Raw genomic sequence first — 72,089 nt, forward strand, 5'->3', positions numbered from 1 at the left:
CGCACTGCAATCTCTTTCTCTGTCTTCATACAGTATCTATGTATCTGTATCGGAAAGAAAAAGGGGACGAACCGTGTCTCCATTGCGTACTTCATTAGATGTGATACGTGTCCTGAAATTAAATGTCCTTCAGAAAGATAATTTGTAGTTGTCAATATTGATGCCAGGCATTGTAAGATGGACCTTTGTCTTGACTAGTCAACTGCAACAGCATTTCCATGCTAGTCAGAGATGTCATAATAGTCTTTACACATCATTTTATTTTCAGCAACAAAAAGTGTTTGCACCCATCAAAGAAATGTTCTCCACACATACACAAGCACACAACATGACAGATTTAGAAATATGAATTAAACCAGAACAGATGGCCCTTAAAAGTAAAACACAGTAATTCAATCTGGCTCATGGGAGGAAAGCCACAAACTGCTCTGTTCTCATTTATTTGACTGAGAAACTCATCTGAATTGCTTCTCGAGGTTTGATGCTCAACCCCTCTTTCATAGTGTGTTTCTGTGTTCCCCATGCATTTTATAAGACATTTAAAAGGAAAACAGTGTATATTTACTAGACACGCCTCATCATGTGCACAGACAGGAGCTATTAGTGCCTAGACAGAGGGGGAAATGTATTGTAATTGATTGTTACAAAAGATTACCCTCTTGTAGAAGCATCAAGCAATTTCAGAACTGCATTTGACGCTTTAAAGCACTGTGCAAAGAAGGCTCTTTCAGCGTCACACAGTCACGCTGACATGCAGTTTGCAAAAAACGATTTCCATGCGCTGTTGTTTGATCTTTGTCCCCACTTTGGTTCTTTATAAGAGTGAGTATAACTCACTTGCCAGCCACGCGGGCAATCATGGCTTCTATCAAGGGATGTCAGCTATCGGCAAAAGGAATGCGTATTCCCCACACATGTCTAAAAACTGCAATAAGGAGTTCCTTTCACCACTAAAATGATGTAGTTAAAATGATAATGAATTGCTATTGGAAAGTTGTGTCTGCGTTGGTTCCAGCAGTTAAGAGTAGCACAATGAGTCTCCACAATATTGATGAATGTCATTGCAAATTTTCCAAAACATACATTAGGTTTGGTGTGGAAAAGGATGACAGAAAAGCCAATTTAAGTGATAATACAGCCTCCAACCGCAGGATAAAAAGTCTATTTCTGTGAGGTTGAGTGAACAAAAGTCTTGGATCCACAAAGACAAACCAATGCTGTGTCTGGAATTGGTTTAATTTCACTCACTTTCTGCATGTTTATTTAAAAAAACCTCCAGTTACAGAGGCGCTGTATTCTCTCATGAGGATTACCTAATTGTCCAGAGAATCTGACTGTTGATTTCAACTTTACAAATCGATGAACTCTATATTCTGTATAGAAATGATGACAATAGTGAATACCTGACTTGATGGGAAATACATCTGTGTCGATTAAAGACAAGTAATGTGTGTGTGTGTGTGTGGGGGGGGGGGGGGTAGTGAATATGGAATTCCCAACTTGCAGAAAATTGGTTTCTGTATAGCAACAATATAGCTTGGACACTTTAAGTCAGTCTTTGGAGGAAATATATTAACCTGCTGGGCCACGCGCACAAACTTTCCAACCTTATTGTTGACAGGTTTTATGAGCCTAATGCACTTTGTGATGTATAGCATAATAACCCAGTCTGTGACTGTAGGGCCTTACTCTTAATATTGGCTGCCGAGTGAATCAGGCAACATTATTGTAATGAGACACAATTTCCATACAACAGCAAAATGAGTTCATTACTCTGAGTTATATGGGTGAAGTAACCAAAAGAAATTGATGGTTTTATTAAGCTGGAATCGAATTTCAGCTATAAACAGAATTAGGCAAACATGCAGACAGCAAAATGTAATAATAATTGCATTCGTGTTATCAAAAAGGTGATCAGAATGGCCCCTGCTGCTTCGATTCATCGCTTTCTAACAGAAATACCGTTTTCAGCTCGAGCTCGTTTTTTCCTGGCCACAGTAGGCCGATTGAAATTTGTACAATCGCATGTCCATCATAACCTTGTACACAGCTGTACAAATTCAGAAGGACATCTAACACTTTTATTTACTATCTTCTGCTTATCCACCAGTATATAGATCAGGGAAGCATGAACCAGGGTATCTCACATGTCATTCCTCACAGCTTTCTATTGCTCTAACTGGCGGATCCCCGGGCATTTTTAGGATAACCAGAAGATGTAGTCCCCCCCAGCACATCCTGGGTCTGCCCTGGGGTCTCTCCCAACGAGATCATTTCCTGTACGCATCCAGAGAGGGGAGCATTTAGTGCAGTAAGCACTCACTACTATACTATTTTGGATTATTTTATAATCAAGGCATTAAGATGATTTGCGTACACAAAACAAAACAGATCTTGGATAGAAGTGTTTTCAAACAGGGGTATACAATTTTAATTACAACCGCACAATTAAGAGCACAATCTACTTTAGGTGGATCCTGATGCTGCAGTCCATAACTTATGTATGCATTAAACAAAGTATCAGTAGTCCTCCCAAGGTTACCATCTCTTCCAGTAGCTGGCTGTACTCTCCAGCTGTCCACCGAGGACTGCTTCAGTGCATCCTCTACATCAGCTGATTATGCTATCTATCAAGCCCAGCTGTCACTGCCCATTTAAACCTTTGTAAAGTCCTCCATGCAATGCAGCCTGCAGTAAACCAAGTAATTGCACTTTTGTAATCCAACACCTGAACATCACTTGCCCTGTACATTTTTAAAACAGATAAGCAAGATGGTGCATTTGCAGAGTACGATTTTGAGACTTTTGTTGCATTTGTGGAGTAATGGGAAGTAGTCTTGACGACAAATAAGCCATCGAAAAATACCATTTGCTTGTTTTTGTTGGAGTTACAGCAAGCTAAAAGAAGGGGGGAAAAGATGCCATTGCTTTTTCTCTTGTTGCCAAGTCACAAACAGGATGCTGGCAGCTACAAGGATTCAATTATAAAAAAAAAAGTACAGAAAAGAATTAGAAAAAATAATAGCACTTGAAAAAAATTGCCCCTCCAGAAATTGCGCATAACAATAAATCCGTTAATTAGCTCATTAATATTCAATTGGGGTCAGTGGACTTAATGGAACCTTTTTCATGGGCCAAGGAAATGTTGAACACTCACTTTTCCTCTGCCTGTTCTCATTATCATCTATGCACAGGCAGGCCTTATCAGCCCTCCAGATGGTGAGGAACAATGCAGCACCATTATCGCCTTACAGCAGCGTGTGTGCCTTGTAACCGGTGTGTGCCTGGGACAGTGAAGTATAGATACTGAGGCATTTAGTGTAATTGATATGTGGTATATATCGTATTGTTTAGGCCTGTTTGTTTGCTCTGTTGGTATTCAAGGCGAGAGGAGAGGCGAAGATTGATTTTCACCGCAGCCATTTCCGCTCTCACCGCAGGTCACAGATAAGTTGTCAACGCAGGTTTTGGGGCTGGTGTAAAACGCATCAAGGCTAAACTCTCTCGGGCACAGTGGAGGATAGGGAGTTTCATGTCTGCGAACACAAGCCCTCTCATTGCCGTTACCTTGAGCATGAGACAGATGTTTTATTCAACAAGTATGGGATGGAAAGCTGTCCAAGCAAAGGTCTTTCTGCATCTCTTCTCTGCAAGGTTCTTATTCTAAGTCATGTTTCTGCTTGGCAAATAAAATGTACTGTTTTGATGAATATAAGTTATTTTTTCTAACTGTACAATGTCCAGATTTTGAAACTCACGTATTACTGATATTGGCATCAACCTAAAAAATCCAGACTACAGTTACTATTGCTGTTAAAAGTTCCTATACTTTATCACAGTACAAGTACACCATATGTCCCAATATACTGTCTTTGCGGTTGCTCTTATGTTTCATTTGATCCTTTAAATCAGCCTTCACAGTTAATTGTATCAGTGCGTCTTATAGCCAGTCAATCTGATGCGTGTTACTTTGCGAAGACACCTTGTTTGGTGGCACAGAAGATCTGCAAATGTACCAGGTCCTTGCCGCTGCGCTCTCTGTTTATAAGCTTCTCCAAGATTCAGATTACTTCGAGCTATTTTCACCAACATGCAGCACAAGCATATCATCAGAAAGCAGACCAAGACAGAAGCACTCATGCATACACAATTAGCCGGGAAATGACTGTGACAAAGTCTGTGGTAAAGCCAAGTTGAATTAATGTAGGTATGATGAAAGCTAAGTTGTAACTATGGGGCATTTTAAACCAATCACATTTGCATTGCCTTTGTTGGGATCCATCCCAGAAATCAGGCACACCAAGAAATATGCTAGCAAGGATTTTACAGTTCTGTGATTTTCTGAGCAGAGTAAATAATGCAATCTGCAAAGAAATCTACATTCACTGACAGTCAAAAGGGAAATTGATGTCACTTGTAACAAATATGCAGTATGTTTATTTTTTTATCAGCATTTTCCATAATACTGTGGATTAATGTGCCTCAATTCGGAAGATGAACCGTGACATCGTCATTTCCCATTAACGTGCTCCATCTCTTGTATCCATCATTATATCTACAATCGCTAAATGTCACCCTTTTGAAAGCCAACATTTTCGGTCTCACCCATGGTTATCCCCCATTAAAAACAATAAGGCAAAACATGAAAGCACAGTTTGTTTTTTGTCTTTGTTTGAAGCAAAGACTGTGGATTGTGGAGATAAAGGCTGTTGTATTTGTTCTTAACATGTCAGTTTATTGACACCATTCTCACAGCAAAGGGAGATTATTAGGAATGATACATTATCACTTGACTCAGTGGTGCAGAAAGATATAGGTTTGGACTGAATGACTGAAAAGGAGATTTCCCCACATCATCTTGACAACTAAGTGAAACTAAAGAAGGTACCAAAGAGAATTGAATTTGCTCGGCTGAAACAATGTCGGTCGGAGGATTTAACAATGAAAGCATTTCTAAACAAATAACTGAAAATGTCTCTCAGCTGTGAGAGCCAACAGAGCACAATGGCTTGGATTGAATGTGCTGAATGTGCTACGGCTATCCCACAAATAGAGGTGATCCTAAATCATGTGCTTAAAGGTTGCAGCTTGAGAGCCCAGGTGTCATGGATAATTCCTACTCAGATATCTATAGCCCGCACTATCTCACCCCATTCTCTCTCTCCTAGCTTAACTTCACCTCTGTCAAACAGGCAGGCTGCCATCCTATTGATCCCCCCCCCCCCCCCCCCCCCCAACCTCAAAACGCCCACCCCCCTCCACAGGCCCAGGTGTAAGGGCAGTCACTAAACCTGTGGGCAAAGGGAAAGAGGACACTCCCCACTGAGTGCAATTGGGATTTGAGAAAGTTAAACACTTCTCAAGCACAAAATTTCAGCCTGGGCAGCAGAGAGGGGATTCTGTCCTCAGGCCCCCATATGCTCACCTGATCAGAAGGTCAGGCCCATCGCCATCGTCCTTCTTGCCCATCGTGCTCTCTCACCGCCTATCAGGAGCTCTGTGAGGGCTCAGCTTTCTCATTTACTTCAAACACTGCTGTCAACAGTTTTTGCTGCTGTCCTTGACTCTTAAATGATACTGGGTTCATATTTTGAGAATGACACACTGCAGGGGGTGAAGGGCAAAAATACGAAAGGGACGAAGAGGGTTACCTCATGAAGTCTTCAGTTCGTCTTACAGGAACTTTGATCACAAAACCATAAAGCGTAAAGAAAGTTGGTCCAAAATTGGTCACTAAACTAGCCCCCTATGGACATTTAGTGTTAAGAAAGGTAGGTATTTCTATATTCACTGACGCTAATTGCAGGGTGAAAAACTTTAAACTAAATTGCCAGATTACACTGTACTCTTCTCATTTCAGTTAGTTTTCATGTCATTGATCAGGTTAAGATCAATTCAAAACACACCAATTCCATTACAACCCAAACTGAAATGTGATCAACTGCACCAGTCACCACATGGCGTTAGCATTGAAAGCATATGACCAAACAACACTCCTTAGAAAACTTAGACATGACGCTTTAAAAATACATCCCATCCAAAGAAAACAGTTTGAATTGATTTTGCTTTCACAGATCCTCACTGCGCGTGTTTTAAAGTCTACTTTGATACCACACAGGCCAGCTAACCAAAACACAAATGAACATGCTCGTATATCCTTCATTAGAGCATTAATACACAGAGGGTGAAAGATTTGCTTATTGAAACAGATGTGTGACAGATGAACTAAAAGCTATGATATCAGCATGTATGTGCTATTGTTGTTTGTTGTGTCTAAACGGATACAAACCAACTCAAGAGAGGCTTTCAATGCTGCCTCCACTTCCTGTGGGGTGTTGTACTGCCAACCCTCATCAGTGTGCACTGCTCCATCTTGTTTCAAATATGAATTGAATAATACATTCTAATGCGTGGTATTGTATATGATGATTGACAGGAAATTAAGATGATTTATTCGTCAGTTGTTCTGTCATGTCACAACAATACGCCTACAATAAATGCTATCTTTAGATAGCTTGTTTACAAGCTTGGACAATTATCAAGGATCCGAGTTTGAGTATTTAGTTGACATTGTTTTCTAAATGCGAGTGTCATATTATTGTAACAGAACTTGAAGACGGATCGGTACTGAATATGTAGCATGACGAGTGAATAACGGAAGGTGCTTTACAGGTTACACAAACCTGAATAAGACACAACTCAAAAGACAGATGGCAGGAGAGGACACAGTAGCCATTCAAAAATACTTGAACCATAACACAGGATAAAACACCGTCACAAAGTAAAGGACAGGACACAAATTGGTCGAACCATCTAGATGTACTTTCCTCCTGTTCTTGGACTCAGTAGTTGTTTGTGAAGAAAACGTTAAACAGATGAGACCAGGCGGGTCAAGAGCAGGCTACATGGACACTGACTACAAGTGATTTGTCGGTCCCCACAGATACTCTTGAACATACAGTTGAAAGGTTTCCATTGTAGCTGACGCCCATGTTACCCCAGTGCCCTATATCTATTCCGACCTGAGGGTCTCCTGCAAAAACAACCTGCAAGTGTGAAAGAGGGGTATTCAAGGCTGTATCGCCTCTACAAACAGAGCTGCATGTTAACAAGAACAAGACAAGCACATTACGTTCAAACAATGCAGCACCACCTCCAATCCTGTGCTCTCTTTCACTCACTACATCCCACCCCCTCGGGGTTAGCAGACCTTCCTTCATGTTCAAAGATTATCTGTTCATCCAAAATGTGCAGGAGCATGAGACGGCAGGAAAGGGACCAATACTAGGGAGGGAGGTTTGCATGGCTTTATTTGTTTGTTGGCTTTCATATTAATCCATTGGAACACAGTGCATTTCACCCCCTCTTTTCTGGGCATGTGTAAATGTTTTAGAGCCATTAAATGGAAGAGGAAATTTTCAATGGATAGCATGTAAAAGTATTAATTGTAAAGACTATTATTTGGTGTCCATGAGGCTGAATCAGCTTAGCCACTCCATTCCCCCATTTGCATACAAAATGCTTTATTTTGGCAATCAATGAAAGTGCTCCACTGTATGTGTGGCTTATCACATGCTTGCAGGAAATGGATTCCTTAGCCATCTCGTTAAATTCTGTTGATGCAGAACAATTTGAAACATGGCACAGGCAGCAATGACATTTAAAGATGCCTCAGCTTAATTATGTTTTGCAAACATTTGGGCTGTTTGTCCTCGGGGATAAAGTGCCTTCACTACAAAGTTAACTTGTTAATAATTCAAAACAAATCTCGCTTTTTGTTGAGCACCAATCATTATCTCCTATTAGTGCTGGTTAAGGGCATTCAAGGTGCCTCAAACACAGGGGGAGACATGCTGTTATTTGATACTAAAAATTAAGCGCACACATGCAACACCATTAACGTGATCATTTTCAGCAGAAACATCCAGATACTAAAGTTCCTTTAAAAAATGTCAACCAATTAGACAGAGAGGAGATGTTGAAGTGCACAAAAATAACTAATTGAATGAATGATCTAACTCTAAAGCAAGAAATAGCTGTCAGTGGGAATGTCCTTCGCATATCTCAAGAACCATTCATCTGATCTACTTCACACTTGGCGGGTGTTTTTCTGGGAACTCATGGGAATGCTTTATTAAATTTGGTGCAATTTGGACGTGCAACACGTTCAATGTTGTCAAACTTGGAAAAAGCAAGCGAACAGCGCTCGGTTCAGCAGTAGGGGCGGGGCTAACGGGTGAATATAAAAGGGTCATTTTTTGTCAAGGTCGATTTTGCTGAGCTTGCACACTGTGAACAAAGGCATCAACCCATCACCTTGTACGGAATGGGTTGAGTTGCGCCTAAACATATAAAACAACAACACGGAGGCTCCGAAGTCCAAACCAAGACGGCAAAACTTTATTACTCCTTTCAACCTTGACAAAAACAGCACATACCAGATCCACGATAAATAATATTTGCAACCGAGAATTTCGTATTTTTGTGTTGTTCATCCGTCATGCCCCCGGTGTGTAAAGGTCTTAAGTCAGAAAAGAAAGAGATGAAAAAAGAACTGAATGTCTCGTTCTGCCTAAACACATACAGAAAAACATGTTTTTGCACAAGCTGTATATGTGCTGTATAAGCTGTATATGTGCATTCATTGGAAAGAGCTCACATTCTCCATGCAGTGTGCATGTTTTGTTCATGATAGCCCATAAAAGCAACACAAATTTAACTTGCATCCCTTGGTGATAGTATATGTCCTTCTGATACTGATGAATGAAAGTGTGCAGACTGGCAATCATACAACTAAAAGACAGTCAAGGTCTGGCCTACATTGTAAAGCATGTTTCGACTCCATTAATCCACCTCATTCACTTTTCCCAGCTGTCTTTCTTCTACTGTATAAATATACAGGGTTCACATTTGTGACAGTGTGTCCTTCATGAAACTCAAAGCCAGGTGCATCCCCATCAATATCAGCAAAAAGAGGAAAAAATTAAATCTCAAAATATCGTGCATTGATTTAATATACTGCCATGAGCCCTTGCTCCTAACACTCGACATGCAATTTGGAAATGAATTGACTGATTTAGATAGAGGCACGGGGGAAGGGAGTGGGAAAAAAACTGATGTAAACCTGGTCCGCTACTATTGAGTAAGGTGACATTGCGCAACAAATCACTTGCATGAATAGAGAAAGAAAACGATTTATATTTCTAAAAAGTAATTTTGTTTGGGGAAGGTGCATTGATTGCCATGTATGCGAATTTATTCCTCACTCGACTCGAGGTGCATGAACATTTTATAAAAGTCAATGTTACATTTTGCTGTTAGCATAATAATCAGAAAGGCCAGACTTTCATCCAAAGAAAAACAGAATCTCATTTATTCCAAGTACATAATAGAAGGCCAACCGCAACAGCCTATCTCTCCTGTGCTTTGTATACTGCTGTGCGGGAGCAGAAAGAGTTGACTTTTGCAGCAGCAGAGTCCATTGTGTTTTAATTGAGCCCAATGAAGAATAATTAAGTAATTAAAGGCTTGATAAGAGAGAGGCAAAGTAAACAGATAAAAGATACAATTTATAATACCCTCTATGTGTCAGATACTGCAGCACGTTCATATTACTTTGAATCTGTTCATGGTGACAACATTTCCCAAACAGTGGTATCTGCTTTATTCAACATACAGCAGCCATAATCTGTGTTGGCATCATATGCCGGTTGGCAGTGATAATCTATAATCCATTCATCCAGAGAGGGTACACAAATGCATATTTGTTTCCTAGGATTAAAAGCTTATAGGGTGTATGGCATAGCCAATAATGTTCATCCATGCCAGCTTTGACAGAATTTTCAACTGTATTGCAGAACCCGTGTTTTAATCAAGTCACAAGGCAGTATCCTAAGTATCTGAAAACAAAGTACAGACTAAAATGTCCCAATACTAGTAGGGTAGGGAAACCCAAGGTAATGCCATGAAAATATGTCTTTTAATGATAATTTTACAATTCAACAGGTTGGAGAGTAAACAGTTTTTGACCATTGACAAAATGTAGTTTCTGAAAGACTAAACTAGATATGCACCAATTGCTTTTTTCTTGGCCGATTCCGATTGCTGGTTTTATAAAATCCAGCCTGCCGATTCTGATTTTCTTCATGTCAACAATAATTGACAGGAAGGCTCCAGACTAACTTCTATTTAAAACGTATTTCAACCCTCCCAAAGGCAGTAGAAACCGTCAAATATTCTACACGTTATCCTTTTGCTTTGTTATTGTCTTCTATTGTGGTTATTCGCATTCAAAATCAATTGGTAGTTTTTCTTATTTATTATAATTTTCCTAGAGATTGTGTTAGTAGGTTAAATACGTCATGATTCCCTCATCAACAACTGTATTTATTCAAGTTTCTCGCAAATAGACCATTCTTACAAGATTACATTTGAACACATCATGATAGCGTTATAACTTACTTCTACTAATTACTAAATTAACCTAGAATGCCTCATAATAACCACTGTTATGTAAGCAATTAGCTAAGTTGTAAGGATGAGCAGCAGCTCTCACTAGTTCTTTGGCTCAGTGGGTGTGTTCTCATTAATGAGTTAACTTCTGGACTTCACTGTCAGTCCACTTGTCCGTGTTGTCTTCCTTTTACTTCGCTTTACTTGTGTTTTGTGTTGTGTGGCGAAAGACTGGTAGGAAAGTAGTGTCATCAAAACAGGGTCTGGCGATTCAACCACGAATTCCAGTGCAACTTCTTTTTAAGTGAAACTTATTTTTTGGTAGTAGAGGACCAACCAACAGGGACTCTCACAACCTACAACATCTTAAAGATCAAATTGACAGAGGTGCCCCAGGTATCCGTCCTCTCACCTTGCAGGACAAGCCAGATCCTCTCTCAACAGTGCTAACCACTGCAAAAACAATGTAACTGACGGTCATAATTGTTAGATATGACTGCACAAAAGAGGTTATCCAGGCCAGCCTATTCTAGAAGTTCAAAGTTGCAGATTCCATTGGGGTTCTAAGACACAGACAGTAGGCCTCAGTTTACAAAGCACCTCTAAATAACCATTTAATTACCAGATGACTTATTAATCACACTGTAAAGCATATCCTTGTTTGACATCAGCAAATGCCGCCACAAATACATCGAACATGGGGAAACAAGACCTTTCTAAAGCACTTCTTCAAGAGGTGTGCTGGCTATTTGGAACCTTTAATGCACTAAGAGCTTAAAATCAATCCTTAAGCTAGCTTGTGAAGGGATGCAAGTATTTGACTGTTTGCTTTGTACTTGAAAAATGTTTAGCTGATGCATCTGAACAAACAAGAGGCAATGGATTTTTTGCCAATTGTCAAATACAAAGCATTACAGCAAACTAGGCAGAATATGATAAATATTCTTGAAGAGGACTCAATCACGTTTTAAACTTCTGTACAAACAAAATACAGATTTTCTTCAGTGGATGCATGAATTTTTCATCAAAACAATGACAAGTATTCAGTATTATTTGCATCTATACCTGTATAAAAAATTGAGCCATCTACTTCTGAATGTTTATGAAGACAGTCAAATACCTGTGGGTTTGGAGATTTGCATAATAAGTGGAGCTGCATATCATCTGCATAACCAAGAACCCTGATGGGATATCGATCCAATAGATGGCCTAAATATGACATATAAATAGAGAACAGAACCGGACCTACATATGAGCCCTGGGGAACTCCACAAACCATCCTACAGGAGAACATTAAAGTGTAAACCTTTTCACGGTGCACGGTCCACCCAATCTTTAATAAAAAATGCATGATTCCCCTTGCCAAATATAGTACTGAGGTCAACAGTAAATCTGATCAAAGAATTTGCATCAGAAAAAAATACGTAATTAATTATTTTAAGTAAATGTGGTTACATTGTTTCAGTAAGGCCAGCCCTAGAACCTGACTGAATTTAAAGGATAATTTTCATTTATAGAGGCAATGTGCAATAAACATCTGGAAGTGTGACAAAAAAATGAAGGATTGGTCTGTGGACATTCAGACAATATATTTGCATCTCAGACCTGGTTTGAGGGATGTTGACATCGCCATTGTATCTTTATATCTATATAGTGGACATTAGTTGGTGTACAAATAAAGGGTAGACATTGCACAAGTTAATTAAAATGTTCTCGTTAAAATGAATCAGTGTTCCACACGAACGATAAGATTGTCAAGACTGTCTGAAGAACAAAATAAAACACATTAAAATATCACAAATTTGTCAGAACTTTGTAGGACCAAAGACAGACACTATTGCTATGAATGGGGAGATAAGTGATGCCATAGTATCATAAACCACTGACAATCCGTACAATTGACTATGTTCCATAAAGTCAGTGATCTGTGGATGTTGAAATTGAGGTATGAAACATATGGATATGTAGGTTAACCTCAGGGATTCAAACAAAGCCTAAACATGCTGAGGTGAATTATGTTGTTGCACACTTAGTTAACTATATACAGGTGAATTATATTCATTTTACAAGACATTACACCGAAATAATGTCTTGTAATGATATAGCTGACCCTTGCACTAACTTGGGAATGTCTTAGACTTTAACACAGTGATCGATCGTGGTTTCAAAAAAAATGTAAGCCTCTTCAAAAAACATTCTGTCAAAGATTATTGCGGGAGTTATTATTACTGTCATGGCCTCTTTCCTAATGTTAGATCATACATATTATCCCTGCTGCACCTTTAAAATGGCAAAAATAAACAGGAACAATGTCACAAATGAAAAAAATATACCTTTTGCAATTAATTATAGTTATTCAAGTGAAGTTTGCTTTTATCTCTTCTCCAAATTTACAAACATAAAAGACTGATGGAAGCAGGGCAATCCCACACAACTCACACAGCAGAAAATAGGGCTATGATATCACAATATGTAATTACAATACTGAATGTATTTATGAACCTACTTATGCACCTTTCACCAACTAAATGTCATATGTTCCATATGTATTAATACTTTTGATTACTGCATCTATGCCTCATGGTTCATTCATTTCCTCTTTTTAAAGTTACAATCTCAAAGACCTCCGTTTACTTCTCTCTGGCGGCGCCGATGGCAATAAGCGGTAATTGCAAGTGGGAATCTCATTTCACAGAGACGCGAACAGTGTTGGGAATGTCACCACCAAATTCATAAAACTGCAAAGGCATGGGCTTTCATTAGTGATTCATAGGCTTAATCGCCATTGTGTTAGCTCATTCAGCGATAGATAGTGATTTAACAGACATGTATTTGAATTAAAATCTTCAGGATTATTACTTCAATGTTTTTCTTCAATTAACTGTCTTTTTCGTTTTTAATTCAGACAAGGCAATTTTCCATTTTCAAGATTTTCAAGGTACTGCCCACAAGATTGTGGGCAATAAAGTAAAACAAACACATTTTAACTAAACAATTAACTTACGATAAAACATAACTATTTCAATGTTCCTAATATTGAGGTCAACACAGGTGTGGAAATGGAGATGGTGAAGTACCTTATTAAAGACGACTAAATGTGTGTACTAATATTGTAGCAACATGTGAGCGGTACCATCTCGAGTGAAATAAAATGTACTAAAACTGCACATGGTTTTCAGGAGAGAGAAATACCACGAAAAGTACATCCTACTCAGTCATTACATTCTACAATTTTAAGACATCTATTAAACACCATAAATTACACTTGGATTGACTGTTTCCCGCATGACATTCCTCTGTATCCGAGCCTGCACTGCCATCTGCTGCTCTCTGGTATGAATCACACACCAGAGGTTTACAGAAATGATCGTTTAAAAGGTCATGTGTTGCATTCAAGAGTGAATCGTAAAAACCCATTTTATAAATATAAATTCTGTATTAAAGGCCATTGTTTGGGAATAATACATTAAGAACAATGATGTTATTTTACTATTAATTAATACTTACTGTTGTTGGTTGTTGTCTGTTTAATTAAGAAATCAAACAGCACAAAGCTGGTTTGTCTTACAGCAAAGGGATGCATAAAAAAGACTTGCATATCAGGAGTGTAATCTCAAACTAAACTTTGCTTCACAGGTGCTGTTACTCAATGCTTTTGGATAAACTCAGCCAGGAGCAAAATCACGTTGGTTCAGTACAGTGTCATGATGGCTTATTTTTGGCATTTTTAGCAAGCTTAGTTTTAGCATTTAGAAATATAATTAGGAAGCGGAAATATATAAAATGTCTTTCTTTGAAAAAAAAACGTGTATCCCTCCTCCTCACTTTTTAATACCTCTTCTTGGCACACTACGATAATTCCAATGAGAATAAGAGCTATTAAAGGGACCAAGTGTGCGCACATCCAGGCAAAGTTACTCGGGTGCAAGAAAAAAAAATACTTCACAGCAGGAATACACTTACTGTTTTAAATGTCAGCTAGAAAGAATAGCAACCCTAACCCAGAGAGACACTTACAAACGTATCCTTTTTTTTTCTTTCTTGGAAAAATCACAAAGTGATGCACTTTCCAACCAAAGCCATCAGTCTGCCGCTTTTATCAAATCTGAATTACTGAGAGCTGTCATGAAGTCACACATTGGAATCCTGCATTGCCTCACAAGCAAAGCAGTGATCGGCCTAACGAACAAATCTTATTAAACCACCCATAACACACAGTAAAACAGTGAGCGGCCTTACCTAAAACCAGATATGTCTTCCTGCTCATTATTTTCAGCTTCGGCTTGTTGCAGCAATAAACCTGGATCATGGAAATCATTTTTTGAAAGATTCTTAATCTTGTGGCGCCTCCAAATCGGTAAAATTCCCCCAAGTCTCTATGTTAACATGTGCACCAAATTTGTATACAATAATAATTTAGAAAACAACAACGTTATCGTAACTGTCACATTCATCCAAACATGAAATTTGATATGATAAAAGTTATAATCATCATAATAATAATAACAATAATAATAGGCACTAGGCCAGTTGATTGCCTCTTTGGGGATTTGTAGTCAATATTTCAAACGGCACTTGAAGGCAGCTGGTCTAATCCGGTCTAATCTGGGCAGCAACGTCACCAGATGAGAGATGACATCTGTGCATACTAGCTTTACTGTTCAAGTGGCATGGCTGTCATTTTGTGAGACAAAATGTCAATAACAACTTGCCAGAAGGTTACTCTTATATCATGCTCTGTTCTCTGTATTTCTCTCTTCCTGCCCAGAATGCTTTTACCCAGAGGGAAAAAGGAGATGGGTCGGCCTGAGGGTAAGAAGGGTTTATCAGATCATCATTCATCCATCCGTCCATCTCCATCCTGCTCCATCTCCAATGTTTTTGTTGTTGTTGTTGCTGCTGTTGTTGTTGTTGTTGTTGCCAGCTGTTACTTTACAGACGATACAGAGTATGTGAGGCCCAAGCCCCCATCACAATGTGCATATGTTCATCATAATGTTACAGAATTGATAAGAAGAGAACAGAAAAACATGTATAGAAGCATATGTGTGTGGACTGTATTGTGGAATTTTAAAGAAAAGCACAGCATTTATACATCTACATTGCACATGTTCAAATATGTTTAGGCCTATCTATTCATATCTTGTAATTCATGTCTACACTACGTTTTAAATAGCCCATATAAATCACAGTACTGTAAAACAGAAATTATTGCAGGGTTGTATGTATTTATTTTGTTATTATTTGTATTTGATCATTTTATGCCTCATGTCCTCACACTGACTCACACTCACACATCCTGACACCTGTTCCTTATGAGAAGATTTTATTTCCTGTTCTTTGAGAGAGAAGATTACAGGTTTTTTTTGTTTTTTTACAAACACAGGCTAGAAATAACTTAAGTTCACTGTGTGACAGCATATTCAACATGCTGGCTGCCAAACACAAATCAAGCAGTGCTTTAGACTCAATTTTAGAAAATTGAAATAGTATATCGTAGCAAGGAATAGAAAGATAAATTACCAACAATCAACAAAAGCTATAGTGCTGTTCAACGACCAACAATACAAAGTACCCCAGCACTGTTTAAACAATTACCACACAACAAATAAATAATTCATAACCAAAGATATTATTTATTGACGAAGAGATTGCTGTGAGACGTTTGCAGGAAACATTCGCTCTAATTATTGATCGATTGATCTATTATTGTCTCCTCCAGTTGGACCTGGGTTCTACCCTCCTGTGATGCACCATCTGTCATTGCCAAAGGACCCAGAACGGTGGGGTGTGGACCCTTCATACTCCATGGCACACAGTGCTGAGGTCATGGCCAAAGTGAAAGGCATCGGACGAGGCAAAAAGTACAATCTGATGGCTCAAGCGATACCCATATATGGCTTCGGGATACTTCTTTACATCCTCTATATAATCTATAAGGTATAGTGACTGTGACTGACCTGCTTGGTAGGCAGGTTGTATAGGTACAAAACACAATATTCACTACCGTATATGAATATAAAGTGTTAATCATGCAGCCTTACACCAGACAATAATAAACTGCACTGTTATGCCTTATAAATACAGTCTAATGAGAAATACAATGGTGATATCTGTGACAATATAGTGACTCTGCATTTACTCTCCATTTTGGCAATTTCATGTACAGTAGATTATTTAAAGATATGAATGATTATTGTTATGATCTATTATGCTAAATATGTATGTGTTCACAGCTGACATGTAAGGGGAAGACTACTGAGTCAGAAAACCACACTACAGTAACCAAAGAAAACATGGAGAGTGAGATTAGTAAGTACCTTCAGTGATTTATTGATTGATTGATATTATTGGTGCAATTCGAAAAACAATTTATTTCTGAGTTTCTATGTCATTTTAACTGTTTATCGACAATATGTTAGCAATTGTGTTTTTTGATTAGTGGCATACAGCTCTTCAGTCAAAGAATTATCACAATCAAAAGTGCAGTATAGGAAAATATTTTTGTAAAGGGAATTTGGTGTGTATGCAACAAATATTAGCATGCGTCTGTGCATGTGACAGACATAATTTGCACATTTATGTAAAAATAAATTGTATTTTTTCTCCTGTAAAACTTGTAGCACCCGAACATGAGCTTGTCAGGCTTCAGGAAAGGCTTCTGCAAACAGAAAGGAAGATGGAGAGAATTGTCTCTGCAAAGAGTAAAGGTTCTGTGAGGTAAGACTTATTTTTCTCTCAGCATCCAACATTGCACTGAAGAACCAGAACCAGAAAAAAAATCACTCATACGGGGATAAATCAGTACAGACCCAGCATGGAAATGAAAGGGCTAAAGATTAAAGGGAGAATTATTCAAAGGTGGAAAGGCCACTGGCATATTGTACTTAACAGCTACAGCTACTACTCTTTTTAAAAATCCTTAGGTCATATAATAGCATACATTAGAAATTGAATCAATGTAGAAAATAGGAAATGATCTCATTGCCAGTTTGTTGGAACTTCTGGATATGCTAAATAACTCTTTTCAGGAAGCAAATAAAAACTGAACCTCGAAGTGATGCTTATTAATCAAAATTCAAAACATCTTTCATCTGTGCCTCATCGCACTCAGTAGGAATCAGAACATCAAGAGAAAGTATGTGTTGCAGCTATATGCAGCAATTAGAGGAATATTACAGACAAAGAACCATTTACTGAACCGGCATAGATTGATGAACCATAGCTTTGCCTTCTTGCATGACTCCGCTTCATTATCTGCGCTGTTCTCTGGTGGCAGAAGGAGGAAGAGTAAAACTTCTATATCAAAGAAGGAGGAGAAATTACTCAAGCAACTTCGACAGATAACACTGCTGATCCAAGAGGGCCGGTTGGAGGCGGACTCCCCTGAGATGGAGGCTGAGGAGATCCCCTACTGTGTCGACTGGGAAGGTACAAGTCTAAATCTGAATCTCAAAGCTTCTCACATCTTTTTACTGATTCTACAATCATTGCACTTGTAGTCGCAGATTTTTGTCTCCAGGGAAATCAAATCTATTTTCAATTAAGCCGTTTTATGATACCAAAATCTCATACTGTATATCAAATGATCGTTTCGTACGTCAATGCAGGCTACCCAGAGGAGACTTACCCAGAGTATGATGAGCCCTACAAAAGACGAGGATTTGACATCTTTACACTGGAGGAACCCCCCCACCAGCCCACCGCCGAGGCCCTGGCAGAGAGGATAGAGCAAGAGGAGGAAGAGCTTACGGCAAGGAAACTATCCATAGTGGAAGAGGCAGATGAAGAGGTAGAGGAAGAGGTGGAGGAAGATCAGGATAAGGAAGAAGAAGTAGAGGAAGAGACAGAGGAGGAGGAAGAGATAGAGGAAGATGAGGAGGAGGAAGAGGAGGAGGAAGAGAAAGCAGAGAAAATGCAGTTGCTCAGTCTTCCTTCATTCCAGCCTGTTGCAGACAGGAAGCAGGAGAGACTTGGTTTGGAGGTGAGCAAAGAGCTACAGCGTCTCAATGGAGGAAAGAAGCAAATTAGCTTTAGTGACCACAACGATGTGTTCCACTACCCGAAAGAGGGTACTTATGAAGAGGAGGAAGAGGAGGAGGAGGAAGAGGAGGAGGAGGAAGATGAGGTGGAGGAAGATGATGAGGGGACAGAGGTGGAAGAGGAGGAGGAAGCGGATGAAGACGATCCAGTGATGGAGGCAGAGAGCCTGCAGTTCAGCTGCGAGGGTTGTCCCAACCCGGAAGAGGAAGCAGAGGAGGATAAAGAAGAGTATCTGTTCCTGTCGGACCCTGTGGAGGATGACGGTCCTACCCATGCAGATGTGGCCAAAGAAGTTGGGGCGAGTAGGCTGAGGATGCGGAACAGGAGGGAGACGTAAAGGACTTTTCCGATTACTGTGCTGTACTTACTTACCAAGTGACAGTGAGCTCCATGCTCCTCAAATTGTACTTTGTTTATCACTGATCCCTCATGTGTGTAAAATATAGAGCAAGCGCTAAATAGAGTCGTGCAATGCTGCTCTGAAGTGATACTTTTATACAAATAATAGTCTCTGTTCACACCAACAGTATGGTCAGAGCTTCTGATATTTCTTATTTTTATCTACAGGCTGTTCTTTCAGGCCCTGCGCCCCCCTGGTCCACCCACACAGGTGTTTTCACTTATTTGCCTGATGTCACCTGTCTTTCAACAAAATGGGCTTGATTGATTATCATCTCCCTCTCTCTCTCTCTAGACCTGATAACTTTTACTTCATCATTCTTATTGGTTGATTTCGTGGCACAGCCCAACTTCAATCAGTCAGGTTAATTTAAAACACCTGCGTGGATGAGCAGAACCTTTAAAAGAGCTGAATATTATCATAAAGTTGGTGATTGCTCATTTGCTCTAATTTTTTCATCAAATAATCAAATTATAGACCAACACAACATTTGCATGATTGATCATCACCCCAGATTAGTTTTGCTACCTTATTGTTGCTTTTTTTAATCAGAAACTGGATTAATGTATTTTACAGAAGCCATGGGTGCTCACATCAGCAACAGAGAATTAAGGCTTTGCTAAATTAGGAATGTAGTAGTTTATGACTACATTGACTACTCTGTCATGCAACATCTGCCTCCACCTGCTGGTCCAATGTGGTTCTACTCTTGGGGATGCTCCCTGTTGCAGTAATGCGGCGTAGCAGCTTAGAATAAAAAGCCACCTTATAAATAACATCCAGGGAGCATCACAAATAACCCCCATGAAGATCATCATAGTAATAGAAACCCTCCACGGTGCACGCAATGGTAGTATGGGCAGGTGGAGGCTGTGGTTTGCATTCTGTTAGCAGTTGTAAATCGCAGTAAAATGTGTCAATATACAGAGTGTTAGAATTTAGCAGCACAACTTTGAATTAAAGTGTCCTGCCAACATTGAGTCATTAGCTGCTGTTCACATTGAGTTGTTGATGTGCTTCGTAAGGCAACAGAGTGTTTCAATATTCCTGGAAATATTTCACTTGTCTGACAAAAGTAATGACATTATAACAGAACACAGATTCTCAATCGTTCTGTATAATTAGAAGATGACGTTGAATGATTGTTACAATCACCATAGAGCAAAAAAAGGCAGAGTTTTAGTTTTCAGTTTGCTGTGTTTCTTTATGTGAAAGTTAATGGACAAATGGTTCAACATTAGTCCCTCATCAGTAACTGTAGCAGACATCATTTTCAACAGCCTCACTGCGCTCACGGTTACATTACATTACAGTCAGCAGACGCTTTTATCCAAAGCGACTTACAATAAGTTAACATCAAACACGTCCCTTTGGACAATAGACCTTTCTCACTGTGGACATTTAGAATCGTCCCACAGATGTGACTTCTAACAATAACAATGGCTGCAATCCATTAATAAGGTGTTCCATTCCCAGAGCCCCGGCATTGTGCTCGTTGTCTCACCGGCTTGATTTGCAAGCTTACCTCGACAATCAAAGCCATAATTTAGTAGTTACACCTGCGCTTCTTCTGGTATGACAAGTCAAAATGTCAGCTATATGAAAGGGCTACTGTTATGATTTTTTTCTGACATTTGTAAGGAACATTTTCATTCTAAAATGATTTTGAACGACATATCCTACTGTTTATGCCCATTTAGTGTAAATATTTAACGTTACAAAACCTTGACATCTATTTTTCTGAGACATTTTTGACAGCTATTTTTCAACATGAGCAGTGTTTTATGTGTCACCTACGAAGTTGTAGAATAGATGATCAAGGATAGACATACAGAGGGTGACTGAGTCTGAAGCTGAATCTCATAGAGATATTGATGAGCGGATGTAACGGTAAGATCAAGCAGCAGCTCCAAATTTCACTCTCTGATCATACAAAAAATGCAAAGCAGAAACGAAAAGAATGGACTGTAAAGTATTAGCTAGTAGGTAAGGTTGTTCACCTTGTTGTAAAAATACCAGACGTAAAGACAGCATTGCTTCTCAACTTTAAATGAAGTATTTCAATTTTTTTCTACTTCTTTCATGCATTATGTAGGCGTATAACTCCACCCCTTATATACAATCTACTGGATTTACATCTTGCCACTAGATTTCAGCATTACTAAAAATGTTACATTAACTGGCCCAGTGAGGAACCACAAGCATATCGTAGCAAGGAACAAGGTGAGTGATATACATTTTCTGGGACTGGACTTTATTGGTGATGAGAGATGGTATGTTCATTGTTACCTTGTTTTGAAAGAAGAGCAAAGGTCAAAGACTGCATCAAATTCATGAACATGTTTTGACTCACTGAAGTTTTATTTTTTTCCATGATCAAAGGACTGTGTCTATACCGCCACAGTAAATTGTACACCATTTATTGTACATTACAACGAGAGCACTAATGACAGAAAGTGAAAGAACCTTTGGTTCCTGGATGTATGAAAAGCAAACTTTACAGCAAAAGTATCAACAATTTAAAATAGTTAGAACACAGTTGAGTACAAGAATAGCACATTTGATCACGATTTCCTCATAAACCACAGTAACGATAGCGGTATCAGAGATTGTTCTTTGCCTTCATTTAGCATTTTTTTAATGGCCATAAAATACAAAATACTATCATATATTTGAGAAAGAATAGTGTCGCATAAGGAGCCAGAAGAAGAATATTTTGAGTAAAAATGTGAACAGCAATAAACCATGTGATACAGAAATTGACTGCCAGTCGGATGAGGAATGTACCAAACTCCAGCTCAGTGGAGCATAAAATGAATCAAAGATGTAAAGAGCAAACGATGAAATATGCAATTGTTGAAGCTGTGACCGATTTACAATGTTACTGCGTGTTTGATTGCAGCAAGTCAATCTATGTTCGGTTTCCTTTTTTTCAGGTAGGAGACATCAGAAGATATGAGCACAACCTTAAGCCTGAGTGCCTTGGATATTATATCTGTTGCCGGATTTACAGTACAATGTAAATAATGATTTGCCTCTTTAGTGCAATGTGTTCTAAGCCCTAAATGTAATTTAGATATACCTGGACATCACTAAAATGTTATCCAATGATGTGCACTTTGGGTTTTTATTTTATAGAGGTTTTGCATCTCCGGCTATCTAATCAGTCTAAATGAACTCTGCATTAGACAACTGAATTCAATATAGCTACAGAGAATTACCTCGAATGCATGTGAGGCAGCAAGAAAAGCAAAGACCAATTCAAGCTCAGCTCATTGTGTGGCCGAAGCCTGACACTGGAATTACTCTTCAAAGGCACAATAAAGTATGTACAGCTCTATCTCATCCACTAAAGACTTCAACGTAAAGTGCACCATCGTCCTATACATTCACATAAATGACACTGTGACACAATATTTGATATGGTACACGGCACACTGTTACATATCTTTGCCCTGTTCACGTCCAATCATTCTTGTGTGGAAACGAGATATTCCTTCTTGTGACGCTAACTTATGTGCTTGCGGCTCTATCGAGCCAATACTGCTGAATTTGTTGCGAATGATAACAGAAGAAAAAATAATAATAAATACATAAATAACAAAATAAATATATGGTGACATGCATGTTATTTTAAATTCAGTGACTATATAAGCAGTATTCATGCTTGAGATAGATTGGGACATTTTTGTATAACAGATTACATAAAATCCAGTCAACTTTTAAAACATACAGATGTGTAATTGTTAGTTATAATTTACAGATAAAGAAATGTTAAATTTCTCTAACTACTACATGAAGGAACAGTGTTTGTTTTAATTATGCCATTACAGTACAAAATTACTATAGTTATCAAAACAAATTAATTAAATTTTGAAAGTGGATTTCTCTTTGTGCTTGTTTTCCTCCACTGACCAAGACCATCCCGAGGTCCTACCCCACATGACAACCCCCCACCCCCCACACACACACGTACACACAAAACTTGAGTCCCATGAAGCATTTTGGGATATGCAGGACTTCCAAGGTCCCGCGTGATTTGGAGAAGTCAAACCAGCCCGAAGGATACATTAACAGCCCTTGTTGAGAGGACAGATGGACCAGTTCTCCACTGAACATCAGGCTGGGATCTATTCACAGGCCAACTTGCTGTCAAAGCTGGAGAGTGCAATGGAAAAGGCTTGCAGGGCACACATTGGGTAGTTATAGTCCATGGTGAAGACATCCTCTGCCACACGGCCAAACTGCATCACAATGTAGTCAGCTGCAGAGGAGAAGAACCAGGAAAACACCTTTATTTCTCCATTACTTTCTCTCACTCGCTACACTTTTTGTTATTGTTCCACCCTTTGACAAGGAAAGGGAAAAAAACAAAAAGGACATTTTACAGAGGGAGTGCTGTTCTAAATCATGACATGACGATAACATGTCAAATGTACTCTGGTAACTGTAGTTAATGTTAAACCTCTAACAGTTTAGAGGAATAGAACTCACGGTCGTTGTCGTGAATGATTTGGAAATTCTTGACGGAGGCCTGAGTGACTCTGCCGTGGAAGTTGAGCACATAGGATTGTGTGTCATCGTTCCACACAGGCGTCTTGTTGTGAAGTTCAATCACACTCTCTGTGTTCTTGTTCTGCCACCTGGCCAGTAGTGACTCATGGTCCTGTAGTGAAGGACAGAATAGTATCGTTCCTGACATGAAGCCCAGATCAATTATATTAGATGAGGTTGAATTGGTCTGCACAGATAAAGCTATTAAGAAATTAGGGGTGAAACATACATTTCGTGGGCGAATAGACACTCTCTCGTGGTCCATGTTCATTCCAGGAATGATGACACTCATTTTGCGCGGCCCTTTGAATCCTAAAACATTGGTTTCCTAGATTGAAAAGATGATAAACTACATAATTTAGCTCCATCATTATTAAGCAAATGTTATGTTATTATGGACTGTATGTTATCTCTGTCTGCAATGAAGGTTAAGGCCATTTATACATGCGTAGATGATAACTTGATTTCAACCTGATTATGGCAATGCCCTGACTCCTCAGCTTGTTCTATGAATGCTTTAATCGTATTACCTGCGTTAGACTCTAAATGCTGCTGTGCAATTCAAAGGCCACCAGACATATTAACCTTTTTATAATTTTTAAAGCAGATGAAGTTACACAAACAGTAGGCCCTCTGTTGGTTCCTTTAGATGTCTGATATTAAAAGTGCAAAATACAGAAATAAAAAACATCTCTAATGGTGCGAACAGAGCTAACTGTGCAAACAGCTTGTGTGTTAAGGAGCATTTTGACCAACTCACATAGCAAATGGCTGCTAGCTCTTGACGCAGGTTGCTAGCTTCAAGGCTGGCTGTGCTCTTCATGGGGTTCAGGCCGCTATCGTATACAGTGAACTTAGTTCCCATTAGGTTAGACCTGCAAAGAAAACACAACAGACTGAGGGGGTCTGGAGAAGTAGCTGCACATCTCGACAGCAACAACTACCAAACTTTTCCTTTGAGTGACAATTTAATATAATATAATATAATAACAACAGCCCGCCTAAATACCCCGCCTCAAGTCACCCTGATTGTGGAACAGGAATAGAGTTGTTGTGCTCTCATGTAAATTGTTCTTGAGGGATTGGGGCTCAGCAGGGATCGATGGCCTGGCTTCCCAGCAGGAGAGGAGGAGTCAGATCCAGATCCTGGCAGTGGGTCACCTAACCACAGAGGGAGGCTAGTGGCCAGTGGCCAGTGCTTTGCCTTTAAGTGACTGTAATAATAAATGATGTAAATAATATGCGCTATACTTGTATGCTTACATTGCGGAGTTGTGAGGTCACATGTAAGTAGGTCAAATACTCCGAGCAGGGCATTCCGGCGCCTGCTCGCACGATAGAAACAGATAATGTGACTCTGGAAGGACACACCTGCTTAAACCACCAGATTAGGGCGGAAACCACCATCTTAGAGTAGGAGAAGAGCTCTCTTATCTATTCACACAGAGACTTCTGAAATATCTTAGAATTGCACCCTTTCGGCACCTCGGGTGTTAACATGCATTCACACTGATGACGCAGCGAAGGAGGATCCATCGTGAGCCAGTGTGGGTGAAGATGCCCAGTGCTCCAACGAGGCTCTCTGAAACAGAGCCGCCTCCTACTTTGTATTAGACCAATAGGCTTCCATAAGGAGAACCTATAACCTATGATGCGCACTTTGTCTAATCGCCTTTTTCCTTTTTTCCTACTCCTACAGAGTAGAGATAAGGCCACGTGCACGTTTGACTGCTGGGCATAATACTTCTGTTACAAATAAATGTTATAACTTGAATTGAGCCAAACGCCTCGATCTCAGTCTGTTCACTCCGAGTTTCTCCACGACATGACTCCCTACGCTAGATGAAGCTAAAAACAGATCATTCATGATTCATTTACAAAGGAAAGCATACCCGTGTTGTGAGATTACATTTGTGTGTCTAACTGTTTTTCTAATCCTGTTACCTTATTTCCCTAATTTAAGATTACTAACTGCCTCTAGTGGGAAAACACTGCAGATAGCTCTGCTACGTTATGTACCATAAATGTTGCATTAATAGCATCTATATGAAATAGTGCTTCCTAATTCTATGACATATGATAGCATCCAGATGCTTTATGCACAGACGCTGTCATTTATGTTTTGAACCACTGTAAATCATTTCTGACTTTACACTTGATGATTTCCCACAGTGTAACAATATTTACTGGTCATGTTCTATACTGCACAGTAAGCAATCTTCCTACAACATATTCTCACATCATGACCTTCTGAACACATCATTTCCCAACTCGTTCATATGTTATCAGACTAATACTGGAGATATTAATTAATAATAATTATCAATGCTCTCAAAACCAGAATGACCACTGATATGTGATCCGCTGGGCAAATCAAATATCAACGCAATGGGATATTGAGTATTTTTGTCCAATATGAAATAATTCTTCATCTTATTTTGCTCGACATGTGTTTCTCAGTTATAGTCATATTAAGGCAGTGACTATGCGGAATCCGCCACTGTAGCTTTCATCCTCTGGCATTCAAATACACAGTCTTACAAACACACAACACAGCCCAGAAGTTGGCTGTAGTGTTAGATGTGTCCATCGTAGGGTGGGTTAGCCTCAGCATCAAACAGCTGACTACGGTCCATTCCTCATTTAGGCCAGCCCCCTCGAGGACTCTTGAGGACCATTAGATGAAAGGTCACCATTTATTTTAATTTAGATCGGCATCATTCAAGCAGGAATGTGATTGGGTTTGAACAGAGCATCGACCGATGGTCAGGCCTGCTCTAAAGATTAAAGGCTGCACAGAGCCCTGTTTGATTAAACCCTCAGGAGTTTCCATGGAGCCACTAAAGGAGCCTTGGAGCTGCCTCTAAAGATTATGTCTCTACTCACTTCATACCTCTTAATGTGGCCATAAACATTAAAATAACTTACAGCTAATGTTTAGGAGGAAGGCATGAAATAACAAGTTATTTTTAATGAGCGGTGAATCACATCATACAACAATATAACAAATGTGTTTTTCTAAATTATACATTTTCATCAATGAGGCTAAAACAGTACAGAACATTCATTTCTTATGATAAAAATGAATACAAAGATGCTGTTCAAGAACTACTTTTAAGTATTCATAAATTAGCAGATGATGTGTTCATCATTCATCCCTTGTTGTTTGCTGCTGCCTTTAATTGAACCACATTCAATTAATATATTAATAAATTTCCTGCATTTCTGCATTTTACTACTGCATTTTATTTCTTACACTGTTTTTTATGTTCTTAATGTTCTTAATTGTTTTTAAATCTCCTTTTCTTTTGCCTTGTGTTTTGATGCTTTTAATGGTTTTATGTGAAGCACTTTGAATTACCTTGTTGTTGAAATGTGCTATACAAATAAACTTGCCTTGCCTTGCCTTGCCTTAGTAGGGACAGTATGAGTTTTGTGAACATTACCTTTATATGTTACCCATGCAGCTTCCTTTTGTCACAGGTCTAAATAATAATTTATGAATGGAGGAATGGGTATAGACCCTAAGTGTTTTTCAATAATTCACGTGTGGAAATGTTTCGAGTTAGATTCAATATGTTGATGCTTTGGAATTAGACATTTATAAAGAAAACTCAAAAAAGTAGTGACAGTAAAAGAAAAAGCTAATTAAGGAATCATACACAACACTTTCTATGTGTGTATAATTCCTGGTGTCTGCTGCCAACACGTTTCATGGAGCAAAGCCACTGAGGACTTACCTCAGTTTACCGATGAAGCTCTCTCCGCCTCGAGACAGATCAGTGGGATCGATGGAGATGAGATAATTTGATGTTTTACTCTTTTTCCTTTTCCTGCCAGCTAACAGGAACACCTGTGACAAGCCAGGCAGGAAACCAAATGAGTAAATCTTAAATGAATGAATTAAAATAGATTATTATTTGGTGCACACAGCTTGAAACTACAAGACAATCTCATTAGCGCTTTCTATGACACCCATGTCTATAATGCCTTGTAAATATACTTATAAGGCATTATAATCTGCTTATAGCACTGTGGAACTCATAAATGTTCATAAATGCTTTATAACAACATGATACATTATAAAGCATTTTATATCGGCTTATAATCATAATAATTAATAATTGCTGGTCACTCACTGACATTTGTTTTGCAAGGATCACAGAGCGTTATAATTTCCATAGTTGTAATACATTATAATTATTTTACAATGCATTATAAATCAGATTATTCCAAATGTTTTCATAATGTTTCATAAATACGTCAATTCTGTTGCTGTTTACAGCTTCTGCTGGCTGACCCTTCTCACCTTCTTGCCGTCCTCTCTCTCCAGGTGAAGGTAGTAGGTGGGATACATGCCTCTGTCCATGCCCTTCTTGTCTCTGGTGATTCTGCATTTTACTCTGACCCCCTGAGGGGCAGGACGCAGAGAAAACTCTTCCAGGTCATCTACGTCGATGGCAGGTTCGTTGACTGGTGGAGTGGGTGCTGAGGCCACCTCCTGTAGGCGAAAACAGCCCACACAGGGCAATCCCCTTGTGAGATGGTGAGATGTGAGTTGACTTTCATTAGAACAGAGTAATGAGTCTGAAGATCAAATCGTCCACTGGGACTGAGAATGAGCACACTGTGTCTAAAATAAGGACCTGGTGCAGACAGAAGTTGACTGAAGGGAGAGATTGGAGTGGAATGAGGAGCAAAGAGAAAAGGATGGTTATCGTGAGTAATTCCAGCTGGGGTGTCACTCTGAACAAAGCGGAGAGGCTGCAAAGAGGATGTGTTTTGAAGGGATAGTTGGGGTCTTTTGAATTGGGGTTGTATGAGGTTATTTTCCATAGTCAGTGTATTACTTACAGTGGACGGTGGTCGGTGTAAAAATGTCAGGGTTTTTTCAGTGGAGTCTGGGAGCTCTGGCAATAGCATAGGTACCGGCTTCAGTTCCCCATCGGAAACATAGGCCGTTCATGGCAAGGTGAACCGGCGGAAATATTCCAAATATAGCATACACTTAAACTGGTAGTTCTTTCTTTTAGGTGGCTAAAGTACGTTTAGCTGATGTCCCTGTCCACAGCAGTATAGCTTTGATGCTGTGCTGGTACTCCTGTCTGCTTCTCCAATCTGGGGGCCTGCTGACCACTGTCCATGTAGGAAAAACACTGACTATGCATAAGTACCTCAAACATCCCAACTTCAAAAGGCCAAAACTATCATTTTAAAGAGGGTTACATTGTAATCTGACCTCAGTCATCCATTATCACACCTGAAGTGGAGAAAAACAAAACCAACATTTCCTGTGAGTAACCTCAAGCAGATCCAGAGCTGTCTGACTTCAAGTGACCAGAAGTATGTAAAATAACAGCTAACAGCACATATTTTCAAAATACTTAATAGTATGACATAAATTGCACATTACTGCTTACAATGGCCCACCTCGGCCTTCATGCAAGGCTCACCGCCTCCAGCCAAAAAACTGTTTTTCCCTTTCAAACTGCTAGAGACACATACAGTAAGGTGCCTGTATGAGAATATCGTTCCACCGTTTTATCTGCACTGTAACATACACAGCTAAATGACTCTGTGGTCAGTAAATAATAGCAGGCCAGAAATAGCAAAAGCCCTGAGATATTTAAAAAATGAAAGAGTGTTAAACAGAGTCCAGCCCAGCACCAACATGTAATCTTTTTTTCCCTGCATGTCATTCAGGCACCGGTTCCATAGGCAGAAGAAAGACACATCTCACATGCAGAGGGAAGTGTGTGCTGTGAAATCTACTTTACCTTGCATGACTTCTTGCTAGTGGCAGAGCCTGGTCTCGTGTTGCTGTTGAGCTGTGAGGAACTGGAGCTAATTTCATCTTCATCATCCTCTTCTTCGTCAAAATTCATACTGCTGGATATACCTTCACAGAAAAAGAAAATACAAAAAGAAAGAAAGAAAGAAAGCGGTGTTGCTGATTTTGTCCCGCTAGAGTTAATTGGAAACATGAAATGCTGCAATAACTGTTGCCTTCAAGAGAAACACATTCCCACTTCATCCAGTATAACCTGAGTAATGAAACAAGACAGTTTGAGGTTTTAATAGAATAGCTTGTGCTCCATGTTTGTGAATGCAACAAGGTCACAAGTTTCCATTGAATGGTTAAACCAGGTGTCAAAACCCACTGCGTGTTTGTACATTTGAGTTTATAGTCACTGTTGTATTGTTGTCATCTACAGTATGGCAAGTACTTGCAGCATTGCATTGCATTTAGTGTATTAGCATTCAGTGTATTTTTCATACATAGTGTATCATGGTAGAAGTATGTGAGATAAATATATGCTCGTAGTTTGGTGAAATACTAAAGGTGGAAGGCATACAAACACATAAATAAAACAAACACTTATTCGTGACCATTTCCCAGAGGTCTGTGAGTTATCCATGTTCAAGAGATATGATGTTATTTATGTTTTACAAGCTGGTCCACTTGAGGCTGTATTTGAACCTCTTTGAAAACAAGGGAAGGAATAAACTCTGCTTATCTGGTATATAGTTTCATATTGCAACTCTGCATAATAATATGTTTTGTGCCAATAAATTACCAGAAAACAAATCTTCATGAAAGAATGGAATAAGAATCACTTGAAAGAGTAAACATCACCATGATAAGATAACAACAACACTTTTAACATGGCCAAAATGTCACTATCATTCTTCCGCTTGAAACCTAAAAAACAAAACAAACTTCAACTGTCTAAAATATTATAAGAGTAAAGTCCGTTATATGCTCTGTATAGTGTCCTCAAAAAATCCTCTAATATAGTAAGAAGAACACCGCAGAGTCCATAGCATGGGCACTACGTTTTGCTAAACATCTCACAATGCAATCCTCTGCGTGTGGTAGAAATATCAATCGCAGTTACACAACACTGTACCAATCAGTGAAGGCACAAAAACGTATGATTTGTGTGTCCAAAATCTAAATTCACAGTTCACTAGTGAAACTATTGATTGTCTATCATGTAAGGAATAATATCTGAGTGCATTTGTCGTAAGATTTGTTCTAACAGATTCAGTGTGTTTCACCTGCCTACCAGCACACCGCAGCAGTGGACCAGAATGCCGTGGGTGTAAAACGGGCTATTACAGATGCAGCGACAGAACCGTTCTCTGAACACCGGCAGTACCTTTCTTGAGCATGGTCACGCGCAGATCCTGTTTGCTCTGCGACTGAGTGCAGCTCATGACAGGCTCTGCCTCGCCCCCCTCCTCTGTGCTGGCGTGGCCCACCGTCAGGATCTGGATCTGACCATCATCTAGCTGGGAGGCCGAACCATCCGTCGCTGCTGAACCACAATCCCACAAGAGCAAACTGCATCAGAACACAACTGCGCTACTGTTCCACAATCATTGTCTCATGTTAACATACAGTAAACGACCAAATGAATCCTAGCAAAGTAAAACACAGGCAGTTGTAACCATCGTGCAGTTAACACTTGCATAAGCAACATTTCCACATCTCTGCCTTGATAACTGAATGTGTGGGTGTTCTGTGCTCTGTGAAATGTTTTATGTAATTGTTTCACCCGTCACTATTAAATTAGCTTCTAATGTTTAAGAGGCAAGAACATTATGTCCGTGCTGCTCCAGGCATTTAAAACAAACGACTTCTCTACTTGCCCTTTTTTTATACAGTAGAAGTGCAAAAGAACAATGAAGATGATGGGAAGAATGAAGCACAGTTATGTTTTTGGGGTTGTTTATGTTGTTGTTGTGTATCTTGAAAAATGGTTTTGTTACGTGTAACAATTGTTAGCTAGTCAAATCAATTGGTTTCTCGTGTCCTTTATTTCCTTTCCCTCAAAGGTGTGCATGTAGAAATCCAGTGCCTCATGAGTCATGAGACAGCATGTTGCACTATTCATTCTGGAAATTCTGCATGGAGAGTGCTTTTTGACATATTTCTGTCAGATTAGTCACTATAAATAGAAGTGTAAAAAAACATGTTCTGTTATGATGGAAGCCTGGTTAAGAAGAGGTCTGCATGTAGGAGGCCAGTGTGCATTTAACATGGTTTTGTTTAGTGGATATCAGATGTAGATTTATTTATGTAGCAGCTTGACTTGCTCCATCTGAGTGAATTCATCAACCTGTACTCGTCTATTCTGTAGGCTTGATGCAGCTGATTGCACAGTAGCTCGGGAGCTCTCTTGTAACTGAGTTCTCGTGCTCGAGAAAATCCGAGAGTGAGTCAGAGAGTGAGACGTAGAGTGAATGAGACGGGTCCATCAGTGGTGAATTTGGCGCAACTAGCCTGATTAATTAATTTTACCCCTGTGGAATCTCATTCACTTTTTCAGTTTTTTTCTGGGACACATTTATTCCAAAGATGAGCATCTATAGTACTGTGCTAGATCATATGACAAGCACATTTAATGTCAGCAATGCGTGAGCTAAATATGTGTTGAAAGATTAGTTATGATGCTGTTATAAACCATGGGTTGTTATAGTATGACGGATTGCTTTGTGTGTCAGTTCCTTATTTTTCTGGAGTGATTCTTTAAATTTGATGACCTATTACACTCTATACTATAGTGTCAGCGTGAATGATGAAAAACATAGAAGCTAAGGGAAACAATGCACTGTAGACATAGTTAGACTACACCAGGGGTGTCCAAACTTTTTTCACTGAGGGCCACATACAGAAAAATATACCAAGGGCTGGGCCACTCAGGTCCGATCGCCTCACCCCTAGTGTGTTAAAGTGAGCAAAATCAATCAAATTTGGTTCTCAATGTGCTTTTGTTCAGATTTAACAGAGATGTTTGCTCACGTATGTTGAGCCGAACAGACTCATTATTCAAATAGAAGGGAGTTGAGAACAGCTCGATGTCTCTCTCAATGAAAGAAAAATATTGAAAGCCATGGCAGCTGGTGGAACATGTTCTAGGTAGGGCTGTGCCACATCCAATCAATTTCAGCAAACATCCCAGTATGATTTAATGCTAAATAAATTAAGGTATCAAACACGTATTGCTACTTTGCAGTTAAATATTTAACATTTATTCCAACATGAAAAAAAGCAGAAAATAACACTTTGACAAACACGTCAGGACATCTTATTTACAGCTGGTAGCTTCGCATGTGCTGCTTCCCTTTCCTGCTAGTCTGCTGTCTGATTGTGAGGTCAGGCTGATCTGATATCAGCTCTGCAGTTTCTCCTCAAAGTTCTCCTCTCAAACGGGTCTTGGAGGAGTAGTGCTCGCGCTGGAGCTCGCGCCCGCCTGTAGAGACTCGTCCGGACGGGAACGCACAGCTTGGGGCAGAATCGATTCTGCTCCAAGCTGAATCTATTTGAGGGCGCTGATTGGCTAAATTGTATGTCACACATTTATATCTTTAATCAGCAATTGGCTAAACTGCTTCACTGCTCTTTTGGACAGTTTCTCCAGCGCCACAGAGCTGCTGAGACGTGCACACGCAGAGAGGACATGCAGGAAAAGCATATATTTACCGCAGATATCATATTTTACACATATTACTGGGTGATTCCATATTTCAAAAACACGAATATTGACAATTTGTATAGTTTATTATGATTATTATTCATTTTATTATATTTGTTGTGGCTCAAGGTGGGGCGGCGCCCTATCGCCCTCTATTGACCAGCCGCCACTAAGCACTGACTGAGTTCTGTCACGAGAGACGTTATCACGGACACGTATTTCCCCCTTTCAGCAGAAAGGTTGGCCTTTGGAAAAGCACATTTGACTTCGGACTGCGTGGGGAAGTGCGCAACATTGAAGTTGCGTAGAGTGCCCTCGTGCTCGAATTATGTTGACAGTTTTCACAACCGTGTTCATCACATCGCCAAGCTGGACTGTCTTAGCACAGAGGGCTTCTTGGTGGGTGATACGCTGCATTTTAACGGCCTCACCTCCGCTCTCTTGCGCTCGCCTTTCATAGCTGGAGCCCTATCTGTTATAACTCCACACAGCTTGTCCCATCTTGTCAATTGCATCTGACACAGCTTCAAACACGTCCTTACCTGTTGTTGTGCTCTTTAGACTCCTAAAATCAAGCAGCTCCTAATGCAGAAATGATCGTCAAACAAATGAACAGCTGTGCGGTGTCTGTGGCATCTGTGCTCTCATCATATGCAATGGAGTAAAACGCAAAAGCACGAGCTTTGTCTGACACTTGATGGTTTAGGTTAGCTGACAAGTCTTCGATTCGTCGCACAACTGTGTTTCTGGACACGCTAACATTGTTGAATTCCTGCATTTATTCCGGGCACTTGCGACTTTAGTGAGGCACTGTTTTATGAAGTCACCATCTGAGAAAGGTTTCCCGTGGCAATGAGTTAAGCTACCTCGTGGCTGCTATTGTGACTTTTTCTTGTGTTTTGTTTCCACGGAAAAAAACACTCTTATTGAGCTAACTGCCATTTAACTTTCTGTTCTCGCTCGGCACCAGTGTAGGACGTGTCATCATCCGGGGCTAAACGTTTCTTTGATTGCTCTTATTTTGTGGAGAAGCTGCCTTGTTCAACACAGTATCTCCACCTAGTGGTGAAACTAAGAAGTACAATACAGTCAAGCGCAAGTTTCAAGTGTGGGCCAGGGGCGGACTGGCCATCGGGGATACCGGGGGAATCCCCGGTAGGCCGACGGGGTTTGGGCCGGTCTCTGACATCGCCGGCCCCGACTATATTATATGCTTCACAGAACACGTTCAATTGACTCTAATACCGAAAGTCAATAATCAGTGAAAACTGTATCAACAGTATAGACTGACATTATACTACTCCTCGCGATCTGAGACGCCATAGCACGGCTGGACACTACGGTGCTTTTAAAAACTTTTCTCCATAACCGCGGTCTGCGCCGTGCGCTCGTGCCGGGCGACGGTCGGGGCGGGGCCGGCGCAGGTGCGAATCGCCGCCATAGACCGGCGAAATACAGGGGCGGCTTTACTGTCACGGCGACCATGAATCGAGAAGGACTTCTTACTGGAACTGAAACGATGTACTGGGATTCAATTCTTTGTCAACAAAGAATTTGGTAAGTGACAAACTGCGTTTGTTTTTTTACATCTGCAGTAACGTTTTTATGAATAATATTTGATGGCTCGTGCTCTTGTGTTTTGGAATGCGTGGATCCGCTGCAGGTCTGCTGGATTGATGTGCTTTGTTGTCATATGAATATATGTGACTGGTTCTTATGACTTTGTGGCTGTCCTTGTGTTAATTACGTTGATTTGACTATGCGTTGTCAGTTATTGACGTAGCGTCCCGTCACGGATTCATGTATCTGCAGCTTGCGTCACTCGCTCGGAGACAAGCTGTTTTGAGTGCGAGCTAGCAGCATGGCACCGGTACCAAAACGTAAATCCTTTAAAGGTGGAGCAGAAAAGCTCAGGGAGAAAAAGAAGAGATATCTGGAGGAAGGTGCATCAAAATATTTAAAAATCTCTGACTTATTTGGGAAACCACCGACTGGTGACAGTGTTATGATGGTAAGTTGTGGCATTGACTTGGCCAATGTTAGCTTGCTTTTCACAGATGAGGTAGTGTTCGGCTACAAGCTAGCCTAGCTAACGTTAGCTAGATAAATGATAAATGTCCAAAATTGAGACCATTATGATCTGGTCAAATAAGCAAGCTGGCGCTGTTCGCATCATCGAGATTATCTAATTTAACATGTTAGCCGTAGTTACTTGCTTACAATCGATGAGCAAGCTATCCATGGTGGTAGTTGTAAAGAGGGCAATCTTATCATTTCTAATAATTTATGTCAAATAATGTTTAAGTTAACCTGCTCTCAACAGCACCTGGAGGCTTTTATGTTGATGGCTACTCAGACAGATGTTTTGCAGATGCTGGACAGTGAGAAAATCATAGACGGTGTTGCAGAAAAGAGTGAGCTGCTGCAAAAACTACTCGTGTAGTGAGGTAATAATAACACATGAGTATACTGATATTGTTTTTTATTACTATGTGACTATAATGCACCTGGGCTGGCAGAGTTAGTTTAGGTTCTGTTACTTAACTTATTGTTTTGTTATGCACCTTCAACACCCCTACACACACACACACACACAATCACACACCCAGCATGCAACACTACTGATACCACTGATGTTCACACCCCATCGTATGTTCTGTTCATTTCAATATAGTTCAAACTAATTCTACCCTCTGATTCCAGTTTCTTTATTGTGTGGTCTTTCTCTGCTGACATTCATTCCTTAAGGCTCTGTAGTTATACGTATAACCATCTGATACCAGCCCAAAGTTCAGCATATTCATCGAGCAAACTACTACCTTGGAGTATTATTTTATTCAATGTGTCCATCCAGGCAAATTGGTGGATCCAAATGTTATAAAAAAAAACATATATGATGTAATTTCTTTGTAATCATCGAAAATAATGTTAAGTGTATGGGTATTTTTCCAAGTAGGCCACTGACATCGATACGTGCGATGCATTGAGTGGGCCGGTCTGACAGTAAACTCCCGGGCCACTTTTTTCCCCCAGTCCGCCCCTGGTGTGGGCCATATTACTTTATATTTTTAGAAGTTGCTGCGGGCCAATTAAAAATGGACCGCGGGCCGTACTTGGCCGTAGTTTGGACACCCCTGGACTACACCATTTCCACAACTGGAAGACTGAAGACTAATTCCTGTGGCTGACAGCACTCATACTGTCATCATCACAAACAGTTTAACTCTGACAAGCATGGCACCACAGTGTTGCTGCTTCACTGGCAGGGTTAGTTTCGATGTCCAACCATCTCTTTTCTATCTATTCTTCACTTCGACTGCTGACCGCCCTTAATAGGCTGGTAGGCTGACCTTTGTGCTTCCCCTTCCTCTCCTTCTTGTCGCTGCATGGAGTGGAGCTGGCCGATGCTTTGCCCTTTTTGGCTGAGCGAGGCGGCTGTGTGTCCGCTATCACCTTCACCTCCTCCTGTTCAGCTTCTTGCACTACACACAGGGATGGAGATGAGCAGCAGCAGATGCAAGGTTATCAGAGCAGATGGACAGAGAGGAAGAAAAACATAAGAAATTAAAAAATGTTACACTGACAAAAAATAAATAGAAAAATGTTATAATATGTAACAGTTAATACTGATCAGTGTTAATTATTCAGTCTCAAGCATGAATTAACAATATTAAAATGTGAGTACATAAATGTAAAGCCAAAAATAAAAAAAGGTAATGGTTGCACTGGTTTTTAGTTTTAACTCTAGGAAAAAAGTGGGAACTGCTGAATAAAATCATCGTTATTTATAAAATGAACCAAATCTTACAGTATGGATTTACAGATGTAGTTTTTAAAATGTATTTTTCATAGTGAGAAAGAGGTTTTGCTTAAAATACACATAAGAGTAACATTCGGCTCCTGTTCAATGCCATGTCAACATTCATGCAGTATTCATTCGAAGTGAAAGACGTCCCCCCCCCCCTTGCTGAATAGAGAATTAAAGAGCTAAACAGTGAATGCAAGCAAGTAGATTTGTTTCCCTTGTTTTGGGGGAAATTATGAGGCTTTATTCCCCTTCTTTCCATCCGAATATCAGCATGGTGCAGAGTAACATTTTGTCAATACATTGTCTCTCCTCTCAGCAGGAAATGTGACAGTTCATGGCCTTGAGCCCAGAAATTGGTCTTCAGCGTTGGGGATTAGTTGGCTGCTCTGTTCTCTGTGTGTAGATAAGAAGACCTCATCAAACACAGTCTTAACACCATTTCTGCTCTAAGATTTGCAGCAGAGTGTGAGTGCCTGCAATTGATGGTACATTGGTATGGTGCAGTGGGTCAACATGGCCTCTAATTCTAAACGATAATATCAGCAACTGTTCTTTTTAGTTATTCAAATATTGTTATAGTTAGATGTTTGGGAGTTGTGCTACATGTAGTATACAGTTCTGATTGGGGAAAGAAACGTAAACCACATAAGAAGAAAGTCTCTTTCAGTCTAAGAATAAATATTTCCTGTGAATAAAAACAGATTGATCAAACAAGCAGTCTGAGATCTTCATGCTCAATCCAGAGTGTTTCTTAAACCCTCGGGTTGAGCTTCCTGCATCAACAGAGGCCCATAGGAGTGCCAGGCTTTGCTCACCGTGGTAGATGGTGCTGCTGTTGCTGCTGAGAAAGGATTCCACCAGTGGAGCCTGTTCCTCGCTCTGTTTAGTCCGACGGGTGCGAGATCTCCCGTCTACATTAGACTGGACCATCAGAGGCTCCTGCCTCTTCTTCTTCTGCTTCTGTTCAAGGAGCGCTCGCTGTTGTGAAGGTTTCACGCACAAACGTGTCAAGATAGAAAGGAAAACGATCAAGGCACGGTTTAATCAAATGAGAGACGCTACACTCCCCTATTACACATCATTAAAAGGAACCGAGGTCACTGAATAAGCACCAATTAGTACAATAAAGAACAACCTCTCATTTATTTTGGCCATTTAACCTGACAGTCACGAAATATGTACGAGTCTTTCTTCATCAGTACAGCTTAGGATACATTTCTAAACAAATTGACCTCAGTGAGTGATTATGTAACAATTTAGCTGCTAATTGTTTGAGATCGCCTCACATATAATCAGTAGTAAACCATGTCAACAGCTTCAAGAGCCTATCCTCCCTCTGAAAAACAAAAGTCCTCAAACATAATATACAATACAAAATCATTTTCCATTTCATAGTGGATTTTAATTCAATTCATTTGTGATAATCACTTAGAAGGCATCACAGATGTTCATGTAAGCTGCCTGCATACTGTAGGCAGAGTGTTGGGTTTAAAAGCACGTTCGCAATAACACGGTCTCAGATAAATCTGTTAAGCCAGGAAAACAATGTGAATATGTTTCAGGATGAGCTGCCCGAAACACTTTGACCTGCGGCTGGATATAGCCGTTCATCTGGACTAACTCTCAGCTATATGCAAGTCTTCAAGCCAGAGCTCATCAAATATTGAAGGTTTCTATTAGTGAGAATTCAGGCTGCAGAGCATTAGCGCGCAACAGTATCTCCTGTAAAGCTCGAGATAGTGAAAGGCACATTTACGCATGGATTTGATGGTTAAGGCGTTGACGTGTGGGTAAGGCACATGTCTGTAATGCACAGCTACTCATAAGCCTCTCTCCCTCTGACTGAGAGCTCACTGACAAATATGTTTTGCTTTTACATCACACTGCACTTAAAGTCATACGTGAGTCTTCAGAAATAACAGAAACCCATTGAGTGAAAAATCTAAGAAGTAAGGTCATGCCTCAATAAATCATGATTACAAACAAACAACATTTTTTGGAAGTGCTAAAACACAATTTCTGAAATAAGAGCCCTCTTTGTTAAAAATCGACACACAAAAAACAAAAACGTATCCATAAAATACAAAATAGGTTTCATCTCTTGCAAGAGCAAACACTTCATTCGAAAGCGATATTTTTGGGCATTTTCATTTGTAGTATGCTGTAAATATAGACTATGAACACAAATACCACAGGGAAACAAAGAAAATGTGCTTATTCTCATACAGTCATAACGGTATCAGACATACTGTAAACAAAATACAGTATATTGCAATTACAGTCCTCTAACTCTCTCTCTCTCCAAAATCGGAGAGAGAATTGTGCACAAGTGATCTAATTGTTGACACATGTTTTCACAGGTGCACTCTGGGTGCAGGTGCTTGATAATTGCATATGTAGTATTTCAATGGCAATGTTTAGCAAACAACACACTCAGGCTTTTAGTTTTGAATGATGAGTCTAATGTAAGTAACAGTGTGTTTGCAAATGTGTGTTTTAGAATTAAAAACCTAGTGTAACGCAAACATGTTTATTTATAAATGTTTATAAATATGTGTGTATGGTCAATAGATTGGGGTTGGGTTAATACTGGACTTATACCCACTTTCTCATTAGAACAACAACAAACACTTACCTGTCTGTCCAGTTTCTGTTGTCGTAGGTTGGTGCCCTCATCATCTAAAGTGCTGCAAAGAAAAGAAAAAAAAAAGAGGGGAGGGTGGTGGTCATTTCTGAAAAGTGCTCCTCAGCTGTCTATGTTCATAATATAATGAAGACATTTTCCAAACGGCTTTAGTTAATTCAATTGCAACTGAAATTGCAGCAAAAGGTTGAACACTTGCAGTATCTGACTATATATTAGCTGCATTGCCTTTAATATACTGTATACGGTAATGAAGCTTGTTGTAGACTTCAGGAAACAGTGCATTTGTTTACGCTGCAAGACATTTTGTTCTCACATTGACACCTAAATTACCCTCATGGCAGTGATTACTACTGCACTCCCAACATGCATTGGCTCATCAATCCCTGAAAAACAAAATGAGTATAAATGCGCATATTAATTGTACAAAAGGTGCATTTATCGTTTTTGTGCATTCTTATCTTTAATACAATTTACTACAACAATGTAGTGTACAGAAAAAATACTTTTGATTTATTTTAATGTATTTCATTTTTTTAATACTTATATTTTGGTGTGAGTAACAAGAAAGCCGTATTGTGCACTGTATGCACTTAATAAATATACAATAGCCAGCCACACTTGAACCTTCAATATCCCTAATTTACTTTATGTCCACATGTTCAAATTCTGATCAAAATATGTATTAAATAGTAAAAAAAAAAAATTTTACTAACACGCGATAGACTAAATATATAGGATGGTATGGACAACACACATTGGAGGATGAGTAGCCTGCATGAAGTCCAACAATAAAAACGTACCAGCCAGTTGCAGAATGAGTGAAAAGAGGGCAATGCTGCAGAGCTAAGTGTGTAATAGCATCACGGAGTTTGTATCTCATCAAATACACTGAAGCAGTTTAATGACAGCATGTGTGCTGAGATAGATACAGCCCATTAAAAACACCCCCTCAATAATATGAGCCAGGAGGATTCCTGCAAAGCTTCTCGGTGAGTGCAACAGCATCAGAATCAGAGGCATCATGACCATGATGCTTAGAGTGACGTCAGTGTCCAGAAAAAAAACATGAAGCTGGCCTGGATCATTAGCGAGAGCAGAAGAGCGGTGTGAGACATCCTTGGTTTCCTTTGCTGAGCTATCCCCTTCACCAAACAAACTCCTCATATAATTGAGTCACTGCGGTGTTTCCTAGAAAATCCATAATTTCATTTTCAGATGGTTTTCCTCACAGTGGCCGACGGATTATAGAATGTTAAATAGTACATTACATGCTCTGTCGGTTAATTTGCACTTGCACGGCTTTAACAAGTGTTGCAGCAAAAAAAGCCCAGAGTGACTGTGACTGGAGGAGCAAAATGCAGCAAACAACATTGTCAATGTTTTTCCTTAAATCCAAGGCTTACACTCCAGAAACTGTAGTGAACAGCAGCGTCTGTCACAAGAAAGGGAGAGACGGAGGGGTCAAATGATGGGGAGTCGTATGCTGTACAGATTGTCAAAAGCCCATTTAGATTTGGGGCTAACTAAACAGCACCTGTCCTTCAATTGCACACTTGACTTTGAAGAGAGAGGATTTGATTGATGATTGATGAAAGAGATCTTGTGTGAACCGTATCACCTCAAACTAGATAAATTGACATTGTTACCTTTGGTAATCAACCCCTCAGTCCTACCAGTCTGTGTGGGTTATCCAGTTGGTGCTGCAGAGAAATGTGATAAATGTGACAGGTGCTACTGTTCATTTACATTTTTTATATCTCTCAAAAGGATTCCTGTGTCTTCTGCAGCGCATATAATATCTGATGCGTTGTAAAGAGAAAGCAAGGACAAAAGGAAGTCACAGAGGATTCATTGTAAGAGAAGCATCCCTTCCCAGCAGCACAACACATACCGGTAATAGACTGAGATCAGGAGTGTGCTTCACATTGTGCAACCTCTGAACATGATTCTCTGCTTCCCTGAGCAGATCGGTCTAAAACAACTGGGTACAATCTTTCCCTGCAGGAACACCTCGGACAATATTTGATTTGGTGGTGCACCGTATAATCCCACTGGCCAAAGCAAATGCCTAAAGGTCAGCGTAGCACTAGCAATTCTGGTAAAGGAAATTCTTATATGATTTCAGCAATTTGACGACTGTTTCTCCGTCCACAGAATGCTGTAAGTGGCTGTGAAACTTATCATGAAGAATGCAATTTGTTTTGTGGGCAGCCTCGACAAAAAAACATGTGATTCAACCAGGCATTCAGATTTGGCTCACCTTCCTATGTGACACGCAGGGTCATTGGAATATACCTCCACCCATCTAAGTATCTCCACCCACGGCATGAGAACTACTATCAGAGCAGACTGGGCTTTTACGCAAGGTGAGCTTAAAGAGACATGCGTGAAAACAGAGCGTTTCAGACAGAGGGTGATTACAGGTATATTCAACAGTATGAGAAAAATAATGTGTTTTTCGAACATTAATGCATGTTAAAATGTTCTAGTAGAAACCCAAACTACAAGTGTGAACCTGAAAATGAGCATGATATGTCCCTTTTAAAGTATATATATACAGAGATGAGTGCCCTTTTTTCAGTGCTGCCTTCTTTATATGATAATCTAATAACAAACAAACATTAACATAAAGGAACTACAGCAACTGCACAGAGATACAATCAAGGCCATCACAATTTACCAGAGCTCAAAGTAGCGCGTTGCTTTGTCTGACCAACAGTCATACAATTCAAATTGACATTGAAATGAAACAGAGGTATGCTTTTTTTGTTATTTTAAAAGTATGCATTAATTTAAGGATCAATCAAATATCAGAATCAGCATTGATTAATAGACCAATTGATTCATGAGTAAGTGAAATGTCTGCCATCATTATATCCATATACATTGATATCCAGAGAGAGGAAAAAGAGAGCTGAGAACAGAATAATAATTGTTATTTCCTACCTTACTTTTATTGACCAGGTGTTTTATTTTTTATCAAACACAATTTAATTTAAAAATCAAAAGCAGATTCAGATTTTTGGTCGGCCATTAAATAATACCAATGTTGATTTGATTATAACATGTGCATATTAACATAGCTATTAACTGTAACCTCCCTCTTCCAGTGTGCTCTGACTGAACAGCTTTTAATTCCAAATGACCCTCACATATGACCCACTGGGGATTTGTTCGTCCATCTGTTAATGCGTGCAAGAATAAGTGAAACTCATATAATTCACACAACTACATCGGGCAAAGCAAAAGGACATCAAATCCAAATATGAAAGTATTTGTGACAACATGTCCCCCACAAACAAAGTTAGAATTTGACAGACGCCAGTCTTTCTCTGTAACATTGTTAAATGTTGTCTCCATGCCGACTGCAGCACTCCATTTCCACATTAGACCATTCCTTGTATTTTTGCTATTGTACAGCGTTTTTACTACATATTCTCCGTCATACATTATTGACAATTCGCAAACTTCACCGATATAAACATCAGCGGTTGGTGAACCTCACAGGTCAAACCCTACCAGAGTTTTACTGTGGCTACCACTGTGCTGCTGTTTCGCTCTGCTCTTTAATAATCTGCATAAACTGCAGTACATCAATCACTCTCACAAACAAAACAACAGGTTATTCAACCAGCACAAGTGATTGGCTGCTTGCTCTCTGTTTCCAGTTCTCCCTTTTCACTGAGCTTGTGTGGACGTTGGGCATCTCAGAGACCCCTGAAAAACCTCAACGGTTCCTAACTAGAGGGCAATGAGAGGTTTTCTCTGAAGAGTTGGAGAGAATGACACGGCAGAAGAGGAAAGGATGAAAGATGAAGTAAGATGAGAAAAATGTTGTTCTTCCAGCACTCTTAACTGTGATTGAAAACGTGTTGTTTATATGTTCCATTCTTTCCCTCGCCAAATCTGTTTTCATTTCCAATAAAGCCTTACTGGTGCGTGATAAATAAAGCTAACAGGTGGTTTGTCAACATCATTTATAAGCATTTTATACTCATCATACCTCTGTTAAAAACATGAACATTACAGTGATAGTTGCCGGTCAGTCCTGCAGCTGCAGCATGCGAGATCAGTCAATGAATATTCAGTCTACCTGCACTACCAACTCTAGTTTTACGACAGAGGCCAACACAGATGCAATGAGAATGTATTTACCTCCTACTCTCTGTCAGACGTACAGACAAACAAAACACTCCATGTCTGCAATCAGAGTGATCAAGTGTGTGAATAGGCATCAGACAGAAAGATAATGATCCACACAGAGCTGTTCCAGTGGAGGTCAAACAGCTTGTTATTGTGAAGTGGTCACTGCAACACACCGATAGTGAGCTTCACAGGCAGCTTTATAATCTATTCAAGGAGCAACTCTAAGGTGCAAGAAGGTCAATAATATCAAGTATTAAGAAGGTACAATATTATTGATGAAGCCAAAATGTTGCTTTGTTTCTAGACCGTCAGCAGGTCAAGGGAACAGCGCGTGAACGGAAGCTTGTATTTAGCATTAAATAATAATAAATTAAGTGTGCAAAGCCTTCTTTTTCCATTAAAACCGATACTTTTAATTATGTGTTGAAGCACTTTAACTATTTAAAATAATATGTATTTTCAAATGATGGATAATGTTTCAACATTATCCAAGCAGAATTTTAGAATCAAATTATTGTTGGGCTGTAAGCAGACCGTAAAAACAGTTGTATAGGTCGTCTGTGCACACAGCTTATTACGACCCATATTTGCGTTTATTGTTAGGCGTCAACCTCTCGTGACCATAGTAATTATGACGGGCGCAAAGAAGGAAGTCAGGTGATGTAGGATACAGAGCGGCAAAGACTTTGTAGGAAAGAGCTTGGGTTGGATGGATGGGTCAGACAAACACAGGACGTTAACCCAAAAGCTAACGTTGACTACAGCATGTGTTAACTTAAGTAACGTAATTACCATTAAGGTATAAGGATGTGTTAATTGTAACAGAAGCACTATGTTGGCAATAGACTGTACCACACACGTCAAGTTCCAGACAGCACTGTTCAAAGGGTGATGCTTTGAAATTCTAGACTGATTATGATCTCTACTTATTAAAATGAATTTTAAAAAAAAGAAAAAAGAATAAATTATAAAAAAAATTATTTGGACACAAAAATAGTTTCTTTTGAATGAACTCATCCAGCCAAAAGTGAATATAATACGATATAATAGGGGGAAGGATTTGACTGTCATCAGTCCCTCCCAGACTCCTCTTCACACTTTTAAAATAGTTTCATATGCATCACAAGGTGTGTGATGATTCTGCAGCAGCACCTGGCAACACTGGAGGGCAATCCAATATGCACACAAAAGTACGTTTCAATTGAATTAGCAGGTTGCAATGCTTGAAATTTGATTGTGAGAACATTAATCTGATGAGCACTTGTAATGAACTGACCTTATAAGTAAAGTGAATAATAAAGCTAACGTTGACACAATATGACAATATAAGAAAACTGATAAAGACCATGGCAGTAAATGTCATTAACTGACCTCAGATACGATTTTTTGAAAAAACTAATGTGAAATAATTGGAAATGCCTTTTTGACAATATACCAATTTCACAATTTCTGCTGTCACGAGCTGAGACTTTCTGCTTACCTCCCTGGGTTCCCATGTCAGAGAAAAACAGAAAGAACTAAAGCTTTGCACTTCGGAAATGCTAATCTGGCTACTGAGAAGAGCTACTGAACAAGTGTTGTTTCTGTGTGTTTGTGAGCTATTTCCCCTGCATGCACAGTATATCTCTAATGATATGAGAGAGCCACATAGTACAGCTGTCTCCTCTAACTCTGCAGAGGCCCATGCATTTTTCATGGCAGCTTCACTGGATGAGGAAAAAACGGCTCATTGAGGACCCATTAATCTCTCTACCCCACTGACACTAAAATGGCACACTTTGAGAGATAACTTTGGACACTGAGAGTGGTTTAGGTTTTGTTTACATTATTTTAATCACATCAGCTTTTAGCTGATTTTTTCTTAAACAAAAAGTGAAGGGGTGAGAAGGTCAAAATGTAGAATGATCAAATAAATAGTTCGTTTTTCCCCAGTACTGCATCAGTCATGAATAATTCATTGTTGTTTGTTTAATGACTTCGTAAAATGCCTTTATATTAACCTTGTTATTAAATGTGACACCTAAGTATCAGTGTCTCTACAGTGTTTTCCAGCTTCCTTTCCAGCCACAGTAACTTATAGCAACCGTGAGCCAATGGCATCAAAGTAAGCAGGGAAACCATGGCAATAGGTATTCAATCAGAGGAAAGCACCAGCAGCGTTAGTACTGCACTTGAAATGATGAAAGCAGATGTAGGTTTTATTCTTTTGTTCTTGACAAAAAGCACTTTGCAGCATCATACAGTACAGACCACTCGCACGCAAAGGCAGGAACTTCCTCACTGATTTCTTTAAAGACAACCAAGTGAAAATATGATGTGATTATGATTCAAACTTCCAATTAAACTACTTATTTTGAACCCAGTTAAGCAGCACTCAATGTAAATCAAATAAGCAGTTTTACACATGACCAAATTGAGACCTCGATAGTTTACACAGCTGAAATTCTGGGATTCACTTTTGCTCTATTTATATATATATATATAGATATATATTATTTTTTAAAGAGGCTCGTTCTAAAATATAAAAACAAAGAAGCAACATTTGTCCACTAAACTTGTTCCTATTAGCAAACACAAGAATATTATGCTACCAAAAAACCCCAAATTGTTTGCTTTTATCAATTCACTGTTACCGTTATCAGCAGTCTGATCTCCTTGTCAGACACTCACATGACTGAACACCAGCTAAGACACACAGACATGCACACACTGCTTCAAAAGATGAACACTGTGCCCTTTCTCCTGTGTTCCCGCGCATGTGGTACAGTACCTGTAGGGAATCCAGTCGGAGGAGTGCTTGGAGCTCATTCTGTATCAATCACTCTGACTGCTGCTGCCTAACTGCGAGGCTAACGGCCTGCAACAGCACCAGTGAAAGTGGCTACAAGGTCTAAGGACAGCGATCACAGTCGGAGAGCCCACATCGCCCGTTCATCCTCTGCACACAGCCCAATATTCCCCAGCCTGCCTGTGTTTCTTCGTCTGTCCTCTAGCTGTGGAGCAGCAGATGACTAACAATCCAGACAGACTGCCGCACTCCTCAGTCATGCACGCAGAGCACATGAAATAGCCATTTTCTCCTCTACCATGTGTACGCTTCCAGTCAATGCCTCTCCTCTTCTCTTCTCCCATCCACCTCCTCTGCTCCTGCTCTGTGCTGGCTCTCTTCCCTCGCTCTCCCTCTGTAGGCTCTATCTAAATCTCCCTCCGTTTCTTGCCCTTTAAATCCCCCTCCCCTCCCCTTCCCTTCCTTCCTCCCTGTCCAAATCTCGCTCTGTGCCTCTTCACCCAACCTATCTCTCGTAATCTTTTGTGTATCGTCACCTAAAGCAGCATCAAGTGCAAAGCCGGAAGCAACAAAAGGTTATAAAGAGTAGCCTTTGTCTTCCCTCTTTGATGTTCCTTCTATGCTATTTCTGTGCAGCGTAGAAGGAACATCTACTGCACACATCTCTATAATGGAACCACACACACACACACACACGCTCACTCTTTCTGACGCTCTCTGTTTCCACACTGTCTGTGTTGCATGAGGCATGTAAAGCAGGGATTCAGATGTGTTTTCTGGACCATTATTTATTTATTCTCTCAGAGTAAGAGGCATTAGCATATGACTGTGCAGACTAGTGTTAACAGCCTTTAATTCAACACTCTCTACAGCCAGACAAAGGCACCCTGTGATAGTGCCACAGCTCCCAACCTCTCTCACACACATCTGCTTCCGCCCTCCGTCTGCAGCCCTTCACTGTCACCACACATACACACATCACTCACTGTGTTCCCAGGGTTATTCAGGAGTCCATCTATAGACAGTTAAACCCAGCGGCTTCCTTGTAACAAAACTGCTATACAAGGAGTTGATTCACCAAATATCGCCGCTTTAAGAGCGCGTGTGCTGATTTTAAGAAAGTGAAATCATCTGAACCACTCCTGACAATTACTTGGGGAAGAAAATCTTTTGCTTCTGGGTAGAGATCAGAGCATCCTCCATTCTACTGACTCCCTGAAGAACAGCTTCAAGCGAAATCTTTTATTTGCTGTATTTCATCATCCGTGTGTGTTGCACTATAACATTCACATGGATTTGGGACATTCAGTGCACCAAACCATTCGAAAGTACGCAAATGCATTGAAGTGCGAGCACACACACACACACACACACACGCAGACACACACACTTAAGATCTACGTGGCATTTCTAATGTGCTAAAGCTTACAGTATCTAGTTCGTTCTCCCGAGGTTATAACTCATATCATGTGCTGATCAGATAACAGACATTGTGTCACAGGGTAACGCTGTAATATAGCATTCAGCATTGTGTTAAAAATGTTATGTATGTCAGCAAAGACGAGTCAAACAGTGGAGTCACTAATAAGGGCATTCAAGCATCTTCCCTCAATTATTTATTGGGCGCCTTGGAAAAAAAGCATCACTGATAGAGTTTGGTGGTAGACTGCCAAAGCAAATCGTGCGGAAAATGAAACGGCAGTGAAAGCCAACAGAGAAATAAAGACGTTTCTGTTTATATGAAGTCCATGACAAAAATATTTGTTTTAAGTTCATGAAATGTTGAATCTAAGGTTTTATTTTTTTATTTTTTTATAAGTTTTTTATTGAAAGACACGAGACAATATTAAGACAATACATAGACATAACAACAAGAGGATGACAAGAACAGTGGGATAAAAGCCAGCAAATATCATATAGTCAGTGTGTGTGTATGTGTGCGTGTGTGTATGTGTGTGTGTGTGTGTGTGTGTGTGTGTAGGTGTGTGTGTGTGTGTGTGTGTGTGAGTGAGAATGTCCTTTTGAGATCTAAGGTTTTCTATGTGACTTTGAAATGCCTTTTCACAATTTCAAAATTGACAATTAGACTAAAATGAAAACGGCGGAACAATCACAAATCTGGAAGGTCCATCCCAAAAAGAAATATATATAAAATATAAATATATATACATAACATGGGAGAACTTGATTTTATTCTACTCTAGAACATCAAAGGCAACAGCTTTACTGAAAACATGGTGAAACATTGATTGCATTCTCCAGTGGCATGGCCTTTCAAAAATCTCAAGTCACAAAGGTGTTTCTTTTCGACTCGGACGGAAAGAAACTGTTGACGGAAACAACAACAATAAAATAATCAGCTTTCATAAAATTAAAAAAGAACTGATCAATCCCTCACACAGTGTTCCTCCCACCTTGTCACAGACCACCAGGCATGTTTGAATAAAATGGAGGACTGGGGAGTTTCTAACAAGGTTGAGAATATAATAGACAATTATTTGGTAAATACCAGCATGTGCTCTACACTAGTTACTGAAAGAAATGTTTTATTCCACTCAATTAAAAGAAGAGTAAAATATTACTGTAATATATTAGTACTTAGAAGCATGCACAGTTTGTGTTTTACTGAAGTAGGTCAGGTGTTCCTCCTACACAGCTCTGCTGCTGTTTCTTCTGCAAATTACTCAACCATAATTCCACTACACAAGAAAAACCCATCAAACTGAGACAGACTAAAGGACATACGGTGAACTGTCACGACCCAGGAGACCCAAGAGACCCAGGATCTTTTGTTTTGTTTTAATTTATTCCATAATGCAATTATTGTGATGAGTAACTAAAGCACAACAATTCGCTGAAGACAAACAACCAGCATCATCAGTCCTCCTTGTCGAAGTCATCACAGTCATCAGGTAGACGTCTTGTCTAACTGCGGATGAGGCCCTTGAGCAAGGCACTGACCCACTCTGACATCAAATGAAAGGGAGGCAAGAGAGAATATATTTCGATATAGAAATTCATTAGGTGTGGCAATCACAAACAGAAGTTACTAAGAGATGAATGTAGATGACTGTTGACGAGCCTCTGTGGTTAATGGTGCGTACCCTGCATATCAGCTGGTGTGATGAAAATGGAAGTAAATAGAACAAGCCACTCCATAGAGGAACAGGTGTAAGCACAGCAACCTGCTTAATATTTCATGCTGAAGGGTGGACTTTGAAGTGTGGTGGCCATGAGAGAGTTAGAAGTGTGTGGGGGGGGGGCTGACTTTCATATTATTTGGTGAAGACAAAAGTATATTCTCCGATCAAGCAGAGCAATTATAATAATGGTACTGGCACAGAAGCCACACACTGATGTGTAAATGGATCTCTGGCTTGTATCTGCATGTCTTAGTAAGACTGGCCGAAACACAGCTGCAGAGCACACAACCTCAATTATAGCAGCCTGATCAGGCATGCAGGACATGTGCCAACTGATGAGTGACATTTGCCTCTGTACGAGTCTGTACGTTGAATATTTTGATCACACGTAAATCAACCAAAAAAGACATGTTGTCACACAGAAGCCACTGCCTGTGATTCCCAACGGGCAAAAACAAACTTGTGTGTCCATCACATACAGTATATTACTTGTGTTTTATAGCAGGCACTACATAACAGTGGCTTCATGTCTCTTCAGCGGCTGTTGCCTCACTTTCATGATTCTTCCGATTGACTGCATTCACAGCAAATATGTGCTGCCATGCATTCCAATGCAGGGGCTCTACTTCCGAAGGAATAGGCCGGTGGTGTTGCAGACTTTAGAGGGTTGAAGGGTTGCTCCTCCTCCTCCTCCTTAAATGCATACTTGCCATTCCTCACCCCTAGCCTCACAGATAAGGTGGTAGACACAGATATCACAACCAATGTTGTTTGCAGTTCTCCTCGACTTGTAAAGTTGAAAATACACAAGTCAGAGCAAGTGAGGTGGTAAATACCAGCGATAAAGTCCCTTGATATCTGAGTTCATACTAAAGGTTTTGACATATATGGCAAACGTATGCCCGTCTGTGGCACAGTGTGGGAAGAATTGTTGGAAGAATGCTAGCAAGAACAAACTGAAAAAACCTGATAAATACATCAGGTGACATTTCCCAACTTAGCAAGTTGGTAAGGAGAGCCTGATCGCACCATTAACAATAAGCACCATTCTTTGGGTTGGTGATGTAAGTTGCCAACTGATAAACCGTCCATGATCTCCAGATTCAGGCAACAGAGAGCTGCATTTCTCTGTCACGTTTGGAGGAAGCCTTGGAATGTGTCTTCAAACTCGTATGGCGTACGCAGCCTCGAAATGCCGACTTCGGAGGAGGCAATTAAAACACAGCTAGGGAGTGAGTCACTGAGTGGATCCACATTACATCACACCACACACAGGACTGGAGATAAGTCAAGGGATCCTGTCACCAGTAAATTGGTGTAAGCTAAAAAAGCCCCGTCTGCATCAGGATTCGGAGGTGGAGGGAATTTAGTAATGTCAATGATGAATAAACAAAACAAACAAAGGAATAAGGAACAGGGGAATGAACAGGTGACAGCAGATACCAGATGGAATATTTTGTGAACAAGTGCTACTTGATGTTGCACAAAAATAAAGGGTTTTGAAAGCTCAAACATTACCTTAAAATAACTCATTTTGCAAGAGCGTTGAGAGTAATAGGACATTTTGATTGTCAAACTGACCATTTACACATGAAGGCATGATCATTATAGGGATATCGCCTGAAACAAACAGATTTTTAGTAGTGCATATAGTCTACTGGAAAACTTCAAACTAAAAAACTAGCTATTATTCCCTCTTCTCTTCAAAGGAAAGTGGTCAGAAACACAATTTAAATCGTAGATGCAGTTACAAATGCATTTGAACATTTTCAAAGCTGTGGTTTAATTGAATATTCAAACTAAAGACGGCCTACTTGAGTAATCGAAGTCGTTATCAGATAACATTTGATTGTTTGATTCATACTGGAGTGCCAGGTTACCACACTGCTTGATAATGTTGCGATCAATTAAACCACTGAGGGGCACTATGAATAAGCAGCAGTCTGATTCATTCCATTTAGAGGACAATATCATCATTTATAGATGAAGACCTCGAAAAATGTCCCCATACAAATTTTCAAAGAAATCTATTTGAGAGTGATGTCGGGTGGCTTTGAACCAGAAAGCCAGCCTTTGAAGGTTTCTGTGAGGCATAAACTGTGCCATCTTTATCTTAAAGGGAGTAGTACATCTTAGAATGAGAGACGGGGAGATTGGGAGAGAGAAAGAGAGAGACTATGTGTGTTTGGGAGTGAAAGGTAAATCTCTATCTTCAGAGACAGAGAGTGAGAGACTGTGTGTGAGCTTATGCATGCAAAAGAATGAAAAGTAAATGAGCATATTGGCATGCGTCCGGTATTGATTGAATCGAATGTGTACCTTCTATTGATTACTGCTTATGTGGCCAACGTGGTCTTTGTTTGAATTTATTTTCAAGTTACATTTTTCAGGGACCACTTCTTTTGTAATATAGCATCAGATGCACCTGAGACTCTATGGACGTTCTTGTATTCAAGAGTGTAGCACAACATTAAGCTATGTTGAAAAATCAGCAGGTGGGTGACCTACACACACACACACACACACACACACACACACACACACACACACACATTCACAGTTCTTGTATCAACAAAAATCCCTGTATCTCATCTCTCAGTGCCCAACGGAGGACATGCATAAAACATGATTTGGATTAGAAAATGTCACGCTGGATGAAACAGTGTCCCAGTGTCCCAGTGAGGCAACCAGATTGACTGCTACAATACACCAAAGTTCCTCTGCATCCTCCTTTTCATAGCACAGCTGTACCTGTGTATGTACAGCGTGCTACTGCCAACTGTAAATCTCACATGATGATCGGGAGAAGCTAACAAGACACATTTGCATTCTTTTCTGCATGTTGAATTTTATTCCGTAACACAATTATTGTGACAAACAACTAAAGCATGGACATTTTGCTTATAAAGTTGCTTAAATTGATATAAGGCCTAAAGATAACGCTGAAAATCTATTTATAACAAATGTATCTTCCCCTAAACAGTTTCAAAGATCGCCCCATAACGGATGATATTATAGATTCCACTAATATGTCATGAAACAAGCTAAAATGTTTTGAAAAAAAGCCCAAAAACTGCACTGACAAAAAAATGGTGATTGTAAACTCAAGCCCACCAACAGAAATAGACACACATTAAAAAAGATATTTGCGAAACATTATTAAACTCTGCCTTAATAACGCACAGAGATCTGAATCAATCCCTCCGTGTGGCAACCTGAACAAAGACTATATGTCTTGAGCTCTGCTAAATGACAGGGTTTCCATTTGGAAACCACTTGTTTCCACAGGCAACAGACAAAGATGCACAGCTTAATAAGAGGCACAAAACCCAATATGGACTCATGAGTCATCTCCCACATTTTCCCTCTGTATATACAGATGTGTTTACCTTTCTAGACAGCCAGATTATGCCATAAACTCACAATGTCTTTTTCCAGCTGATGAAAATGAAATCTGTGATTTTATCCCAGCTGTTAGAAGTGTACTTACTGGTTTTGTTAAAGTAATTCAAATAGTACCCTTGAATCAAACTTCTCTCAGCTGTGAACTGTGAAATGTAGAATTCGGTTGTGTTAATTGTTTCCAACATTATTTGTCAAATATTGTCATTTACAATATTGATCAAAGAACGCTGTTCTCATTCAACATTGGTACCTATATTCAAGTACTTACATACTTGTGTATGTAAGCTACGGTGTATATCACACATACTTATTTTAACCCAGAACCACAATCCTTTCCTAACCTCACCAAGTAGTTTTGTTGCCTCAACAGGTTCTGCACTGCAGGGACTTGCACAGGCGCACGGATTGCTTTCGAGGAGCGCGCACAAAAAATCAATCATTTTCTGTAAGATATCGTACACACAGGATCAAAGAAGATCAAAGAATATGAAGTTGTCTTCCCTCCACAACACTGACAGCTAACAACAGGACTGAGGCTTTTCTAGAGGAAGTCAAATATATTTGATGTTCTCATACAGTTAATATATTAATTGTTTTATATTCCCACAGCTGCGGTCCATTCAAAGTGTTGGGCTTTCATGTTATCTTATATTTGTACATAGCAGCAGGTACATAGTGTTCAAGAAAGAACCACTTTAATAACATAACATAAAATTGATTCACTATATACATACATATTATATTTATATTATATTGCAAAACTGTCCCAGTACTTTCTTATACAATGCATTTTCATTATACTGTGTGGGCATTAACATACTATGAAACAGACTGTGAAAAATGAACAAAGACAAAAATCAGGGGTATACTTTGTCCTTTCAGAGGTTAAACCTGTTTTTGGTTCAAACTGAGGACACAAAATACATCCCATACAGACTGACGCACACACATTGTACTTCACACCCTGCTGACAGAAAGGCAGCAGAGAGGCAGAGATGTTAAATGAGAGTGTCATCTCGTCAGGTGCTGTACAGTGTGTGAGTCTGTGAGTGTGACTCCTGCATCTATCTTTAGATGATTATCTGCATGCCACTCACTGTTTCTGGTCTATCTGTACCCGTTGTGTTCTCATCACACACCATGATGAACACATGAAAACAGCCCTTAAATGACACTGTTACAGCTTGTCCACTATGAAGTCATGTTCAAGTGAAATACCTTTCCGTGGAAAATGCAGCTGCCCATGTAATTCTGCATCGGAGGGAGCAGTGCTAATGAACGTTGGTGATTCAAGCACAGTGCTGTGGTGCGAGTGTGTTCAGCCCTTGCATTCTAACTCAGCATCTTTGCGAGGAGGCGGTGGCTGATGTCTTTCTCTGTGTGTCACGCTGCCGCCTCTGACACACACTCCTCTCCCGGTTGGCTCCCGTGACCATGGCAACAGCGGAGACTAATTATCATTTAAAAGCTCACCGGCCAAACATAATATCTGTTTCAAGAAGAAGAAGAAGAAAAAGAAGAACACACAGGCACAACACACACAACCAATTATCATATTGTTAGTTGCCTTCGCTGTGATGAGCAGCAACATCACTGTGTTGCCGCATTAAGTCGTGTTTATTCTTCTTGACCAACAGGGGGACACATTGAACAGTGACAGAAATGTGTAGTGATCACTGGCGGACACACGGAGGTGCTGTACAATAGCGAAAGCTGTGCATTGCCGGCTACAGTATACAGCTACACACTCTCTGTGAGGGAGAGGAGTTAAGAGCTACTGCAAACGCACATCCTCTACAAGAGCTAACAGCACTGGCTTGGATGGAGAATCAGTTCCGGAACACAGTGTGCCAGTTCCATTCATGCATTTGTCATGATAGTGTTTGTCAAGTATTAATTTGCACACGTGTACAAAGGTGCCTGTACGTTTAGTGCGATGGACCAGTGAGACGAAATGGAATGAAACCTGGTGTGTCATGTTGAAAATGAAAGTCAGTGAGAGTCAATCACAAATCTACAGTCAGTCTTTTGTTCACGCCTTCCTCTATTGTATGTGCAGTAAAAGTATTACAGGCTTTCTATCATCATGTATCTTTATTTGTCTCCTTTATCCTGTTATTAGCTAAACATGCAACGTAATTGCAGCTGACATACGCATCGTGGTCATAACAACAGATTTGATGGACTGAGGATTAAGAAATATTATTGCTAGGCCTACATATTATATTTAGTTTTTTCCACCTAGTCACACCAGAGACAAAAATCTTTCATTCTCTGAGTCATTACAGAACATTCTGTTCTGTATTTTTGGACGTTGTTTGGCGAGATTTATACACTGAGAAACTGAGTCAACAGAGGACTAACAGCTTGAAGGAAAACAAGAGATGACGGTGACTGACTCTGCACAACATGCTGTCTTTGTGTGTTTGTTGCTGCTATCTATTAGGACGTCTTTTTAACCTTTCAGATTATTTTACTTTAGAAACAAAGGGGATTGGCACACTGCATTTGTATCTCCTAAGAAAGGCAATGTCTTACTCTCAAATCGATCTTCAGAGGGCCTTGACAGGCAAACATAATGTTCCCAACAATGTCCCAGTGGCTGCTCAGCACCTGTTTCAGTCTTTAAGAAAGCCAGCTGCTCTCTCCATTTAAGAGATCAAAATAATCCTCCAACTATCTATTAGTCACATAGCAACATGGTTTATGCTCCCTCCGGTCCATCAGTATTATTATTATCAGTATTATAATTGAGAGGCAGACAAGTGTGAATTAAGACACCTTTCAAATTGCATGGTAAATCATGTATTTGCTCATACGAGATTAAATAGGATCTGTCATGTATAATGTATAGTCCTGTGATATACTCAAATATGGTGGTCCAAAGGTAATACAGAAAGAGTAATATACAATGCTGATGGCAGATTAGAGAGTAGGGTGATAAAGAACAAGGAAAGGGAACAAGAAAGGAAAAGAACAGATGAGATGAGTTAATAGCACATGGAATAAATGAGGAAAGGAGAATAGGCTAGGTATTCATTTCATCACATTTCTTGGTACCAACTGTCTGAAGAGACTCCACGGTGTCGCGGCTCTCTGGTCCAATTTCTCCTCATATTCATCCATCCATCTCATTTACTTTTAAGTAATTGTTTACAGAATGTAGGCCCTGAACTATAACAACAGCAATGCTTTTGAATGCACTTAGTTTAGTGGCCGAATGCCCACATCCCTCAGGGGCCATTCATCAAGTTAAGTCAGGTTGATTGTTAAATGACAATGTATACTTTTAGAATAACGTTTTCAAAAAATGATGACATCCAAATTAAAAGTTGCCAGAATGCATATTTGGGTTTTACGCAGCTGAACAAGCTGAAACATTGACATATCCAGTAGACATGTGAAGTTGAGTTTCTGGCCACCAGACGAATGTGCTGCTATTCAGCAGCTGCTCACTAACTCTGCCTTTTGGTGCTGCAGAGGCAGTTGTTATTGTGCTTATCAGAGACTTTTTACTGAGAACAACCGCAGCTGGGAACAGGGTTGATGAGAGTGAGTCAAAACACAACAAAAAGCAATACAATGAGCTAAAAGATGCTATAAATACGATGAGTCGACCAGTGGAGGGAAGATTGTCTATCTCCTTTTATAATACATATCATAATTTCCCTCAACGTCATTTCATCCATTGTTCATTTAAAAATGAATCAATTACTGCACTTTTAATGCTTTGCCTTAGTGTTTGCAAGTACAATATTTGTATTAATATGTATGTATATGCATAGGTATTTATGTATGCATACTGTATATGTATCATAAATCAAAATGACTGTGTTTACATGTGTGTGTCAGCACAAAATATATATGACTTTCACCTTTACACATATGCCTGTGAAACTTGTCCGTTTCAGAGTGTATCTGATGCACATAAAGGTGAAATAACATAAGAATAAACACGAGCACAGACTGCAGGAGGCTATTGTGCAAACCGAACATATTGAGCTACTTTCATCTTGGTTTACTCATGCAAAAAAGGCACCATTCTTAAATATTTATCACTTCTTAATATTTTTTTATCAGTCACGTATACGAGCTCATTGCACAGCTGGCTTGTCATGCTGCTTCACACTCTTGCTCCAAAGGAACACCTGCTGCTTAAAAGGTAGTTCAACACAAATCCACTTTGATGTGACGGAGAACCAACAGCCTCTCCTGTGTTAATAAGACAGCAACGGCATCAAAGTAAGGGAGCCACAAACACCGTCACGCCACTCGTATGGTGATTGTGATTTATGAACGAAGGCAATGTTATTCCTTTGATGAAAATGAGGATTTTTAGAAATGCCAAGCTGACAAAAGATTTCCTTTAGTGATGGCATTTGGCAACACTTCAAAAACAAAACCCTTGATTCTACTTCATAAACAGCTTGCATATTAGTGCATAGGTTGCAGAGTGCATAGCCTTACACACACACACACACACACACATAGTATGGGAAAGTACAATATATCTATGACTCACATATGAACAATGCAATATTTGCCAGGACTGTGCAAAAAGGGCAAAGTAGCAATATGCAGTATATTTATTATAACCCGATCGGCATTTATTTTTGCCATTACTCATGTCCATTTTTTTGCTAATAACTACTTAAGTGCAATCTGCAATTGTTTCATTTTCATCATGTTTTAGCATTTGCCCATGTTAATTGTCTTCTGATACGTGGTGTTATATCAATCATATATCATCATACCTGGTCAGTAGCGTCCTATCCATTCTATTTTATTTTTTGTCATTCCTGTCAGTCCAATACACTAGCCACGTTGTCTAAGCTCAAACTGTTGTTATTCAGGTCGCTCCTGACCATTAGCCATTGCTGGCTAAAGCCTAAACATTGCAAGCAGGGCATCGCTGTCCTCAAGCCATTGCTGGCTTGATGATCAAAAACTCGATCTCGCAGATGCTCTGGTCAGTGCTGACTCGCTCAATATAAAGAGGTTTGTAAAAAGATACAGAAAAGAATGAGTACAGTTAGTATGTAGGTGATGTGATGATCATTCCATGGTACCCCATATGCTTTCAGTGATAGAAAAATTGACTGTCTAAATTGTTTAAATCGTTGATTCTAATCTCTTAACCTCAAATGTATATCCTGCTCCTTGTTATGCCTCGTCTCTTCACAGTTTATGCCATCTTCATAAACATTATTTTGGGGGAACATTAGGCTGTGGTTTATTTTTTCCTTTTGGGGGATTTATCTAGTCCAAGCGCCAACGACTTTTTCGAGACTTTATCAAGACTTTATCATCACATATCATCTGTAGTGACTGATTTCAGTAACTAGCCACTCAGCTGGGTGCGGGAGAAGATCCTGTTCCTTACTCGCTAGAACAAAGAGATTCCAGGCTTTCACACTTTTGGGTCACCCAAAACGGGAACCTCACCCAGGGTGAGGTTCCCGTTTAATAAGCGTTCACAGATGATAACACAATTTGATATCACTGAGCTTCCTGGTCTCTCTCTGGTGTGTCTGGTTTGCGGTAAAAAACGTGCAATCTCCCCGTCACCCATGCATCATCACCTCTGTTAGTTGCACCTGTGCCCCAGATATTAACTACCTGCCACACTAATACACACTGCCACCCGTGGTCAACCTGAGATAGGCTCCCAATTCAAACATATAATACACAGACATCACTAATGCATAATCATAATCTGTTGTTAATGAACTATCTTTTCTTTATCCGACTTGTCTCTCCTGATTGAACTGTATGTGATTCTAATTAAAGACCAAGACCATTCAAAATGCAAGGCCAGTAAGTTAGAAAAGAGGGTACAAAACGTCATGGCTATGGTAAGTAATGGCTGCATAACAAGCTGTGAGAAAACGTGATGATTTGTGATTCAGAACTGGATACTGTTATCCATTTGTTTTCACACTGGATATGCATCACCGAGAACATTTTTGAAGCCTTGTAAAATGATCCCTCACAAACACATCCACACCTCAAATCTGCATCTCCGTCACTCCGTCACACTTCACATCATTTTTTTCCATTTTGATCAAGTCCCACTGGAGGACATTTAAGAGGATCTATCCTGGATTCCAGCTGATTGTCTTTCGTTATCTACAACTAAAATGTTTAACGTTCATAAAGCAAGACGAAGATTAATAAAAAAAGTCATTTTTCTGGCTTTATTTATTGGATGCAGACAAGATAGGATTGATCAAATAAGATACACCGTTTATAAAGTAAGGAGAGTTATATAATTATAAAATGTATGGAATCTCTGGTATATCAACCATAGTTTGTTGTAAGATAGAGCCAAATGGTTTTTTTAAGGAATGTAATCAATTCCCATCAGGGGCTTAATCTCATTGACACAGATGTGTAGGGATTCATTTTATGATACAAGAAATGTTCACCACATGCTGATATTTTTGTTGTATTTTAATAACATAATTGCACATACAATGTGTTCTCATTCAAAGTTACTAGGTTTTGGCATTCATCTTGATTGTTGGACACACATACCATATCTGCCATATTGCTGCATCCTAAAATATCAAGCCCAAGTCAATACCATCATAACAAGTAAGTGGGATTTAATAAGACAACAAGTTGGAAAATCTGCATGGCATCCTGGGTTTGGGTTTATTCAGTTTGAAGTTATAACAAGTGCATCAATCTAAATAATCCATTTCATATTTTATGTTAAATAGATATATAAATACTAAATAGATTATATAGTGGATGCATAGATACCTCAATGGACACATGTGTTGGACTGTCACATCTACTTTTGTTGAAAATCAATCATGAACCTAAATGAGATATATTTCTGGCAAGGGAAGGATTGCGTCAATAGCATTAAGGCTTTGAGGGTTGTTTAAAGAGGATATTTTGTTTTTAGAATAATCATAGGGACACCGTCATCTAAATGGCCATAAAAAAGGAATATTTATGTAGTGGCGTTTAGATGGCCTGGCAGCATCGCCACCACTGCAACAAAATACAGAAGGAGATGTCAGAGAGGAAACTTCTCCACCTGATGTCAGATCCTACTTGTCAGCAAGATTTTAAGAGGTGCAGCTTCAAACCACAGCAGCAGGTCAGCTGGCTGGCTCCCCAGACAATGTGAGTGTTTTCCTTTTTAACTGCAGAGTACGGATTGGACTGACAGGCGGGCTGAATTTCTGCCACGGCACCCTCACAAACTCCCTCTGATCTCCACCTGAAAACATCTGAGCCTCACCTCAGTGGATGCTATAGCACAGGCACCATTTCCCGCCTTACCTCATCTGCTCACTATACTCTCCTCTATCCGCTCACTATATTGTCTGGTCTTGTTTTAATTGATTTTACGAATAAAACGGGTAATAACTCAAAACAGCTATGTGACCGCAGGTATATGATTTTTGAAAAATAAAAGTTATTATATGTTAAAAATCTGCATTAGGTGTAAACCATTATTCGCATCATGTTCTTTCAGCCTGTGTTTCATTTTGTTTTCAGATGAGCGCTGGCTGAATGCGAAGGTGCTTAAGGTCCGTCACCCAGAGCCGCCACCCACCTGCCCTTCTACCATGAAGAAGTCTCCATGGCGGACCAATGAAAATATGAGTCTTTTTCTTGTTTCTGTCACTTTGGATTTAATCTACTCAATAAACTATCAAAACACAGATGAACTATGTACCATTGAACCTCGGGGCAGCTTTATTCTTCGTCTTCTCATGTGGGACTGAGGACAGACTGGACGCTACAGTGACTCACTATCACTTCTTGAGGTACGAGTGGTATTACAAGACAGGACAGGGCTAGCTGGTTAGCATGCTCATTTCTGTAGATATCTCTACTAACACAATACATAGATGTCTTGGACATAACGACAACACTGTCCCCTCTTCACATTCTGTTCATGTTTTTAAATGTTTTGAACAAAAACTCGGGCTAGACCTTACACATCACATTGAAAAATACAGAGTCTGCATTCAGTTGCCATTATGTTTATTGTTAATATTTTAGAAAAATAAAGCTGACCATGAGTTTGCTATCATCGGGCAGTAAATTTCAAAATGATGTGTTTTTGTTTTGCGTTTAATGAAACTTTCATGCCAGAGGGTTGAATCGTCTAAAATACCATTGTGGTTTGTGGACAGGCTCTCACAGCAGGCGGAGTGGATATTGTGACACTCTCTGGATACAGCTGTCACTTCAGCTGCTCTCATGCTCTGTACTGCAGCAGTCATAACCTGCTTTTCTAGGCTCATCTCTCTTCAGAACAATAGGTACCTCTGCAATCCAAAACCTAAATAGTCCACCAGCACAGGCACAGCACTAAAACAACGTGATTGTCATCAAACTTATGCTGAAACCCATAATACCTGAAGATGGAGAGGAATCATAAGAGGTAGAGCCAAAATACTATACTTTGAATATCAAATATCCCAGCTCATTTTAAGACAGTAGAGTCTGAATAAGTCAAGGTTTAATTAAAGAAGTATGTGGTCAGTAAATGCTCTGTTTAATAAAAATGTCAAGAGGAGAAATCTTATTCTAAATCAGCAACTTGTTGATTATGAATTTTGTAGCACTGTCTTACGAATAACATACCTTGGTTGGTAAAACAGTGCACACATTTAATGCAATTGTTTCCTGTCCACTAACACCGCCCAAAGATGGTAATGTCTGTAGTTCCATCGATCCAGCAGTTTGTCTGTCTAATTGCAATATCTCTAAAGTCCAATCAGACTGTCATGACAACCACATTCAACTGTGTCTCTCCACTGGGCCCACTCTCATCTCGGATGATTTTTTTTGTTTTGCCTATAAAGAACGTGTTTCGTTTATAATGGAGTAACAGTCTTCTTGGATGGAGGCCGATGAATCAATTTCAAACCTTTTTATTTGGTTGCAATTTCCAACAAAGGTACATGGTTCTTTTGTGACTCATTTTCAAAGCCACCCACGATGGCCACAAACACACAATGGATTCCCTCTTCAGGAGCTGGCAGCAAATAGTATGTATGACTTGGTGTGTAGCTGACAAACAGTGTTAGAAACACGCTTGTGGAGGAGGGTCTCTTGCAAATCGAGTACCTGGGACTGGTTCACTTTTTAAATAGCAATATGCATTTTTCTGCATATCCTGCAAATGATGAACATACATTCTATCAGGTTACAGCTTCTGTAAGGCAGTAGAGAGTGCATACACATAGATGGTCTTTTAGTACTGAATGTCAACAGCTCTTGCTGTAGCCAACACCTGCATAGCGAGCTGAACAGACATGAGCACACCACGTAGCAACATCAGATCTGATCTGAAACCGAATTCACACAAAGTAGTTATTCAGACGCTTAAAACATTACAACATGCTATGAAAGCACCTCACAACAATAATTAATTGAGGCTTCTTGCTGCATGTCTGAATTCATAGTTAAATGTATTATTGTCAGGAGGTAATTTAAGATTTCAAACCAGCACAGCTGACATTGCAAGAAATTCAAGCCACTAAGCAAACAATGCAAAGCCTCCCAATCAAACACAGACTAAGACTTCTTAGATATCACACAGGCAAAGTCTAGAAAAACACTGAAGTAAATGCAAAATGCATCCTCACAATAACTTGTATGTTTGTTTTTAAAGATCCACATTGACACTAAAACATCACAACATTAGGAGAACTGTAAAATCTGGTACTGAGCAGGACTGTTAAACCACCTGGGCTTACCTCAGTAAACATTGTCAACATGAGTTTATGGGCTCAGTCGCTGGTTTCAATTCTTCGTCAATACAGCATGATGTTCATTTAGTAAATGATGGTCCAGTTTAGAGTAAAATAGACCATAAAACGGAGTATGCTTTAGGGCGGGGCTACATTGTGATCGACAGGTCGCTACCCTAGAGCCGTAGACGGAGTCTCTACGTTACTCCTCCACCGTCCAAATATGGTCACTTACATTTACTGGTTGCAAAGAAGCCAAGATGGCGACAGCTATAATCCAAGATGGCAACAGCCAAAACTACAAACTAGAGGCTTCAAAACGCCAGTCCACAAAACAATGGGTGACGTAACGATGACTAGGTCCACTTCTAATATACAGTCTAGGGAGGGAGACAAAATATTCTCTTATATGCAGATAATATAGGCCACTGTGTCGGCTCCAAGCTGTCTCTCTGTCTGATAAATCAATGGCCACACTGGCATCAATACTAGCCATGAACTTTTGAGATGAGATGCTTGGTAATTATCACTCGCAATGATCTCCACAGTTAATGCTTTCAAACGGTTACTTCTCTCTTCAACTAACCATCAAGTCCCATGAAGACAGATGAGAGATTATGGAGAAATTGACAAGCTCCACTGCTTCCTCTTTTTCTCTACCTTTTTTTCCTGTGCAGTTTGAATGGGGGGGACAATGTTCACCAGGAAGAAAGTATTGATTTAAAACATGATAATTCGGCACAGACCTCTGTGGCTCTAAATTGTATCTTGTCAGCCCACCTTTCCCCTCCATCTCTAGGCTACAGTGTTGACTGAGTGGGAGCCAGGCCACTTGGGATTGTACATACTGTAGGTCCACCATGAATTACAAAGTCTGCCAAAACACGTCAGTAAGGCATGGTCGACTATGAGCAGGCCTAGACTATATGCCTGCTCATAGTCGACCATGCCTTACTGACGTGTATCAAGTATTTTGATTTACTCTACGCACAGATCAGACACTGCAAATGAAATGGAAGATACATACAGACAAAACCAGAGCTATACTTTCATACAAATGGCATACGTACTACACACCCACAGTGCTATTTTTCCGATGATTGTTAAAATAATTCAACATGGTGCTGGTGTTTGGCGCATTTAATATGACCAATGTGAATTAAGTATCAGAATTAAGGCCCCAACCTCTGCTTCGGTTGATGTTGGGTGGAGCTGCGCTGGAATTAGCGAGGCCTCCAAAGTTCATAAAGGTGTGGCCTTGCATACGCCAACAGGTGCTACATAACTAATAGGAGGGACAGACACACGCAGTCATTACACCCACACAGGGTGGATCCCAAGTCTCTTAATTGCATCCCCGTTTCCCTCACTTGCGTCCTTTCCTTGCGTCTTAGTCCCTCCCACCAGGGATGCATGGAGAGACGCAAGGAAGATGCGAGGAGAGAGGAAACGAGGAAATATGTTTTCAGAGAAAAGAGACGTCCTTTCCTCTAAACTTTAGAGGAAAGGACGTCTCTTTAGAGTCTAAAGCGTCACATGAAGCGGACGTCTGTTTCTGATGAAGGCGGCTCTAATCACAGCTGGATCAGCTGTCAGTCGACTTTAACAGCTGGAGAGACTTTTGAGAAGTTTGTGTCTAAACACATGATCACTGTACTTAATATTAACTAATAATACTAACAACTAATAAAGACAGACACATGAGTGTGCTGACACATGAAAGAGCCTGTGCCGCCACAACCAGCAACACCTGCACATATCTCACACAGCTGGCTTTCCGCTTTATTGAGCTTCTAGCCTTAAAAAAAAAATGAAAAATACATTTGAATGACTCATGTTGCAACTTCATTGTATTTAGTAAGGAATCATAATCATTCATGCCCGTAAGAAAGTATCACATTAACGTCACATTTGTTCTTGGGTGGACTGATTTTGGCCTCAAGAAAGACTTCACAATTCATTCAGATGGTCAGTTCTAACTTAAACTGCAGTTGTTACTCTGTTAAAGGCTGCTTACTAATCGGTTTACCTGTACAGGAAAGAAGTACTGGAGAGTGAATCCCTAAAACTGAATCTTTCGGTTGTCTGGAGCATAAAAATACATGATATTGCTGTAAAAGCAAACAAAACTCCTCCTGTAATAAACAGACCCTGGCACTTCGTACAGTCTAAAGCTGCTTGCACACAGTAGTCTAAACAAGACTTCACAACACTGAGAAATCTATAGTGGCTAAGAGACCACTGGCTCTGGCAACAGTCTCTTGGGAGCACAGATTCAGAATACCAATTATATTGTGTGAGCCAGTGTATACAGTGTTGTCGGGGTAAACCATCTGCTACTGATGGAGCCTCTGGTAATCAATGACTGAGGAGTAATTGGTCAGTTAATCAGGAACTGTCTGCTTTGGTGAGTGTTGGCCGGTAAGTATTCCTGAAGATATTTGCTACAATTGTGCTGAGACAGTGTGTGTGCATTGATGTGATTAACACATTTACTGTGCATGGGGATTGTCCATATTAGAGCCATTTTCACAAGTCATGACCATTCAAACTGACTCCTTCACACTTACGTGTGACATCATGTTGATGACACAAACACACACACAAAATGGAATTTTGCTCTTTTCTTTAACGACACCCATTGATGAAATGTGACATAAATCACAGCTCGGAAAAAGAAATCCTCCACGTGCTCCTATTTCTAATTCCTACTAAAAATACGTTTATTAAGAAATGCAGCTATTATCAAGCTGAGGACCGCCATGGCTCCACGTGTTTTTAATTCGCTCTGTGTTCACACTCCACAACGCCTGTTCGAATTAACACCAACATGTTTGTTCTTGATCACACGTGACACCCCCTGCTGAGACAAAGCATGCCGACTTCCTGTCAGACAGTCCAGCTCTGTGATTGCAGCACTTTGAGGCTTGGATACACAGATGGTCTGCCTCTGAGCAGATAATTATCACTTCTCAACCACAAACAACTTTAAGTTTAATGTCAAGTCATCGATCGATCGATAGATCGATAGATAGATCGATAGATCGATAGATCGATAGATAGATAGATAGATAGATAGATAGATAGATAGATAGATAGATAGATAGATAGATAGATAGATAGATAGATAGATAGATAGATAAACCTCTTGATTGTTATGAAAATGGAAAAACAAAAAACCATGGACATACGGGTATAGTGAAGCCAGTGTATCCAGTGTATCTGCCAGTAGACACAGTATGATGCTTAGGCTACTTAATACACTCACATTACATCTTCCGTTTCCAAATCCGTTGAACCTGTCAACTAATAGCGCATGAGGGGGGGGTCCCACCAACCTTAACCATCTCGGCCTAGCATGACAATACAAACGAAACGCAAAAATGAAAACAAGCGTTTGAATCGTAGACCTGTCAATATGGGGGAAGCTCGCTTACCTGTCATAACTCCACCTACTGTAAGACATGCTCCTGTTGCTGCTGACTCCCTCCATGTCTTACTGGACGGACTGGACTGGCTGGTGAGACGGCGAAATGAAAGCGTAAACGCTCCTCTCTCCGTCCTCACTGAAGCACAAGCAAAACACGAACTACAGGAATCGCCGTGAAGTGAATGAGCAAGAGAGGCTGTGCAGAGCCAGACGCTCTCCTGTGGGCTATACCACCACAGAGAGGCGGGGAGCGCGAGCGTCAGCTCACGGTGCGTGCGAGGATGCTGATTTGTTTCATTCACGCGGACGCACAACGCTGATCAATTGCTACTCTACTGACTGTGTCCTGCGTGTCAATACAGGCTCGGACGGACGTCAGTCTAATTGAACGAGCGTATCAATGAAACTGGGATTTGTTCATTTTTGATTATCGGCGTCTTGTGCACTGCTTGAGAGCAAACACTGAACCTTTTCACCCATTTGCTGATTAAAAAAGGCAGATCGTTAAAAAACACAGATCTGTTCCTTTATTTTTCAAACGCTGAAGCAAAGTGTATGTGGATGTGTCCACTCTTAATAATAAATTGGTCATGGATACTATTCAATGCAAATTTGAATAGGCCCAATTATTCATATGTTTCACAGGATCAGGCTCTGCTTATTGGATGCAGTTCAAGACCCCTGCTTCTCTAAGATCACTAATTGGATGTCTGCATAGTTGTGGTGTTGTGCAAACATTGAGGCACTCTAACTCAATCGATCATAAGGTGAACCAGAGAAGAAAGGTGAAAATGAGGGTCAGGAAATCATCTTGTGCTGCCATTTCAACACTCTGTGAATCACAGTTCACTATCTATATGTGCTGTATCTCTCCCGGAGCTGTGGAGGTCCTTCAGCCTTTCCATACGTACCTCATTTTCTCTTGTCTATATTATATTCTGCCAATAGAGGACACAATTACAATAAGACAATGTGTTTTTCCATATCCACCTTTTTGAAGGAGCAAATATCTCTATGGTTTGACTATTTTTGGAATACTGCTGATGAGTGCATGGCCAGATGGCCCCCACAAGACACAAATTTGCATGCACATATAATAGTTTGATTCAGATGAAAATTATGTGAGTCTTATATGGACTTCATATCATCAGATCATGCATCTTTGTCTTTTAATTGATCACCCATCTTTATGTCTCAATAACATTTCCGTGGTCAAAATAATCCCCTTGTTGTCAAATGCATGTGTCTGTAATGTCAGGAATTCGACCACGTCAGTATTGTCTGTGTCTTTTGTAATATGTAATGTAATATTATATTGCCTCCCAAAAAGTAAATCTATATACCGGTACACTAGATCAGGGGTCTTCAACATTTTTCAGGCCAAGGACCCCCAAACTGATAGAGAGATGGAGCAGGGACCCCCGACAATATATATTGTATAAAATTGTTGTTTTATATTAAACTGGGCCACTGCCATTTAGAAACATACCTAGAAACAACTGATACCAATGCCAACATCAACCTTGTCTGTCAATTGCATGATAATCATGCATACAAGCTTATGCATAAATGTGGAAATGAAAATGAGTGATGGCCTAGTGCCACTGCCATGCATAAATATACCTGTTATCTTGCATACTGATATATAATATACAATACTGAACAATTAAAATCATGGAAAGATTCATGTTTGGAAAAAAAATAAAGAATTTCCAAAAGTTTTGCGGACCCCGTTGAAGACGTCTGCACTAGATGGATGCCGTGTCAGCCAAATTCAACAATCGGCCAAAAGTATTTTGGGAATTCCAATAAATATGATCCCAAAACAAAGAAAACAAATGAATAACAATGAAACCCCCTGACACAAGGCTCAGTAAGATTCAGGTCTGTGCAGCTTTTAAAATCTAAAATAAAGATTCTCTACCCCATCTGGCTCAATGACAGATTTTATTGTAGCACCAAAAGCTAGACACAGGGCAAAAGACATCGATATGGAAAAAGAAGAATAAAAAAACCGGTTTGATTTGGATGTATACTAGGATTTGGATTAAGATGGGAAGTAGGTATTTCAAATCTCAGTGATTATAATAATTCATCCATGTGATTTTAGGCTCTTATGTCGCATTTTATGCTCTGAGCTGGTGGTAAACAACTCAAATATCAATATATTCTCCATTATTATTAAGCCACAAGAAGAAACAACATTCATGGTCACATCTGGGTGAAGAATTTCGATTTTGTAAATTTGGGCCAACAGTCCTCCTCAGATTAAAATAATTAAATGTCCCTCTTTACATATATACACAGCTATGCTGTGAATGTGTATTCACTTATAAACATATAAAAATACTTGTCAACTAGTTTGATAAGAAAATAATGTATAAAAGTAGAGTAGAAACATTTAATCAAGTTTGTTACTTCCATCATCTGATTTTGTTGTTTATATTACAGGATGACAATACGAAAAACGAACTGCAGTACTTCATTTACAAGCCCAAACAGAAGTACAGAAGTGGGAAGGGAAGGCAGAACATGCGTCGCGTCTGTGGTGATGAGAGCTCCACAGGTGGCAGGTCCGGTTGGGTTCATGTCCCATTGGAGTAGAACCACTGTTTTACGATGTGCATCTCAACGCTTCCACTTGTCCTGGTTTTTCCAAGAGGCAGATCATTGGGGGGAAAGTAATGTAATAGAATAACTGAGGGACACAAAACAAATACATTGCCACTGTGTTATTGGAATGATATAACAGTTATTTGATCTAAATCGGAGACTAAATGTTTGACAGAGGAGATTCATTACAATGGAATGATCTGAACTGAACTCTGAAAGCGTCTTGATTTGCAACAAATTGATTTGATGGCATTACTTGTCAAGAGTTGAATATAGAGCATACAGTGTTTTGATCTGAAATCATGTTAGTTGTCAAAGATATACAATGTGCTACCAAGAAATGTATCTACCGCTTCTCAGAAATCTGATGTCCAATTTCGACTGAACCGCCACCTTCGAAGAAAGAAATTCAGACACATTTGCTACTTTCTGTACATTGAGGAGATGGCATTGGATAAGAAGGCTTTGATCTATAAGACTTTTGGAAATGAATCAAATACAGTAGACACTTCATAGTTGAGATGAAAGCCGAAACTACAGACAAAGAAGAAGAAGAATCCACTGCAAAATGCCAGAAAGTTCTGTCATTGTAGCTTTAAGGGCTGTCTAGGCTTTGTATACATACTTATATATAAATATATATATATATATATATGAATATGTATTCACTTTCATATATGTAAAACCAAACTCAACCTCACACACTGTACTGTGGTGATTTAATAGATCATTAGAAGTACACTTTGATAATCACAACAAATGTCAAATATGTACAGTAGCAGATTAGCACATGGGAGTAAAAGGAGGATATGGCACGAGATACACAAAGCTTCATAAGATAATCTCTCTGCTCTGATTTAGATGCTGGAAACTAAAGAAACTCATTAACATTCTGGATATATAGTTTTCATTCAATCTCGGTAGCAAGTACAAATGTCACGACAAGGCAAGAGAAGTCCTTCAGAGTACAACACATTAATTTGTCAGGCTGATTCGGAAGGCAATGTTTCGTGTTGGGACTCTCTCGTGTGAATTCGATTACGGCTGAAGGTAGAGCGGTGTTCAAATTTGGCATTGTCAGTTGTCCATAGTGATGTCCTGGGGACAGCACTTCCTGGTCAAAGTATCTCAGAAAAGGCTGTCTGAAGTCATGCACGAGGAGAAGGCAGCGGTCAGTCATCCACTTAGGATGTGATGTTAGGCAGAGTGGGTGGGGTGGTAGAGAGTAGCTGCATGAGTTACAGTGATAAGGCCGCCTCAGACGATCACACAATGGCAGCCGCTCTTGTCTTTCTCTTTCCTTGTAGGTTCTGGCGAGGGTGGACATTCCTGCTCTTGGAATTTCCTGGGAGTTGGGAGAGAGTAAAACTATCATGACACACTGGACTGTGTACATTTGTGATCTCTCTTTTTCTTTTGTTTGAAACACAAATGACAGAAACTGAGTTTTCAAACAAATTTAGAACGGTTTGTTCATTTCTCTGAGATTTCTGTCAGTGCCGTTTTATCTTTTAGCTTTATCTTACTGGTTCAAAGTGGCCGAGGTGCAAAAATAATCACATCTTTACTTCTACCATTCAGAAGTAATATTTGAATCAAAAAGTGATGACATTTGTTGGAGTGTTTGCTCATGTTGCCAGGCGACTGTCAATCAAATCTGATCAAACCACACACACAGTCTTTATGAGGCAGATAAGCTGAGTCTTGCTACGCTCTAAATAAACAATACCTTAAGTTGTTTGTTATTCAAAACTTGGTACGTTATATTGTTGCTTATTTAGGTATTTTTTGTCAATCATCTTTTGGGGGGATCCCATGTCTTTATTGGCTAGCTGACTGAGTAGAGAAGTGAAAAGGGGAAAAATGCAACAAAGGTCCCTGGCTGGAAGTGAACCAGGCGGGTTGTGATTCATGGTCATCGACTTAATCCCTAGGCCACCAAGGCGCCACCAGGGCGCCACCAGGCCACCCTGAGTCATCGATATTTAATGAAACAATGTAGTAAACCGTCACTGTATTCTGCATTATTAACAGATATTACAGGAGTGCCCGAATGTCCATCTTTCTTGCCTTTGCAAACGTGAGTCACTGAAAGGACAAAATGTAAAAGTTACATTTATAAATCACCTACCTGATTACTCTAACCAGCTCGTGGAAAGCCTGGTCTACGTTCATACGAATTTTGGCTGAAGCCTCCATATATGTGACCTTCAGTTGTCTGGCCAGCTGCTGGCCCTCTTCCTGGGTTACCTGAGGCAAGAGGAAGGAGAGAACAATGATGGGCTGAAACCTGAACTTCCGTAGAGTGTTAACTTCCGTAGAGATGAAGCAGTTAAGTAAAGTTGCAACAAATGTCATATTAATGTAAAATGTGAGCTTGTTAGATGGCATGCTCTGTTTGTGCACATACTCGTCTGTGATGTAGTACTACATATAAATAGTGGCTGAACTGCATCCTCTGACTTTGTGAGGTCTTATTGTTTAAAAGGGACAATTCACCTCAAAATCAAAAATACATATTTTTCCTCCTACCTGTGGAAGCTTCTTCTCTCTGCTAAAAATCTATTCGTGGAAGTATTAAGTATTTACATTGACACCCAAATTTCACTTTAATTTCCGACCTGACCAGGCTTTCTCCTGAGCCTTCACAATAATATCCACGTTTTCTTTTTCTCCCAATACCAAAATCCCTCTCAATTCATAGAGTACTCTGGGACAACATTGTCCTTCCACACTAGAAGTGAAGCATTTTTTTGAAAATGGCATGGGGGAAGACGTACACGACTTGACAGAAATCCATTCATGGTAACTGTACCATTACTTACACTTAAAGTGTTACATTTTTGTTGTGTTTAGGCTTCTACAACAGAGCTACGGTCAAGCTAATTAGGTTATGTGTTATTACCATTATCTATCATGTTGTCCTATTTAATGTCTTTAGCATCTACATGTCTCTTGTAGAAGAATAGAACAATTCCATTATGCTTGAAATGCTAATTTCAGTAAATGAAACCCATTGATGGTAGTTAGCTATGTGTGCCTGTAAGGCTCGTTTTCACCATAAGGGGGTGGTGTGGATTCACTGCAGGAAGTGATGAGCGACTGCATGCCAACAGGCAGAAAATTCATCATATCATCACACTCCCTTTTCTCTCCATCCATCCTCCCCTCCTGACACCACCATTTCTACAGAATCACTTGTATTCTTTCACTCACATCCTGCTGTATCTTGGCAGCGAGCTGCAGCTTCCACTTTCAAATATGCAAATATAAATCCTCCAGTCGATATCATCTCTTCAGGTGATCAAACAGGGTGAATGTTTGTCAGTCAGTGGGTTCATATCTCTGCAATCTGTTAGACTTACTTGTCTCTGTAGTTCCAGATCTGCTTTGTTTCCTACGAGGATCATAGGGAATTCATCTCTGTCTTTCACTCGGAGGATTTGTCTT

The 72,089-nt window shown here is 39.8% G+C and overlaps 3 protein-coding genes across 3 annotated transcripts in view; 1 reads left to right on the forward strand and 2 right to left on the reverse strand.

Annotated features, from left to right (window-relative positions):
• Nucleotides 1-15,146: 15,146 nt before the first annotated feature.
• Nucleotides 15,147-18,832, forward strand: ric3a (RIC3 acetylcholine receptor chaperone a; the record flags this gene model as incomplete). The annotated part of the gene is made up of 6 exons (XM_079286670.1): nt 15,147-15,264; nt 16,175-16,392; nt 16,689-16,764; nt 17,076-17,172; nt 17,732-17,883; nt 18,063-18,832. The coding sequence occupies 6 exons, from the start codon at nt 15,147-15,149 to the stop codon at nt 18,830-18,832; spliced, it is 1,431 nt and encodes a 476-aa protein (XP_079142796.1).
• A 4,148-nt stretch (nt 18,833-22,980) lies between these two features.
• tub (TUB bipartite transcription factor) lies at nt 22,981-46,463 on the reverse strand. Its single transcript, XM_079295210.1, has 12 exons — nt 46,303-46,463; nt 39,375-39,426; nt 37,555-37,717; nt 36,282-36,413; nt 30,613-30,771; nt 29,227-29,348; nt 27,759-27,950; nt 27,190-27,302; nt 24,210-24,324; nt 23,679-23,777; nt 23,390-23,561; nt 22,981-23,159 (listed from the first exon to the last, which is right to left on the reverse strand). Exons 1-12 carry the CDS (start codon nt 46,338-46,340, stop codon nt 23,026-23,028), a joined length of 1,491 nt encoding a protein of 496 aa, XP_079151336.1. The 5' UTR covers nt 46,341-46,463; the 3' UTR covers nt 22,981-23,025.
• A 21,501-nt stretch (nt 46,464-67,964) lies between these two features.
• Nucleotides 67,965-72,089, reverse strand: part of rras2 (RAS related 2) — a 28,484-nt gene continuing 24,359 nt past the window's right edge. Inside the window, exons 4-6 of the mRNA XM_079285618.1 lie at nt 72,005-72,089; nt 70,771-70,889; nt 67,965-69,984 (exon numbers count right to left, since the gene is read on the reverse strand). The exon at nt 72,005-72,089 is cut by the window's right edge and continues 24 nt beyond it. Of these exons, the coding sequence (XP_079141744.1) occupies nt 69,897-69,984; nt 70,771-70,889; nt 72,005-72,089 (292 nt within the window). The 3' untranslated portion in view covers nt 67,965-69,896. The remainder of the gene's footprint in view (nt 69,985-70,770; nt 70,890-72,004) is intronic.

The sequence above is a fragment of the Melanostigma gelatinosum genome (genome assembly GCF_949748355.1).
Source record: "Melanostigma gelatinosum genome assembly, chromosome: 2".
NCBI lineage: Eukaryota > Metazoa > Chordata > Actinopteri > Perciformes > Zoarcidae > Melanostigma > Melanostigma gelatinosum.

Excerpts from the sequence above, each read along its gene's own strand:
- tub (XM_079295210.1), bottom strand. The coding sequence starts at position 46,340 with ATGAGCTCCAAGCACTCCTCCGACTGGATTCCCTACAG. Across the intron at positions 30,772-36,281 it reads GAGGAAGGGGAAGCACAAAG|CAGCGACGGATGGTTCGGCC; the intron begins GTCAGCCTACCA and ends ATTGTGGTTCAG. Across the intron at positions 23,778-24,209 it reads AGCTAGCAGCCATTTGCTAT|GAAACCAATGTTTTAGGATT; the intron begins GTGAGTTGGTCA and ends TTTTCAATCTAG.